At 42.4% G+C, this 72,089-nt stretch overlaps 1 long non-coding RNA gene across 2 annotated transcripts; it reads left to right on the forward strand.

The window, feature by feature from the left end:
* The first annotated feature begins 2,057 nt into the window (after positions 1 to 2,057).
* Positions 2,058 to 36,624, forward strand: LOC142600998 (uncharacterized). 2 transcript variants are annotated; one of them, XR_012834541.1, is made up of 4 exons: positions 2,058 to 2,329; positions 11,053 to 11,142; positions 29,802 to 30,146; positions 34,851 to 36,624. It is a non-coding gene; the product is annotated as an uncharacterized LOC142600998 (long non-coding RNA). The 2 variants fall into 2 exon arrangements; XR_012834542.1 differs by lacking the exon at positions 11,053 to 11,142.
* The last annotated feature ends 35,465 nt before the right edge of the window (positions 36,625 to 72,089 follow it).

The following is a 72,089-nucleotide window of genomic DNA, read 5'->3' on the forward strand; positions in this document are numbered from 1 at the left end:
GCAGATGTTTCAGGCTGATCACCTGAAGTTTGTGATAACTACAACACGTGGTACGTTTTGGATGATCTCAATAGTACGCCTAGTATCTTATTTCTGAGGCATTTTTGCTGCATGAAGCAATAAATTCAATTCTGTCATCATTAGGCAGGTGTTTATATGTACTGCAAGACTTTAATCTCTCTCCAGGGAACAAAATACTTTAGGGGCCCATTCTACAACTTGGCTTTTGCTTTGCGTCTCTGGCATGTTCCTGTTTTTCTCTATGCCAGGAGAGCAAGCATGGTTTTATGGTTAGGACACGGGTCTTGGATCGTTTCCCAGCTTTGCCAGTGATGACTGTGAACCTAGAGCAAATCTGTCCCTCAGCTCACCAACTACAAAGAGTGAGGGTAATGTGGCTTTTTATTTCTGCTGTGTGTTTCATTTACTTAGCTCTTTAGGACATAGACTGCATTGTGTTAGATGTACGTATCATGAATCCCAATCTTTGCACACAAAGTCACAGTCTACTGGTAATAATGGAACAGAAGTGTAATGTACAGAATATTTGGTAAAGAGTCCCACAAAATACAAATGACTTGCCATCATCCTGTACTTTGATAGTCATATGATGTGCCAATGAGAGGTTCAAGGTTGTGACATGACTACTGTAATGTTTGGGTATGGAAGAGTGTCAGTGTGTACCAACTCTATTTTCCTAAAACAGGTTTGTGCAGGTGGTGAGCTGATTTATAACTGGATGGTGAATTAATTTTGTTCAGACCTACCCAAGTCTCCCCCAGGTAATGTCTCCCTGGTTTCTGTAGGAAGTCCTGGTGGTCTCTCACGTACCCGATCTCTGAGGGGCTGGCTGTCTCTGGCTGTAGCAGTTCCCAGGTCCGAAGGCAGTTTGCAGCATCTGAATGTCCCGGAAAACCTGGAGTCCACTCATTGATAGCTGTTGAGCAGTCGTTAGTGAAACTTTGTGCTGAACCTTGGTGAAAATTGCTTGCATAGCCATGAGAAAATTCATAAAGCAAAGAGCAGGGTGGAAGGAAATGCCTTGAAGATGCTTTAAGCAGAGAGCTGAGAAGCCCACTAGCTCTTATCATCAGAAAGTGACCTCAGAGAAGAAAAGAATATAATTTTTAAAGTTTTGGATCCTGGAAGAAAACTCACAAGGAAATTCAACATTTTCTCGCAAGATAATTTTGGTATGCTACATAGACTTGAAACAGCCTAGCCATAAAGGCAATGTTAAAACAATTATCTCAAGGAGTTGTGGTCAACTGAAAAAAATAAATAAACGTTTCCAAGTAAACTTCCCGTACTTAAAACATAGCATGGTAGGATAACATTAAGGCAAACAGAAAGACCATGAGAAGCCCAAACAAATCCTTACAGCTTTAAACATGAGCTAAATTGTTATATGTAAAAAATCAAGACAGCAGCTACCATTTGCATCAAGCAGTTAATGTTTTCTCTTAATCATAGCAATATTTTAAAAAATATTCTTTAGATTGAGATAATATTCTTTGTTTTACTCTTGAAAACATGTACAAATTCATTGTATTATAAAAGGTATTATAGTCTAATACTTCATAAATCTGCGCTGATACAAAGGAGAAATTTCTACCTTGTTATTTCGCAACTGTTAGTTTGTTTTTTTAAGGAAAAATACACCATAATCTGAATTTCTTTTTCCTGGGGAGTCTAGGAAAATAAAATTTTTTCCTTTCGTGACTCCCCCACTGCATGTGTTCGTACACATATAGGTGCACATGTGCATACATGTGTTTCCTTCCATGAAGGAGGTAATGTACTTACAGATATTCATGTTATCTCTACCCATTTCTTTCTTAACTTTAATAATAATGTTGTCAGAGTTTCACACCCATTTGTGCTTAAAAACCTGAAGTGCTTAAGAATTTTTAGATGTGAAATACTTTGAGTATATTTTTATTCTAGCAAATGAATGTCCATTTTTTAGCTGTTTCCTGTGTTAGGAAGTTTCTGTAGTAGCAATTTTAACTGATTTCTCTTCTGAACTAATCCATCCTTTTCAATGTCTCTAGGTAGTGTCCCCCCCTGCCATACTGAAGGTGGACCTGTGCAGCCAGGAATGCTAAAGTCTTGGGGCAAGAAGGAGAGGAGGCACGAGAGATCCTGATCTGTAGTTCAGTGGATACAATCCTGAACTGGGAATGGGGAGAGACAATTTTCATCCTTGAAGTCCAAGTAATTTCTTGGGACTTTGTTTTGGGGCTTTTTTCCTTCAATGACTCTCCAAAGAAAAATGCAGAAGCAGTCCATGGGACAAAATGCCAGGAATGCTATTGGCTTCCTTCTGGTAAGTGCCCTGATCTCTCCCTTGTTGTCTCTTTTTATGACTTCAAGGCTGGTTTATCAAACCTATGTATCTACAAGGTACAGTTGTCACACCTGACTCTCCTTATTGCCAATGGAAAACAAAAAAATGGGGGTCACTTAATCTCATCTTAAAGTAGATATTTAAAATGGTGAGTGAAAATGAAGCACCCACTCCTCAGGAACGGCAAAGGGAGCCTCTGGGACCGACCCGGATGTCTGCATACCGCTGGTGCATGGGCCCTTGTGGTGCTGTGAACAAAGCTACCTCAGGCCGGGTCTGGGTCAGAGTCCCCCACTGAAGTAGCCATGACTTAATATGTTACAGAAAAAGCCTGAGTTGAACGACCTTTTGTTTTCTTTTTCCATGTTTTTTCCTGCTGCAGTCTTAGTAGCAGGCACTAATATTTGTCAGTGCTCCAATTTTGATAAGAATGGAGAGAAGCTCCCTCCTTAAATACAGGAATTCCTGCAGAGAAGGAAGCGCGTTGTGCTCTGTTAGTGCGCTGTATGTGGGGGAAGGCATTGGAAGAGGATCAAAGGTGGGGTCAGTGCTTAAAAATAGTGTGTACCCAGTACCAAATGGCTGCTTTACCCTGACCACAACCACCTAAAAACTGTTCAGAGTTGCAGTTTTGCTCCCAGCATGCAAGCTGGATATACCCAAAGCTCAGATTGCAATCTATGAGACTGCAAACCCACATGGCCGGTAAGGTATGCTGAAACTCAGTTAAACAGATCCCAGTAACTGTGAGCACACTGTAACTGCCCCTACTTTTAAAGGAAGAACTAGCAAATAGATGGACACAGTTGGGCTCTTCATCCTCACTGGCTTCAGTGGAAGGTGATAGGGAAACTCTTAAATCAGGTTTGGAGATTATTTAGTCCTAGAAATAAAGTTATTTGGAATGAAAACACCTAATACAACAGAAGATCCTTGCCACCTCTTCCACAGCATGTTTATTCAGGATGGTATGTTATAAAAAGTAATGTCTAGAGTGTTTCCTCCCCTCTGAAAAACTCTGAAAGACGGAAGACACTCATTTTCTCCCACCTTCGTAATAAGGAATTAGAACTGCGTGCCCACCTTTTGTCTAAACTCCTTTCACTGCAGATCAGCGCCAAGATCAGTGTGGTACGGGGAGGATGCAGCTCTGATCCAAATGGTGAGCCGCATGAAGGGAAGGAGGACGAAAGAGCTAAAGGGGGTTTTCTGCACAGCTGAACCTCTTTCAGGTGACACCACCTTTAGCTGTGCTCAGCAATGCCAACTGTAAATTGCCTAACAATTCTGGTAGATGTACCCATGCCATAGATCTGCCGTTGTGTCTTAATTTTATGCTTCCTATTAATTTCTTCTGATTTATTTAATTTGTCAGTCCTGAGGTAAACAAATTATTAGCTGTATTACAGTAGTGATGCTGTCAATAAAGCCTGGAGCACTCCTGACTGAGCTGTGGCAGAGATGTTCAGGCTCCTTCATCCTAGGGTAAAACTAAAGCTTTGAAATTAAATACCAAAACACTTCTCTATGGCCTTTTCTCTTGCCTGCCTATAGTACCCAAACTATCTCATGTCTCTGGGTTTTTGCAGAGCAGAGGGTGGGTTCTGTACCCCCTCTTATGTCATCACAAACAGGTAACTACTAAGAGCACTTGTATGCATAGGAACAGTCCCTGAATGTAACCCAGTGAAATTAACTGCAGGGGAAACCTTAGAGCAGGAAATCACTCAGCTGACAGTATTATAAAACATTACATAGTTATTAAGTGGTTTTCCAGTAATTTTTCAGTACTCAGCAGAAAACATTATCATAACCGATATACACTAATTTTCTCTTGTTTATGTGTGTATATACTGTAACTTCCATTAAACTGCCATTACATTTACAAAAGGGATTCTGTAAAAATGACCTGGTGGTCTTCCAAATTTATTCTTTCAATGGCTCCAGATCAAATTTGCCTACTTTAAACAATATTTTTAAAAATTGACAAGTGTTGTGGACCCCACCTGGAATCAAGTTGTGTTCTCTCTGTATTGTATTTGTAATGTGGATGATTTATTTATCTGACAATGATATTAACAACGTTCAAGAGAGTCTGCCCCCCACAAGCCTTTCTCCTTTTCCACCTTGCCCTCCCAGGTGTCATCCTAGTTGTAGGGTGCTAGCAGAGGAAAGATCTGTGTTGGTTAGTCAAGTGAGGAGGTGTATCTGGATGACAAAGACAGCGTTCAGTGGGAAGATGCCATACTGAAGGTTTTCTGATCATTGTGATATTTTAAGACTAATGAGAATTTAGTACACATGTTGAGTGAAAGGATTTAGGCATCTTAAATCATGGAGAAACTAGCTTCATTCGTGGTTGTCTTCTGTTTCCTTCTACCTTGACTCTGGACAACTTCTGTAAGAGCAACCTGCAGCCCTAAATCCCACCCCAGACTTTTGTGTGTTACTGTTGGACATTGCCCAGGATCCGTGAGAAGGCTGCTTCACTGCACATCATGGCTGTATTGCTTCAGCCCCCCCCAACCCCCCCCCCCATCAATACTGGAATTGTTTGCTGGCCATTGTGCAGCTTCCCCAGAAGTAATAGGTCTGTCTGCATTCAAACATTTTGCATATACAGCTTTGTCAGCTAAGAGCACAGGAAGAGAAGAAAAGAAACATGCCACTAATTAAATCGTCAGTTCTGGTAAATGTTCTTGTACCAGCAAAAAGCTCTATTGAGAGGTATAACTTATGCCATTCGGGTAGCTGGTATAAACACTGCTAGCAAAAGTCTCTTACCAGGATACACCACATTTCCACTCAGAGAGTTTGTTGTGAAAGCTACGTCCGCAAAGATCTTGTGTTACAGAGAAGGCCCTAGCCACAGGGTGGAAGAACCATTATGTTGAAAGTTGAGTTTCATTTTTTTCTAGTCTAGAGCGGAGTCTGAAACTGCAGGAAAATGGGATAAATGAGCAAATGTACCCCAGTATCTCCTAACACTTTAAATGGTAGTTTGGCCTTTAGAGCAGATGCTTTGCAAATGTCTCTGCCTGGAAGCTTCTCATCACCAGCAGAGCCTCCAGATGATGATCCAGAGTGTGCAGGCTCCAGCAAAAGAGCTTCCACAGCCTGTGGGCTGCCTTGACTCATCCTGGTGATTTTTCTGCCGGTGCTGCTAAATGTTTACTTGGTGCAAAAGATGAATTACAGGCGGGTGTTACAGGTAATAACCTTTCCATAGAGCACACTGGGCAGGACATCAGACTCAGTGCCCTCAGGCTTCTGTCAGGCAGTGGCCATTTCCAGTGGTTTGCATAAGTAGAAAAATTCAGATGAGAAATATTTCCCTTCTGTCCGGCCTAGAACATCTGGACTTTGCTGAAGTCATTAGTGCAGTTATTTCACTGTGAACTAAATGGCAATTAGCAGAGTGAGGCCACACTAGAAACAGGATGCATGACTGAGATTTTTAAATCCCATAGTGAAACAAACAACCTGGGACTTAAGTGCAGAAGAATGAAAGCTCCTGTTCACACGGGTTTCATATCTTTACTTGCAGACAAGAGGGAAATGTGTCTTAACATAAGCTTCATTTTGAGGGAAATACACACATGGGTTGGCTGATCTATTAATTATAATCAAATTAAAGGAAACTGGTTTTATATATTTTAAACAATCCTTAGCAGTGACACTGCTATCACTGTTAGTGTCTGGGAGAAAAAAAAGAGAGCACACCCACAGTTTTCACTATTTGTCTGCATTTGTGTGTATCTGTTTTACTCAGTTTAGACTATGAAACTACTAGACTTGTCTGGTTCCCTTGCCTTTATGGGCAGCACAATGTTCTGGTTTTCATATACTATAAAAGTAGCGATGCCACAAAATTACAAGGGAAATGCTTTGGTCCCTCAGTATAGATATAATTAAATCTATCTACAGTGTTTTCATTGCGTGAGGTAAGGAATCTTAAATAAAATAAACAAGCCACTCAGGTAATAACATAAAGATGATTTTTAACACCGTATTATCAGACCATTGATGAGAATTTTCAATTACATATTTAAATTTAAAGCTTTTCTTTAATAAAACATACAGTCATTATCATATGGTATAATGCCTATAACCAGCTATACCTAACAGGACTGTAATCCTGTTGAGCTGCTGTAATGGCATGAACCACAAAAGCAAAACACGAGTGGTTTATCAATGTCAACAAACTCCCAGATGGAATTACAGTCTTTTATGCACTGTTTAGTTGTATGCTATTCATTATAACATATGACAAAAATTATGCTTCTATTAAAAATGCACAGATGAGAATATGTGTTGTTGAAGGGGACTTGTTTAAAGAGCAGAAGGCATCTGTCGCTGCAAAGCAGAGTCTCTTTCAGTGCAATACCTTTTCAGGCATATTTTCAGGATGATGGGGACTTGGATTCAAGCTCTGAAAGAAATACAGTGCTTCAGGCTCAGTAGAATATTTCTGGTTTTGTCTCTTCAGCTGCAATTTTCTTGTGTTGCCTGCCTTTGGGGAAATCTGGCCACCTCCAGAGAAAGCGTGAGCTGGAGCACGGCACTAAGAATCTTTGAGAAATAAACCACAAGGCACTGGCCAGGGAAATCCTTTGGGACCCATCGGGACTTCATAACAGAGCAGGGGCACTTCTAGGATATTTTAAGGATTGTTATTTTGTAAAACTTCAAAACAAGTAAAACATCACAGATTCCAAAGTTCCATGTGCTCTCTGTGCAGTCATGTTTGTCATCTTTTTACAAAAGCCTCAGTGTAAAGAAATCTTTTTCCCAGCTTGAAATTGCGACTGAAAAACAGTGTGGTTAGAGAAACATGGAGCTAAATTTTACCAAGTAAAAGTGTTTTCTGTGTTGGAACTAGCTTGGGAACTCTCAAAGTATTTCAAGGGATCTTCAGTGCTTCAAACGCCCCGAGGTTCACCCATATGTAGTTGAAATAGCTGGACTTTCCAGTATTTACAGGTGTAATAGCTGCACAGGCAGAGAGGAGGGATAAAAGCAGAAGAGGCTCAGCCTAGGGAAGTGGTTCACCATCCTTCAGAACCCCCAGGAGAGATGTTAGCTCTGTGGATGACCAACCCCTACGAGAGCATCAGCTCTGGGAATGACCAGAAAAGTTCACTAGTTCGCTCCAGGGAAACAGTGAAATGGGCTCTACAGTGAGAACAATGTCATGTTGTGGGTTTAGTTCTCTGGTGTGATATCAGAAATGGGGTGACAGCATTGTAGGATGGTGCTTTCTGTAGCTCTCAGAGCAATTTAGTTCCCCCATCCTCGAGAACTGAAAGGCTTATGCCTGCACACAGCTGGCTTACTCCGAGCACACTTCACGCAGGAACAACAATGGTGGAAAGAAACGGGATATACATGCGGGCTAAAGAAGAGGAAAACACTCTTTTAAATTCCACACTGCAGGGAGGAGATGCTCAGTGCAGATTTCTGCGGTATGTGCTGCAAGTCTTGGTGTGGAAGTTGTGTGACTGGGGACATAAATTCTGTCCCCACAGCCCCCATGATACATCCACCTCTCCGGCTGGCCACTAACGTGTGACCACAAACACGAGCAGTCGCCATCATCAGCAATGACAGTTTCTTTGAATTGCTTACCCAGCATCAATCTCGTCATCTGCTTTTCTTCTGAGTTGGACACACACGGAGCTGTCCTTCAAACATTCTGAACCTGGCTTAGTGGAGGGAAAGCAAGGCGTGCCTTGGGTTGATGATGGGTGATGGTAGCTGGGCAGTATAAACTGTACGTGGAGGACAAGCTCCAATTGCTTCGAAATGAACAGCATGGAAATAAGGTTCATTTGCAAGACAGCAAGATATTTTAAGGGCAAAGACTAGGAAATTAGCTTGAGCTGGACAGAAATATTTTCATCAGGTTAATCTTGTGTTTTCTTTGTTTTAATAAAGCAGATTTCATCCCAGTGTCTCTTCAGACCTAGTCCCCTAGATTCTTGCATAAGTTTTCCTTATGTACAAATCCGAATTTAAAGCATTGTTTTCAGGAAAAAAAAAAAAATAGAATGAGAAAGTTTCCCTGTAAGGTTTATATTTTGGATTTTTCATTGTAATTTGTATTCTATAATTCCATGACATGTCAGTAGAAATATGTTTCAGGATAGTAGAAATACCCCAATAACATGTAGTAGTTGCAATATTTCACATTCCGTTTTTAAAACTGAAAGAGCCTACTTTGTGCTGACTGAAGTATCAAATCCTCTTTTCCATAGCAAATGTCTCCTCTTCATCTTCTAATGAAACCACTTGATACCATTCCATAACAGGCACACTTACAGCTAACGGGAACAAACGTAAAAATATAAAACCACAGATGAAATTTAAAATGAAATCTCAATTAGCAGAAGAACATTACCTGCTTTTCAAGGCAAATGCCAGAAAAGCAGAACATTTTTAGAGAAATGTTGTTACTATAATTCAGAATTCAACTGGGGGAAAAAAAAGAGAACTTTAAAGCTTTCTGCAAGTATGACTTTGCTGTCCTTAACAATTTCCACAAGGGGACTAAAAGCAAGAATAAAACCAGGCCCCGCTCCCTGATCCCTTCCCAAATCCTTTGGTGCTGCTCCTGTCTGCCTGCAGTTGGGTGGTGGGTAATTCTTGAGAGAGCTAGAAGTAGCAGGTGAGAGGGTTAAATAAGCTTCTTAAACAATTTCCATCCTGCCACTGCCCTGTTTTAAAATCCCTGAATTACTCACCAGCAGAACTGTTTATTTCATTATTAAAATGAGACTGCAGGGCTCTCCCTTCTCCCACCCATGCATGATGTTCACGGAAGGAGAACTACTCCCACGTGATTACAAGGTCTGCTATTAAGTGTGAACTTCATATTTAATTGTAATTGCTAGCAAAATATAATTTAACAGCAAAGTATGCTGAATTTGTAACAAAGTACCCCTTTTATTTGAGCAGGAATATGGATGCTGCCCAAATGTATCCGCATGGTTCCAATTAAGTGGAGGAATGTTTAATGTAAAACTCAACTTGATGAAAATAACTGAAGTTTCTGACAAACCAATAAATTGGAGTCTAGAAAGCTCTGCGTATACAGTACAGTCAGGGAGGGGCAACACCCGCTGGGTCATCAATTTTGGTGCAGTCTTCCTGTTCGTTTATGCTAAAATAATACTATGTAGGTAATTCAATTTCTCCCCAGCTGTAAACATAGAGAGGAATGCTGGATGCAGATCTGGCTGAGGTTGGAGGGGGAGTCTGGGCTGAATCCTTAGCCCCTGTGCAATTTCCAGACTGAAATTTTCAGAAACTTTAAACCTAGGGTTGCTTTTCTTCTTCTTCTTCTCCTCTTGGGGGGCTACCACATCAACAGTTGTCAAAAGGATCCACAAAATACCCACTCAGAAGATCTGAGCATTTGTTGATGAAGATCTGAACGTAGGGTTCCCTGTAGGAGCTACCAAGGACACCAGGCATGCTGCAAGGAGACTTAGAGCCAGAGAGGTCTGCTCCTCTCAGCCCCCATTGTTACTGGCAGGTCCCATCTCAAGGTTTTGTTTAAGCTCTAGGTAATGCTGGAATCAAATTCTGATCTTGGATACCACTACATAAAACTGGATGTGCTCCACCAGCTGAGTTCAGAGCATGACCCTCTACCTAATACAGGTTTTGGGTTGTTTTTTTCAGTAGAATTGCTGAATTATGAACCTAAAGCTGTGGTGGTTAATCAGCTGCATACATTAAGGAGGAAAACTGTGGTGAACTGATTGTTTTAGCAACCTCAATGTTGCATATAAAACATACAGCCCTTCTTGGGAGTCCTGTCTTTAGGAAGAGGAGAGGTTCAGAACTATGAAAGCAGCACAAATCCCCAGAGAACTGGAGCCACAGGATGCTCTGTGTGTCCTTGCAATGAGAGCTGCTGTGCATGGTAGTCAAAATAATCATCAGTTCTTTAGCGATTAGAGATACACCTTCCTCAGGGAGCAGGCAAAATAGACTAGGTGGGGTGAGTGCAAAACGAAGGCAATAGATTGTGAAATTTTTAACCTTTTCACTTCTGCTGTTCCTCACTCTTCTCCACAGCCATGTCTGTGGGCAGCACAGGCCCAGGCTTTCAGAGGCAGTGACATGCCCAAGGGGTTTCACCAGTAACTAGACCAGGCTCTGTAAAAGGGACTAACTCTTGGGTACCCCAGCTGAACCCATCACACCCAAAAAGTGCGAGAGGAGAGCGTGCTGGGAAATCACATGTGCCAGTGTGGGTCTCCTTATCCTCTGAACCACCCATGTGTGGTCTACCTAATCCTCTTTTTTTCATTGCAAAATTCATCTCATACACTCATTTTCCCTCATTCTTCTCTGTCTTGCATACTGAAATGGTGGACTCCTCAGCAGTGATTCCTGTACCTACCAGGATAGTGCCTGATCTCAGCCAGGCTATGACGTGCTCCTCTGATATGCATAACAATTGATCTCAGTTAACATAAATCGTGCTGTAATTCTGCTCAGGGCTTGCGTGAGGGCTATTTCTCTGAACTCAGCTTGGCATCTTCTCTTACTCAGGTGTATTGCTAAAGGCTCTTATGCAAGGGCTGTTTTGTTTCTCCAGCCCCCCTCCTCTCTCCTCCCCACCTCAACAAACAGCTTTGTAAGACAAAAGAAAAGCTGGCTAATTAATGTACCCTTTCCTCTCTACCGAGGAGAGATCTGTTTACACTTGAAGTGGAGCAGGCCAGGTTACTCTGGCCCTCCCAAGGCCAGGATAAGAGCAGACTTTAAACCAGGACTGTGTAAGTACCTATGTTTGCTAGAAATATTTCGCTTCTTAGTCCTGTGACCAAAGCAAATTGTTCACTTGAGCTGAACACGATGGGCTTTTATGTCCCATTATGGGAAATGCAATCTGTGTGATCCTGAGAGCGTTGTTTGGTAGCTGACAGTTGAGGGTCAGTTCAAAGTAATTGTTTGCTGTCTCCTGCTCTTCCCTTCCATTTTCTGGCTGGTCTCTTGATGGGAGTCTGCTACAATCAGCATTTAAGTGTCCTTTTTAAGGGTAAAAATATTATTTTTGCCAATTTTTCTTGTAACTTTACAAATTCAGATTGCTTTCTTAGGTAATTTTGAAATATGGCGACAGAAATACAGACTAAATAATCAGCAGCGACTCAGAGGATCTAATATGTATTTAAAATGATCAGGATATATTGTTCTATTTTCCCAGAAGCTTAATAATGAATAACCATAAACCTGGCATGCTTATATTAATCTCTGTAGGATATTAGAGTTTGCACTCAAGACCTGAAGTATTTTTTCAGCAACAGCACCGGTTGGTTTGTACCTTTCCCATTTCTTCTGTGCTAGGCAGATCAGTACATAAGCCATGTGCTATTTTCTTATTGCACGGAGACAACAGCTAGAAGATCATGTGGAGAGAGACTAGACCACATTTGTATTTTCTACTGTTGAAATACTATCAACAAGTTCTGCTTACATATGATATTTCTACACTTTGGAAGACACTTTTTGTTTCTAGAACTTTAAATTGGTACTTATGGAATAGTTTGACATTTTCGTGTGTTACCTTTATCTCGGAGTATAAACTTATGTAAAGTAACTGAATAACCAGGAGCAAGTTAAAACTTCAGCATTTAGGCTTAGGCACATCAGTAAAGTTACTGGAGGGGAATGGTTATGTTTGGACTTGTATTTAACTCCCTGTGGGTGTCCACCATGGGTTCCTGATCCAGCAGAGCTGGATCCTGCTGGATCCTGCTGGCTGCAGGAGTCATCCATCGGCAGTGGGAAGCTGCAAGGGCAGAAGTTATTCCAAGATCATGCGGTTCTTTCCCTGCAACAGTCCCTAAGTTAGGGAATTGGGAATTTTTTGCCCTGGCAAAGCTAACAGCATCATCAGCATCTTTTTCACCCAGTAAGGTAACACTGAGCTGGACGTAAGTCTCTGTGTTAGGAGCATTTGCTTGCTTTAGAGGAGCTTCACAGCAGCTGGAGCTGCATCGCTTCTCTGGCTGCCAGCCTAGCCAGTACCTGGGTGATGCAGCCACGCGGCTTCTTCTGCAGCTAAGTGTGTCTTTTAACGTCCTCTTTGCTTCCTGATATTGAAGATTAAACACCTCTTTTGTGCTTTTCTAAAGGCTTTACCTACCTTTTTCATGTCCGTGCACGCACAAAAGCAAATCCGGTGCTGCCATCTGTGTGGCCACTGCCCAGCCCCGCTCTGCTCCTGAAGGTATGTATGTGTGGTATTAGTGGTCCTGGCGCGGCTGCAGCCCTGCTGAGGACTGATGTTAGCTGAAGTGTATATAGTGCTTAAAATGTCAGTAGGTTTTGTGCTCTTAAAAGTGATGGACTAATACTCTTTGGCTTGCAGCTGGGATAATGTAAGTTTGCCCACGCAGTTTTGCCAAGCTTGCTCAGTCTTGGTCTATGTTCCTTCTGCCGTAGAGGCTGTAAACCAGACTAGACAAAGTATTGAAGAATATCCTGTAGGGAATAATCTTGCTGTGGGCTCACGGTGAACAAAATGATCTCATAAAGCTTTGTCACCTTTAGTTTTTATCATTCCGTTTTCTCCAAAGCAGGTACCTGTTGGCCAGGTAGGGAATTTTGTGATGTGCAGACCTAGAGAACAACATCAGACCTGTGGTCTTGGTTTGTCAGGGCTGAAAAGCCAGCTCCAGGATAGGCCCACGGGGGACACTTTAACGTTGTCATTTATGTGGCCCTCAGCGAACAGATGTTCTGCTGGACATTTCCAGTGGCGTGACAAGCTTTTTGTTCTCATCAGAATTTCCAAATGTCTGGAATATTGGAGCAAGAGAAACCGTATCTTTCTAGAGCTTATTTTAATGGAATGTATTATGAAAAGGAGTCCTTAGGAAATAGAAAGTCACCAGAATGCTTATTAAAATGACCTTAAGGTCAGATTCTGCCACTGTTAATCACAATAGTTGTACCTTATTCTGTGAGCTTTCCCATTGGATTCAGTGGGATTACTTAAGGAATTTGGGTACTACCTGGTGGGACCGAAGTGGCAGAGAGGCTGACTCATAACAAGGTTAGCAGCTGTAATGCAATGTGCCTTCATTTTTACCTTCTATTTTAGCTAGGTAAAAATACTTCATATGCAAGTTGTTTTCTTTGGAAGATCTCTTCTTTACAAGGATGACATTTTATGTAGCAATTGTTAATATATTCTATAATTTTTATCAATATTTTAATATATTTATTGTTGTAAAGTAATCTTTGTTGAGAATTTGCTTCTAGATTAGAAGGTCTCCGGTTTTGGATTAAAAAAATTACTGCAATAGGAGAAAGAAAATAATTTTATTTTGAACTCTCCTTGAAATTCTGCAGGTTTCACAAAGATATTTTCCAGGGTTTGTTTGTATTTCTTTTTTATTTTACTTTAAGCTACTTCTGCCAAGTAGCCTGATTTAGAAGAACTGGGCAATACTTCATGCTCTTTCTGAAATTATAAATAGAGGACAATGACTTGATTCAGTATTTTAACAGCTGCATGAAACGGAGTGGGACCACTATACAACTCTGAATATAAATGGGAAACTCACCTATGAAGAATTATTTGTACTTCCACAAAATGAAGTCATGAGAACTTATTTACACACTTTTATACACTGGGAGAAAGAGATGCAAAGATTAATTTTTTTCTTCTCCTCTTCTCCTCACTGGAGAAGAAAATGAATTCGGCTTAGGTTTGGCTTAGAACTAAATAAGTTCTTGTCAACCAGAGACACAAACTACTTCTTCGGGTGTTTATGAGAACATTCTTAGCTTTGAGCATTAGTTCAGGTTGTTGAACGTGAACTCAAGGGTTTGAGCACTGCAAGAAGGTATTTCACTCATAAAAGCTTTTGTTTTTCAAAATAATACTTTTTTTTAAAAGCCAGCAAATTTTAAAACACTGAAATATAGTGTAATTCTGTGATACACAGGTTTCGGTGCAGAAGTCTAGCCCTTTCAGAGGATTTCAGGGGATGGCAAAGGATTTAGGCTCTGTACTAGCCCTGTGCTCATGAACAAGCTTAACACTGTCTACTCTAACAGTGAAATTGTTCACATCAAACATAAAAATCAGATTTTTTGAAAAGAGCTTATAGTGATTTTACTGAAGGGCTTAAAATGATTTGACTGTAATTAAGTGTGTACTATGCAAATTTAATCCAGCAGAATCAAATGTCAATATTCAAATTGTGAAATACAGGGTTTAATACTGGTTTCCTGTGTCCTGCTGATGTGATTGCAGTTATTGGAAAATATTGTGACAGAAATAATCATGATTATAGAAAACAAAAATTAGAATTTAAAGTAAATGTAAGTTTGAATGATGTCATGTGAAAAGACAGGATTCTTTTGCTTCTTTCCTTGAGCCAAACTGTGCCTTAAAAGTATGTATGTAAATGTCAATGATTCTTGCAAGTTTCATGGATATAAGGGTGCAAAATCAGGTGGAGTGTTCAGCTAACCAAGAATAATGATTTCTTATTTGTTATTTTTCTAAGTGTAAAATGTTTCCTCAAACAGGAGAGCCAAAGAAATCTCTTGTTATTTTTGAACGTAGGTTAGTCAATGTGAACCATTAAATTCTGAAAATACTTCTGGTCTATTTGGACAATATTTCTGAAGAATTAGTGCATTCAAAGGAGAGTGAGATTCATATCATATTATACCTAAAAGGAAAAAAAGAGATAGCTGTTTACATTTATCAGCTCCAGAGGAGGAAAAATCTGCATAATCTGTTCTGGTTTTTGACAGCACAAGATTGTTCTTTATTGTGTATCTATAAAGAGTTTTCTCCAACACAGTACTTAACAGCCTAAAAGCTGAAGGCAATATTACTTTCCCAGAAAATTCTTTTGTACACTAACACCTCAGCCTCTGAGAAGTACTTTTTCCTCTGGTTGGCTCTAATGTTCCCCTTTTTTATCCACTGATACAATGTTGTGTATTTTTATGTATAATTCCTCTCTGTTAGAGATACAGGAGGTCTTTCAAATATTTGTAAGTTACATTTGCCTCTGAAATACCCAATATCCAAGTTAAGCTCATTTTGCTCTTTACATTTCTCGCCTGCACATGGTGGTAGCAGTACCACACCTGCACACTTTACTTTCCAGTCTTAACGATAGCACCTGGAGAGCGCGGTCACGGGTCATGGTCCCACGGCGCTAAGCATGATGCCAACATAAACCAAGGCGCCATAGCTGCCATGGAGATTTCGCAGGCCGAGCATAAAATGGGGAGACAGACACCAACGTGGGGAATACCAGAAGAGCAAGGGAAATGCTGGTCAGCCCTCAGTGCTTAAAAACTAAGGGTTTAGGAAAGGCCCGTCCGTGGCCAACCCTTGAGCAGTGGTTTACTGGGCTGTCTGAGGGTGCGCTTTCCTTCAGTCAGGTCGTCTGAGATGGGCTTCTGAAAAACGGCCCTAAGGAAGATTGCTTTAAACCGACAGCAAAAAACTTCTTTTGGTGTATGGGTTTAAGCCTCAAGACATTTCCCAGGAAGGAGAAATCCCTTGGCTTCCATGTGTGTATAAGTGTATTTAGTCTCTTTCTCCTCAGGCAGACAGTCCCTGAGTTTCTCATTTCATAGTTTGCATTGGCAGGAAGCAAGAGAAGTTTATTATATTTAAATTTATTTATGTTATACTTGTGACTATTATATTTCTTAATATTTTAAAATGTCATAAACATTTCAAGTGCTGTGGGCTGAATCATTGCAAATCACAATAAATCCCAGTGTTCAGAAAGTAAATCAAAGGGGTCTGTCCCCTCAGCCAAAAAGGCACTGGACCAGAGGAGCCTCCTTCAGGGGGAGTAAAGGAAACCTGTGAGCCCCCCAGGGCTGGGGTGCGCGGGCATCCCACTTGAGGTACAAATGGATTTGTGGGTTCTAGAAATGCAGTGAAATGAGTGGCTGGTAAGTACTCAAAAGAAATATCAGGACAGTATCTGGATTGTGACCTTTATGGGAGACCCAACCCGTCTTTGTTGCAAACCGGTACAGCACCTAGCAGGGGACTGCCCGGCCCCAGTGTCCTCCATCCCACCGTGAGGTCCCAGCCCTCAGCAAGAAGTAGGAGATGGAGACCTCCATCTTGGCTCACTGTCTTGGTGGGACATGGTCACCTCTGGAGAGAGCTTAGGACTCCCTCCTTCTACTCCCCATCCCTTTTGGTACCTTCTGCTTTGGTGGCTTCACACCATCCTTTGCCTTTTTTATTCACAATGTTACACTGCACCCCCATTTTCACCCCTTTAGCTAGAAAATCAAGCTGAGGGCTCATGCTGTGGCTCGAATGAGGGCCACACAGAGTCAGCCACGCTGACCCCTCAGTTCCCACGAGCATCAGTTTCTTCCAGGACTGTGACTCCCACGTTGCTGTCTGTGACCCGCACCCCACGTTCCCAGCTGCACGCATTCACATGTGGCCACTTAAAATGTCTCCTTCGGCGTACGATCTGTTTAGGCATAAAATGTTCCTTCTTAAGAGATGTTCTGAGTTATGAATGCACTGGAAAGTATTGCATCTGGGTCTTTAAAATACAGAAGAGAATGGTTTCTTTTGCTTTTTCAGCACTTTTATTACATATTCTAACCCCTGCCATCTCATTCTACGGTATGTTTACTTTTGCTTTTATGATTGTTTTTATCACCACTCTGATCAGGTGAACATCTTTGGCTTTCTCTATCAATTTTCCACACTTTGTAGTGTGTATTGCTTGCTGTACCTTTGTCTTGGATTTGTTATTTATGACTCTATTTCTGTTTTTTTCCCCTCTTGTTTGCCACTGAGTCACAATGCATTTGTAGCCAAAGTTGTCATCCTCGGTTGTGCAATAGTCTTCTTGGGCCTTTTTCTCATAATGTAATAAATTATTTTTAAGCAGGACTTCGAGGTTTTGCCATCTAACCTTCTCCTCCCAGTTTTGCTTATAGGATTCCTTACTTTTGAAAACTAGGTTTTCTGATGGACCAACTCTATCTGCTTGTGAAATGTAATCTGATTCTATGACAACTTCTAGTTTTTAGTCCAGTAACTGATTTACCTTTATTCACCAGAATACAACTCAAAATGGAGGTTTACACTATTGCTGAACTTTTGGTCTGTAGGAAATCTTTAAAATAGCCCTACTGTATCACTGATTTTTTTTTTTTTTTTTTACATGGGAAAGGAGGAAAACTTTTGCACTTAGAAAGCTTTGGGATTTCAGATAGTAATTTTCCTTTAACCTTGCTTACTTAAGTAGCATTAGCTGCTGGCAGATGTCATGCTAGTTTATCCTCACTAACCAGGAGAGTGATACTTCTGAAGAGGAATTCAACCCCCTAATTCATTGACATGAAACTGGCTTCAGTGAGGGCTTGGGTGAGTCCATATTTCAAGGAGTATGTGTGAAGTTCAATGCGCACATCACCCATCTATCGCTGAAATCTGTTGTTCTGCTTCTGTTTCTTCCACCCATTCTTCTAGAGGAATGAAGACAAGGGTGATGTTCTGCTCAAGTGGAATCCCAACTGCAGATATCCTGCGTTTGGCTTTCTCTCACCTAATGCTTGATATCAAACTAACAACACGATTTTTTTCAGGATATGATCAGTTGTACAGTGTTAGAAAATGCCGCACTATGGTGATTATAACTGTAATAAACTAGAAGCTGTTTTCCTGTCTGGTAACTGGCTGCTTAAGCTCAAATTCAGGAAAGCATTTCTATAGAAAAGCAAACTTAGAGCGTGCTTAACATCAATCACAGGTCTGCAGCACATTAAGGTACATTTCAAACAGAGAGAAGCTTAAGTATGCATATAGGTGTTTTTCAAAATGGAGACGTCAAGCATAAATGTGAGAAGGGGATTTTGCAAGAAATCAGGACGAGGTCTGTGTGCTGGTATAGGATTGTATCCAGGGATAAATCTTTGGTGAAGGGCAGTTACCTTGTTTTCCTAGGATTTTTGCTACACAGTCCCATAGATCCCACTCAAGCAGCCCTGTCGTGAGAAACTCAGCTAGCAATAAGGCAAGCAAAAGGGAAGAAAAATAAAGCAGAAGTTTTTCTTACCAGTCAGCTGGAATACGTTTGGCAGAAAGTAACACAGTTGTTCAGATAACTGGGCATTCAAGCTAGAGATGCAGTCTGTACTACCTTATTTTCCAACAAATGTTTCCACTTTTTTTCAGTTGAGTTGCCATTGAGAAGATTTTGATTAGTTATTAATCAAACTTATTTACAAAATTCTATGTCTGTAGTTAATTTATGAGTAGTTCTTGGCACACTTCAAACAGCTGTAATGGCTGTACAGTGTATATGGTGTATTTCTGTTTCCTGACTGGATGAGGGGAATGAGATTTCCACTGCAAATATTTTTTGTAGGACTTCAAAATTTGCTTTTCCCGAGTATTTAAAAATATTTTTAATACTGTTTCCATGAGCATTCCTGTTTTTGTGAACACAAAGTCAACACAGTTGAAATGAAGAGTTTAAAATTTTAAAGGAAAAATAAAGTGTTTCTTTTTAGTGCAATCATCCAGCTTGACCCGAAAGTCACTTTAATCCTAGTTCTAAGGTTTCATAGGGAAGTACACAGCCACAGGCACGTTCACACATTACTTGTGTTCATGGAAGCATTAATTGAATTTCCAAAGTCCTGTCTCAGCACATGCTACATGCAGCGGGAAGGATTCTTTAAAAGTCTTTCCCACTGTTGGATCCCAAGTCCTTGTGGCAGATGGCTTCATATAGGAGAAGGAGGAAGGGAGTACCTAAAGTTCAGGTGGATAACCAGTTATGGGAATGACACTATAACGCAAGAGGCATTTCATGGGATGAAGGGAAACAAAGTAGTGTCGGGGCTGACTACAAAATGGCAGTTTTCCAAATTGTGGGAAAAGAGAGTCATGTAGTGGTGGTCAAAAGCATTTTTACTTTGAATTCCTGAAAGAGGAGACACTTTTCCTGTACCATAAGTAATGCTACCAGCAAGAGAGAGCCCCTGAGCATTTCTGAGTGACATACAAACAGAATCAACAACCTCATCATTGGCACAGAAGTCACACAAAAATATGCAGGAAAGACCCACCCTACGGCTCTTTCATTAAAGGTGGCTTTTCTAAAACGCCTCTGATGCAGGTATCCCTACCCAGCGAAACCCAGACTGCCCCTGCGGCAGGGTGGGATGGATGTGCTGGACAGAGGTCGGATTAGATCTCCTCCCTGTCACGCTCCTGTCCGTCTCCATGTGTCCCGACGAGGAGCAAAACCTGGCACTGCAGCAGGGGAGCACCGGCATTTCGCCGAACTAACCCAGACTCTGTTCTTGCTGCTCGCTAGCAATGGTCAAGATTGCCTTTCTCTCTGATCGGTTTATTTGGGTCTTGGCATCTGTCCGACTCTGAAAGCACCATGCTAGACCAAAAGGATCTAAACCTCAGGCTCAGCTTGGCTAGGTTTCTAGGGATTTTACAATTGAATTTTTTCTTGTGCAACATTTCCAAGAAATACTTTACAATATATATTTTTTTAGCATAGCTGTCTGTCAATTTTCATGGCAAAAAAGTATTTGGAAACTGGAGAATAGTAATTGTGGAGTTGTTTTTAAAGGAATCACCCTACACCATTCTAGGCCAAAATCTTTTATTAAAGTTTTATGAAAATCCTCCCTGTTTTTTACATTCCAGTTGAGTCTATTAGCTTTGCAGGTTTTTGATGATCTAGCAGGTATAAGCACTTCTCACATTAAATGCAGTGTTGACAAAGGAAATTCACTAGCAAAGGTTTCATTAACTGGGGATTATACTGAAACCTTTTCCCAGAATTGCCAATAAATGGAGCCCTAATCCAAAATTTGGCTTTAAATTCAAGTGCAACTAATATAATTTTGTGTTTGGTTTAAAATTACCTGTGGTTATTTTCTCGGTTTTTTTGCAATATACAGTATTATGTCATCTGGACTCTCAAACAGCATTGTTCCTATGATGAAAAAGCAAACTTAAATCCTGTGTATGAAAGAAACTTCAGTTTAAATTATGCTTCCAGTGAGAGTCCCGTGGAAAAAGAGCGTGGTCCTGCAAAGATGGAGACTTAACTAATTCCCTCAAACGATGCCGTAGGAAACGGACACACACTGCTGAGCCAGGGCTTGGTCCTGGGGTGAAGGTCCTGAGGTGACACATCTACAGTGCGTCAGCACTGCTCAGACCTGAGGACGTGCCCTCCCCGTGTTGGTCAGAGTTTACGGTAAGAAGATGCAGAGGTGAACTTGAGCCATGAGGGTGCCTGCAGTGCCCGGGGGTTTGCAATCCCCCCAGCGCCCAGGCACTCCAGCCGGGGGAAATCTGACGCCACCGCAGGCGATGGCAGTTTTGCTGTTGACGTAAGCTGTTTGACAGTCTTGCCAACCTTGGTATAAAATAATGTAATATCCTCCTCCGGGTCTCTCTCCTGGCATCTAAGTTATCTGACAAGATCATGTGGTTTGCTCTCTCCAGGCACACAAAGAGGCTACAGCAGCTGCTGGCTTCCTCAACCAAGAAGGTTTGCAAATTTACAGACTCTTTGGGTGGGTGCAGGAGTCGTGTGCGGTCTTTCCAAGTTTGTTTGTGCACTACACTGGCCATTTTCACTCTGTTTCAAGGGAAAAACAGTTGCAATGACAGATTAGGGGATTGCAATTAGGTCTGCTGCTATGCTGCAGACCCCTGATGCCCAAGGAGGAGATCCCTGGCCTGGAAAGGCAACTAGAGCCTGATCCAAATCTCCTCAAGTCAATGGGAATCTCTCCAAGGATCTAATAGGTTTAGGGTTTATAACACAGTCTGTTAAGATGAAGTTTCTGAAACTACCTGAGGGAGCTGAGCATAGCTTTCTATTAAAATTAATAGGAGCTGGATATTTAAATTCCTTGGACATCTCTGAAAGCCTTACCTCTAAGTAGCATATAAAGATCTAACGTAACTTCCATTGCACCTAATTTACAGTTTATAGTTAAGATGATGTAAACTCTGGGGTTTGTTTCAAAATGCAGTTCATTTATTTACAGCTCCCAAAGCTAAGCCACTGTTTAGTGTTCTATGAGAAGAAACCAAATATTTTGTAGTAGCAGGCACTATGGTCACAATTGGTGTTTAGACTTGCATTTCATCTGAGTCAAGAAGATTGCAATATCTCATGAGGAGAACTGAGACAGAATCGTAAATCTAAAGTCTCTGGTTATCTTTTTGAAAAGGAGTTTGAACTCCTATCACTCCCAGCTTCTTTAATGATTTTACATAAACAATGAAGTGCCTCAGGAAAATCACAAACGGCTCTTCTGTCAACAGATAGCTTCATTTTCTCTCCCAGATTAGGGTGGTCTGAAGCTATCAGCAGCTGATCTGACAGAGTAAATCTGAAACATATTGCTGTTGCTATAATCCTTCCTTGGCATTGAGGTGCTGCAAAGGAGAGAAACCAAGTATTGTTGCATAACTAAGTTGGTTTGGCTGGTGGTTCATTGGCATGTATTGATGACTGTTGATGACTCCCTGCAATGCCTGCCTGCCTGCCTGTCTGTCTTCTATCTATCTATCTATCTATCTATCTATCTATCTATCTATCTATCTAAATTTGCTTGGTATATATTTCTTCCCCCTCAGAATAGTGTAAGAGAAGCCATCTCCCAACACTTCCTGATATTAAGGCTGATCCACAGGTGTAAAATGAAGTTCTAAATTTCATCATCTGAAGATATTTTTTTTTTGAGATTTAAGAAATGTGGTCGACTTTTTGTTTGTTTATATTTTCCCTGAGACTACTCTTCTGGTTGAGATTAAAATACTATTGGAAGAAGCTATTAGTCATGACAGCAGCTTAGCAGCACAGTAAAGGTGATGTCCAGATGCTTAAGTCATGGGAAGTCTGTAACGGAGGTGACCGGCAGCTTCCTTGGCAGTGGTGGAACCACTCCGTTTGGTAAGCAAGAAGCAGCTCTACATTACTCCCAGAGACTTTACTGGGGAGTTGTGGTTCACATGCCGTATCTGGTTTTATTGCCATTTCAGGGACTGGGTACTGAAGATTGATTGGCTCCATCCCAGGAAATCTCCAAACACTGTTGGGTTTCATTTTGCTGAACAGGTCGTAAGGAAAGTGGATGCTGCAGGGAAGAGCACCATTTCTCTCAGTTTGAAGAATGCATCACTTGGTGCTAAATTTAAGCTGCTGAGGGAAGTCTACTAAAGTAGGTCCCAGCACCCCAGGCCAGCACCATGCTCTGACTGGGGCAGAAAAGGAAATGGTGGGAGAGGTGGGGGATTTCTGCTCCCTCACAGGAATACACTGCAGACGGTGGCGCCCCTGAGGGTGCTTGTCTCCTCGCCTCGGTACCTGTCCTCTCCTCTTTCCCTTCGGTTATTGTGTGCATGCTCGTCTATGTGGCTGACAAGCTAGTTGAAGCATTTTGGGAGATTTTTTCCCCTTTGTTGGAGGTAAAACACCACCAGTGGAAGACAGGAATCCTCTCTTACATCTTAGTGCAGTATCAAAAGGAGCTGTGTGAATTAACATGATTTTTCTTTCCTAGCAAAACCAAAGACCTGAAAGATTTTAAAGCCTAATTGCATCAAAGCAAGGAAATTAAAATGTCCTTACAGGAATTCAGGTTGCTGAAAAACTCAGGTCCATCCCAGACACAAGTATGTTTTATATTAAAACTTAAACAACCAGCCAGTACAATATTTCCTGAAGTTTCATCCATCATGCTACTGGTTTCTGCAGGGAGGGAAACATAACCTTCCCTTGCTATGTCTCAGGGAAAGTAAATAATATTGTTAAGAAGCTTGTCATATCACAAGTGCCTAATTAGGGACGCCTGGGGAGCTGGCGAGTTTGCAGACTTCATTAAACACACTGCAATGCCCCGAGGAAGAAAAATGTTGAGGCATATTTGCAAATTATATAGGTGCAGGCTGACTTGCATCCTTGCACCACTAGACTGTAGAATGGTTTCTCCAGAGGGGCAGAGAAAGTAGCACATGGCTGCACGGATTGAGGCACAGAGCTGACAGGAGTGTGGTTGAAGCAGCTGCAGCATGGCACCCAGTTTGCTCTCCTGCTTGCAGAAGATTGTGGAAAAGCAGGAGAAGGGTTTGGCAGTAGCCTTACGCATTTTGAAGACAAATGGAGACCTGCTGGATCTGGGAAACTGGAGTGTTGGTGTGTGGTGAGAGCAGCCTCACCATGCGGTGACTGGGGTTGGGGCTCCACCAGGAGAGAGCGTGGTGAAACGTGGTCTTTCTGAAGAGACTTCCCATCTCAAGGGCTTATGTCTGTCTCTGGTCCTGGCTGAGGTTATGAGCTCCTGCTGGCCACTGGGAGGTAACAACAGCAAAGGGCAGGAGAGTCCCCTCCATCCTGGCCCTCCATCAGCACAGAAGTGCACATAAAGCTGAATTTCCCTCCACCTTGACAAATTCTCCAAATGTCACACCCCAACAGCATTCTGATGGGGATCTCTTTTAATTCTTCCCATTGAAGCTGTTGTGTTTTTAGTGCAATAATTAGGGAACCTAATGGTGGTGATACACAGGAGAGCTGAGCATCAGTCAGGTCAGTACATTATAGGTCTCCCCTCTCCCAAGTGCCAACCACTGATCTTGAAGTTAGAGCTTTGCCTGTCCTTTCTTCAGTGGACAGTTGATTCCTTAGTCAATGAAAAGTCTAACAACTTGAGGAGGATAGGCAAGGAGGACCATAACTCTGGATACTGTAGAGCATGGGAGAAACAGCTGGAACAACTTTCCCATACCACAGGTAAGTAGGGGTTTTAACCAGAAGTGATAAGAGGTGAGGCAGCAGCTGTATCAGGTTCTCTGTGCTGTGCAGGGACCAATCTGAGGTGTGCTCTGAGACCATCTAGTTGGTCAGATCCTGCCAGGTGGTCTCGGCAGTGGTCCTGATATCACTGACACAGGTGCCAAGCTGCTCAGCGTTGCTGAGGCTAATGCGTTCTAGGCATGTCCAAAGCAACTCATCCAGACACCTAGGAAATCTTACTGGGGGTGGGAGGCATAGCCACCTCATGCCTTTAGTAATAAAGCAACTTAGCTTTATTTGGTAGAGTGGGAGGAAATCCTCTATTTCCCTCCTTCTCACTAAAAATGTAAAGATATTTTCAAAGCTTAAAAGCATGATTTTTAAATATTTATTTATTTTCCTCATGAAAAGTTGGAATGCCTTATAAGTGGAAGAAACAGAGCCTAAGAAGACTGTACATTATTATTTATTTAAAAATTAAGTTTTCCATTAAGGAAAGAAAGAAATAAAAAAGTCCTAGCTATATATTTGACAAATTTGCATGACTAGAAAGTGGAAGTCATGGGGAAAATTAATATTAAGGGGTTGTATAAACATCTCATTAAAAATAGAGTGAAAAATAAACAGATAATCCTCCCAAATTGCTTTTCATGCCCTAAGCTATAACTTCTATAACTTTATAACAACCGTGTTTACTACTAATGAACCACCAAAATGTTAAGGCTATATGAAAGAACTGCAACAAGTCATGACTTTATGGGATAAACCCAGAAAAATCTTCAATCAATCAAGTCCACGTTGGGATTAGGCATATAGAGAGGCTTAATTAGGCATTAGCGAGGCCCTTAATGGAGCTACTGTGAAGGACACCTGCTGAGGATCTAGTTGGACATCTCTTTTAAACATATTTATACCCAGCCTCTGGGCTGTGGAGTCGCCATGCAGTGCCTGATCTGCTGATCAGCCTGTGATTGCAATTGTTTACAAGCAAAACAGCAGGGAGGCAGGGGCACTAAATAAATAACATACTGTCAAGCTATTTCCTTGTCCAATAATGATTTCTCATTAGCTCCTTCCTGAACCACGATCAAGGAAGGAAAACGTGAAGACAATCATTCTTTTTCATTTTTTTTTTTAAACTGGTGACTTGGAAAATTCTGCTATTGTTGTGAAAGGTATATCCATACCTGTATCCCTATTACTTAATATATCTGTTACCTTTCACTGTTACTTGCAAAATGTAGGTGCTATGTCCCGTTGTTTACGTGAGTTTTATACCAGAGTAACAATTTTAACTTGGACAACATAAAACCACTTGGCAAGGTCTTCATGATGTCCTTGGTCTAAGTGATTATTTTTTTTTCCCCAGACAACTCCTCTGTCTTCTTCCTTTATACTACTGACATAGTGAACAAGGACGTGCTCCGTGGTCACCCTCATACCATGGCAGTCCTGTCTGCTTTTCATGAATTTGCTCCCCACTCCACAGTGTTGCGTGTAACCAGTGGATTTCTGGGATAGAGGAATAAATAATCTTGGGAAACGAGTGAACTTGGGCTTGAGTCCATGTGGAGACTCTTCTCACCATATGGGTGCACTTTGGTGTTCAGACATGGGCTGAGGCTATCTTCAAGGCCCATGGGAAGGGGAAGAATCTGGAATCTTAGCCCACATTGTCCCATAGTGCAGGCCTGAGCAGATGTTTACCTTTGGATGGACAGCTGTTTGTCGCCCAGGCTCTGCCACCTCTGTGTTTATCAACTATGTTTGTGGGATTTGTTTGTTAAGGAACCAATATGAGGTATAATACAACCTGGGAGCCTACCTATAGAGGACCCATGTAAAGGACTGTGAACTCCTAGGCAGCCAGAGTTGAATGTGTCTTTACACATTGCAGACTAACAGCTTGGGTAGGACCAAGGCTTCTACAGGATTAAGGCTTCTACATTTAGCTGTCTATCTGCTCATGGACTAGGTGTCTGAATTCCAGTCTGGTCAATGGAGAACTTACCAGTCTACGGAGTCTAAAGAAAGATTTGGTTCCTAAGTGTCTAGTTTGGGTGGAGGTGAGTTGCCATTCGGGCACTGTTGATGGCATTGAGTAGATCTCCATTAGCTACAATGGCAGTTTCAACACCTACGTGCACATATCTGAAGTTATGTGTCTTAATGTAAAGTTGAATCTCACCCTGTAAATGACAAGTTGATTGGAGACAGCAATATTGACAGGTGCTGGATCAGAGAACTTGAGCAGTTTAGCCACCACCCACAAAAGGATTTCAAAAGAGTTTAGATGCAGCCAAACAGATCAGCCAGGGATTGGTTGTGTTCAGGAGTGAAACTGCCCAGATTTTGATTCAGAGCTGGATGTAATTTTGACTATAACAAGAGAATTCAGAAGTGTGGCTATTAGTTAGATAAACTATTGCTTTATATTAATTTTATTTTATTGAAGTACTAGAAAGAACTACACTTTCAGCTGAAAAACATGACCTGAAACTGGGCTATTCCAGTTAACACCTATTTCACAGAAATGCCACCCACCAAGAGTTTTTCTGAACACAATCAAGAATCAATTTATCAGTGCTCCCATTAACTATAATGGCAGGTCCTTAGCAACTTTACTCTCTTTCAGTGGTTACCTAACTTTGATCGCATACTGAATGCCCCGAAAAACTCAGATGTGGCTTAACCATCTGGCATTATATTATACATTTTAAAAGGTGCATTTAAGACCTTCTGTGGCTGGAATAACACTTCTATGGAGCTAGTGCTCTGATCTGTGTTCCAAATCCATCACATTATTTTCTTATGAGGCCAGAGCTACCATCACTAATTAGGCCTTTTATTTTGTTTTACTAGATTATCTGGTTTTTAACTTTAAGATCTCCTTGGCCAACCAAGAGAACTTGGATGAAGTTATCTGAGTAAATCCATGCCAACTCTCAGACAAAACTACCAGAGTTGATTTAAGATTGCAGCTTTTTCAAAATGTGAAAAGCAAAGTTTTCCTTCTTTCCCAAGTTCCACGAACACCAGTTTGAATATTGCAAACCAGACCTCATCAGAGCTGTGTTTCGCTACTTCACCAGGTTTTCATCTTACTGTGAATGTTTGATTATATGACATTTCCAGACTTTGCCATTTTGTTATGATGATGTGATATGACAGGGAGCACCAGGAGAACCCGATGTCTGGTTTCCTCCTTTTGTATATGAGTCAAAAGTTAGATATTAATCTGAATCAATGCCTTTGCATTCTCATCTCTGTCACATTTTAGAGACAGATATACATTACTTGGTGTAATCTGTGAAATAGGCAAGTGAAGATACGAACGTAAATGCGATAAGAATGAATTAGGAAAGCACATAGAGCGGAGGAAGATGACTGTGAAAACAAGATGCTGTATCTAATGGTTTAGAAAACTTTTTTCTATTCTGGATGTTATTAATAACAGTAGGTAAAATTCAGAGGTTTGGGAGTTGCATTTGCATGAGCTTGTTCAGACTCCCTTGCAGTCTCCTTAAAGCAATGAAGAGATTCTTTAGGCATATGTTGCTTGTAAAATAACTTCACTTCTATCTGCTTTGGACTGAATTGGTGAACTCTCGCCCCCAGCCTCCCTCCTTGTTTTAGAACTTCTCCACCAAAATTTCGTTTTAGAACTTCACACCAGAGTGTATGAGAGTTTCTTTGACGAGATATCTCAAATAAATAGAAAATAACCATTAGCAATTTGTATGTCACAGCCTTGTCTTTGCTGATATTTTGACCACTGGAGATGCCTGCTGAGGGTCACTTCCATCTGTCCAGGGGAGGGACTGGGATATGACTATATAACCCTTATACACTTGATGGGGGAGACAGGGCAAGCACTGAGTTTGCCTATGGTTCTGTCCTGCATCCTTTTCTTTGCGAAGCTCTTCTGAATGCAAGAGAAAAGGTACAGATCTGGCTCTGCTCTCTGAGTGTCCTGGTTTTGAGATCCCCTTTTTTGCCAGCCTTTCTCTTGGCCTGATGTCCCCCACTGATGCTGAGCGCTGATTGGAGCCTAAGGTGCTTTGAAATGACAATTCCTATAATATTTTAAAATCCCAGCCATGGATTAGCACCATCAACATTTTTCTTTAGTGATTTTGAACAAAGACCGCAATGGCTGCTTTGCTTTGTACTGTGCTTCGTGTTGTTCAAGTGCATGAGCTGCGCCCAAGGCCACCTACCAAGTAGCCAGAGTAAGGCAGAGTTGAGGCCCCATCCTGCACAGATGGAAACAGTGATGTTGCTTACGCAGGAGCTAAGCTATGTGGTCCATGGAAAAGTGCTTTTGTGCCTGGCTGGGCACTTAAACACATCCACCAGGAACTCCTGGATCCAAAATGAGTGTAGGTACCACCAGTGCTGGAGGCCTGTTGGAGCTGGTTGAATCATTCCTTCAGATTTTGGAGGGATTAAAGCTTTTCAGCCCTGCTTTGCGCACCGTAGGAAGCAGTCTGAACCTCACTCTTCACCTTTTCCTCAGACTATTTTGTGAGTTTACAGACTGTGTGCATGGCAGAGAAATAGAAGTAGTTTCTCTGAAAGGTTTTTTTCCATGCACTGTGTAGCTGAACAGTATCACCAGCCATAGCTCAAGCACCACATCACCAAGACAATGGTGTAGTTCAAGTTCATTTTCAGCAGTGGTTTGGTCTTCAAATTGTGTCTGACCTTTGAGATATTATTTTAAATCTCCCATTTGTTACAGGGGAATAGGCAGGTCTGTGAATACTGCTAGCTCTGTCCTGAGATAAAAATACTACTCTGGCAATATGCAAGCTGCATTTTTTCCGTCATCAGATGTATGGTATTGGTGGTACTGGTTTTGTTTTGCTTCAAACAGCATGGTTTATTATGCTACAGCTTTAGAGAGCAAATTCACTTTTCTGTACAGATTAGGGTACCTCCTAGTAAATAATGCATTTGACATTTCAGCCCAACATTAAAAGAATTATCCTCTTAGATAAAAACCTGTCTTTGATCAAACTTGTGAATATCCTTTAAAAAAAAGAAGTTGCTTTTCAGAATTACCTTTGATTCAGCATCCAAATGTACCCCAGGGAAAGATCATTGTTCTTCCAAAAAAAAAAAAAAAAAAAAAAAGAAAGCATACCTCTGCCACTCTGCCAAATACCTCTCCATTATGCAAAAAGCCTCCAAAAGAAAGAAAGAGAAAGGTCAGGATGGTGCACTTGCCAGTAAGAAGGCTGAAAAAACCAAACAAACCCACAATTATGGCACAGATTTCAGCAACAAAGATCCCTTGTATGAAGTATGGGCAAGATTTCTTTTCCATATAAACCCATCCACGTCTGAAGTAGCTCTATTGATTTCAGTTGTTTCCAGAGACCTGTACTGGTTCTTTGTCCCATGGGAGTGATGGGTATTGGACCAGTTATTGGTACATGCCAGCGCAAAAGATTAGAAAATGAATAAATAGCAAATAGCTAAATGTGCTCCCATTGAAACTGGTGACTGCAAGAAAGTTTATACTGCAAGGAAGGTCCACATGCATGTCTCTACTGAAAGCCTAGCTTTTAATCCATGAAGTAATATTCTGTTTCTTGGCTCTTGCTTTTAAGGTCTTTGGACCCCAACATACTACCCCTGAGACGCTTTTAGAAGAAGCATGTCAGAAAGGTCCCAAATCTTGTGGGGACTCTGAGCTCCCTTCCAGGTGTGGAGGGTGAGCTACCCGGGACCTGAGGCCATGAGGGGCTGAGCTGGCCCTGCTTCTCTGATGAGGGCACGTCCCGCAGAAATTACCACCAGGAAGGACTGATCGTGCCATAAGGTACCACTCCAAACTCCCACTGAAGCTGATGGGCTCTTTGGATGCAAATCTCAAGGAAAATCCAGTTGGGAAAAAAAAAAGAAATTAAATCTATTTGGAACTATATAGAAGGATTTATGTTTCTATGTCATAGGTAATTTATGTGTTATCTTTAACTTTTGTGCCGTATGTTCTTAATTTTCTAACCTAAAAATCTGACAAACATTTTAAACAAGTCTTTAAAACTTCTCTAATTTTTGTTTTGTTTCCAGGTTCTATCAGAAATCAATAAATAAGCAGTGTAGTTTAAAAATTAAACTAAAACCATACCCATACCTTAAGTACTACAAAAACCAGAATTAAAACCGTGTAACAAATTGTGAACATAAAGCTGTGTTGAATGCAAAGTAAAAATCCCTCTAAAAATACCCACGCCACAGAAGACTGCATTGTTTTAAACAAGGATCTTCTCCTGACAATTTTTGCAATGGTAATATTCTTAAGGGTTTATGTTAACGTTCATTTGATTCTTGTTCTTTAATTAGCCAAAACATCTACCAAAGACATGCATGCAACAACTTTCAATTGAGACATTTAAATCACCATATCTTGCTGCTTACAGTTTCTGTTATTTTAATATACAGTTAAGAAAACATAGCCAGTCTTTGTTTCTAGAGAATTTTATATTCCAGCTGTAATGCAGCAGGCATAGCCTCACTCATTTTGAAAGTAAAATGGCCATGAATATATTTGTGCTCTAAAGCAAAGCCCTCCATATATGCTTTATCCTCTTCAGCATGGGTGCCTGTACTGACCGTTTTAGGAGGAACATCCTCAGCTGCTTTGAGTTGCCATAATGCCCTGAGATATTTTTATCAAAAGAAATTAAATGTTTTAATTGAAAATGCTTAATCAGAACAAAGTATTTACATTTATTTCTAGAAGGGTGACAGCAAAGGAGACATAGCAGCCAGCTTACCTTTCTGCTCCTGCTCTAACTACTTTCAGATTTATTATGCAGCTAGGAGGAGGGAAGCAGGAGTTATATGAGGACTGAGCTAGTAGTTGCACTGATTACCAGTTTTGATGGACTGAATACAAGAATTTCTTTACTTTTTTGTGTTGTGTTGTCCCAACACCTGACACTATAGGAACCGATGGATGTTTTTCCACTGGCTTTTACCTTAGAGGAAACAAGACTACTGACTAAAGAAACTCATGGAAGACATTTGAAGCACTGTGGTCAGGCTTTTTATCCTGGCTTGTGTTACAGTCTCAACTTCGTATCTCTTGATTTCCAACACAGCTTTCAACAACAAAAGGGGGAAAACATCTAATGTAGTTTGGGAATGTCAGTAAATGTGGAAATTATGGGAATGGCATCCACTGACTGCAGGAAGTTTGAAAAGCATAACAAGGAGAGATCACACCTCAGTAAAATATCACCAAGGGAAGAGACTCCCAGTCAAGACAAGCTCAACAAGCCTAAACTAGAAAGTATCATGAAGCTAATGACTGCCTTCATTAGCTTCTAAGTGGAAATTTTGGAGGCCTGTTTTCCTGTTATTAGTTTTATTAGGTTTGGTTTGTTGGTGGTTTTTTTTTTTTTTTTTGCCATGCAAAGGGCATTCTAAAAGGTCTAGAAAGAGGCAAAGGCATCAGGATGGAAATAGTTTCATGAAAGAAGATTGCCTTGTATTATTACATGCAGTGATCTTTGTCTTCTGTTCTTTCCTTTTTCCTCCTTTTTCTTGCTTAGATGAGGAAATGTAATGGAGAAGAGGAGCTATTGTTTGACCAGCACAGAAATGCATAGATTTGAGATTCATGAATAAAAAACTTCAACGGCTTAAAATAGGGTTACCATGCACTAGGGTAGAGATTCAGCACCTGTACAATCTGACTTCAGTCTTCACCAACAGGCACCATTTCATGCTCATGACAAAGCAGTCCAAGAGCCTTCCTTCAGCAAAGAGAGAAAGAACTGAACTCATCACTGCTTTTGCAGCTAAAAATAGAGGGATGTCAGTGTGCTGCCACATGACATTTTTTGGCAGGGAGCGGGAACATTTTCATTTTGCAAGGCAAGCTGGTGGCACTGGATTTGCATGGCTCACAAGCGCTCTGCAGGGACCACCCTCTCTCTCTCTGAAGACCCCCTCCCTGCGTCAGCCTTTGCCAAGGGCTATGGATTTCTTCCCCAGAGAGTCTTTGAACAGATATTGCTTCAAGTGCCACCACCAGCCCTTCCCATCAGGATAAGCTGGCAAAAATTTTCCTCAGAGAGTGGCTTCCAACGAAGGAAGCCTTTCCAAGAACAGTAAACAGTAAACACTCCACGTTCTTGCGCACTGCATCAGGGCAAGAGTCCTGTTTCAGAAAATACTGTGTTGGTAAGGCTGATTTCTGCATGTCACACGCAATTGCACAACATAACGCAGTGCAATGACGTGAGACAACTAAATGACAAAATGCTGGCTCTCAATCAAACATGTAAAGCACCTATTTTCAGCTCTACCATCTGCTATCAGTTTGCACAGTGTCTTTCCCTGCTGAAAACACAAGGCAGATTGGCACAAATGGAGCATTCCTCTGGCTGGTCACAGACTGCAAGATACAAAATTTTTTTCCTCTTGTGACCAGCTCATCTCTGGTTTCTTTATTTTTTATTAGCATAATAAAGTAGGCTGTTTTGTGCAAGCTAAATCATTATAAGCTAAAAACCAATCTTCTAGAAGAATTGTTCTCTAGCATCCTACCAGGTGAAATAATGGTATTTCACTTCCTCCTTCAAAATAAGCATACAGAAATTAACAACTGAAATTAATACTAAGATTGGCTGATCCTTTTCTGCTGAATTTTTTTCAGTGGGGACCCTTTTTCAGTTGCTTCCACAAGATCATTAACTCTACTGTCATCCACTGATAAACAGAGAAAAGTTCAAGTAAGAAAGAAATTTTTTTAGTTGGCAAATAACTTTCTGTGAAAATATAGACACTTTGGGGTATTTAATGTGGAAAACAACAGTGCAAAACAAAACAAACCCAATAACCTCTAAGCTTTTCTGTGGCGGCAATTCCCCCCTACCCCCCAACCCCATTTGCTTGTTGCAGGGGTTGATCACTCCTTTAGGGTAAACTGATTACTCCTTTAGAGCCCTGATTTGGAGGGAGGGAGGGAGCTGATCTGAAATTCTTTACTTTAGAATGAAGATCAAAACCACTAGGACATTTGCTGCTTTCTTCCCTGAATAAATAAGATGATTCTGAGTTGAAAGCCTGGCTCCGTTGACTTCACTGGGGCCATGATTTCACCCCAGGAATTATTCTAAAAGCATTACTCATTTAATAAGCATACCACACTAATTCTCTACTGTTTCCGTCTGAGCACCTCCCAATGCCAATGTAAACCCACTGCACAAAGCTACATTAAAGCAATATTTATGGTTGAGATCTTAACACAAAAGTCAGGAAACTCAGAGTTATGGTTCCCCCAGCCAACCATAACCAGGGGTAGTTTTAGTGTTTTGCATTACAGTGTCTATAGTCCACAATGTATGTCCAAATACCAACGACTGAGTTATAGCTGCTGTGGGAACTATAGCTTTGGATTTTGGTATATTTTTGCATTTAAATTCTCAACCCAGGTCATGAACAACTGTGAAAATTACGATTGCAGCAGAGCTTAGTATCTCCAGTTTGCTGTTCTTGGTTACAGCCGAGGATGACATGGGAGAACGGTGCGCTCTCTCTGTGGTGTGGATGATGGGAAGCCTCAGGGTCTCTTTTATCTTGATAAAATACTTCAGCTGCACTCAAAAGGTATATAATGATTAATGATTCTACAAGCTTTGTATCATTCAGCAGATACTCTGGAAGACAGCAAGGAAGCTAATGGGATTTGACGGAGATTACTTAACATGATTCTAATTCTAATATCCAATTAACTTGGTCAGAGACAGGGAATAATAAGTGCTTTTCTGTACATTTTATACCATGTTAGGAAAATGCTGTATCTTCACTTCAAGGGAAACAGGACTGTTTTTACCAAGTGTCCTCAGGAACAAACTGCATGAGACATGGAAAAGAGAAAGTTTGTACACCGGGCAGCACTAGCCAAAATGATTCACGGTGGTATGAGGTACTCTGCCCTCTGCAACAATACCTCTCTAGCTCAGATCTGGGGCTATTCTAGGGCAATTTTACCTGTAACATATTGGGTAGTTAATATGCAGTTTATTTACATAATTCTTTTAGACATGAATATTCTGCAGTAAGGACTGAAAGTAGATTGGTAATCACTGGAATTTCACGTAGAGGTTTAGAGTAAATTGAAGATAATTTTTGTAATGCTTCTTAAGGAGCATGAAATTGAACTCTGACTTTACAAAGCTAGCTGACTCAGGAGTGGGTAATGGCTTGAATGCCAAAGAGGTGCAGCAGAGGCTAAAAGCTCTCTCCCCTCAGCCTGTGCCAGTGATGGGCTGGAACTAACTAGTCCAGCCACAGAGAGAACCAAATAGCTGAAGATTGCTGGCATTTGTCTACTGTAAACACTGGAGGAAAACAAATTACTTAGGCATGTATTTCCTTAGGTGAGAAGTTCACAAACAGAATCAGGATTGTACAATCCCCATTAATTTAGCTGGACTGTATTTCTTGGGGTGCTGTAGCTTCATCTACATTTGGACGGCAATCATAATTTGTAATCATTGGTGATCATGGCCACTTTTCTAAGGCAGGCTATAATCTTGTCTGTTGGGGAAACGATCCAACCAAAACAGAGCATGGTAAGTGGAAAGAGAACAGCAAGTGCCCACTAGCAGCCACTCCAAATCATCACCTTTGTTTGCTTTCAGATGCTATCAACATCCCACTGCAAGGATGAATGAAGTGATATATCTGGCTCATGGAGCAAGACATGAAGAGTGTTTTCCCCTGCTCTTAACAGATGCCAGCAGCAGCACACAGCTGAAGTGGCCCTTCCAAAAGCTAATCCCTTTTGAACATGGCTGCTGATATGTTCATACCTCATGCTTATATGTCTTGGCTTTTAGTTTTACATATTGAATTGCTTGGATAAGGTCAATATGTACAGCAACAACATTCCCACTGACTACATAAGCCCAGCTGCTCCTGCGCCATATTTCAACCAGATTCCCACTCCGTCTGAATATAGCAATGATATAATTGGATTGCACAAGAGCAAAACTGACCGTTTTAAGGCCAGGTGGTAGAAATATTTTGCTTTGTGCGTATATATTTCTTCAGTGTATTTTGCAGCAATTCTAACAGATCGCTCTATCTCAGGTAAGAGTTAAAGCCAAGTCACTTCACACAGGGCTTTTGCACAACCAGGTCACAGAGCAGTATATTACTTCAGATGAGTTTAGCATGGTTGTTCTCCTGTACATCTCAATGTGGCATGTGTACGTGCTATGTCTAAATGAGTATGCATGTGGACAAATCTTTTTTTTGCATGTACTCAATATCTTGGAGAAGGGACAGAACTAAGCAAGGCTTATCAAAAAAATTGGAAAAAAAAAATCAAAAGAAGCTATTTTTCGCTCTGTGCAAGCAACATTTAGATTGTTTTAAAGTAATCTTTATTGGAAGCTGCTTGAAATATAAACATACGGACATTATAGTCCTTTGCAAAAGGTTTGCCTGTTGGTTTATGCTGAGAGACTCTGTCATTTTATACTCTTAAAAATAATGAAAAGGAATTAGAACTGCTTACCAAGACGTAAAGTGATCCTGGGGTGCAGTGTAGTTCTTGCAAACACCTTGATCATGTACTACTTGTTGGTATCTCATGCTTACCAGTTCACTCAGATGTTAGTTTGCAAAGCCAAAAGTCTAGTAAGCATGTATCAGGGAACTTGTGAACCAAATTGGAATTAGGTGTAAACATACTTTTCAGTAGTACTTCTGCTGCTGAAAAGAGATGTTGTTACCATGGGAGCAGGTTATCAGGCTTTTGGGTAAAACTGAATTATCTACTCCACTGCTGATTTACATCACAGATTTGAAGTAATTTCCTACACATTCTTTGAATTCTGGCTGTCTCCTGATGCTAGTTGGTATGAACTCATTTTGTTTTTTTAAGAAAAAGGGACTGTTTATGTGCATACCTGTCATGAAGTAGGGTTCTGTAATGGGAACTAAGATCAGGAGTGGCATTTAGACGGGCATGGGGCAGCTAGTACCTACAGCTTAGCTTGATTGAACCAAGAGCAAGATGCAAGTCTTTTTTTTCCATGATTGTCTGTTGGATGTACAAAGTGTTTTGCATACCTGTGACCTCTCAATTAACGTTATTTATATCTCAGTAAACTGCCATGCTACTTTTCCATATGTCCTAAGCCTTTATGTAAATGAACTTATTAAAGCCAGCCACCAGCCTCGGTGAAACCTGCCAAATCCACTGCGTCTGGACTCACACGCTCAGTAGACTAAGCTTTATTTGCATAAACTCGTTCTGTAAGCGTAATCTTACTTATCATCTGCAGAGTTAAAGTTTCACTAATGTAAATCCCTGACAAATCAAGCACAGATGTAACTGTTTGCCCCCAGGCTCAGCCTGTCAATTCACTGCCACCCTTGTATCTTCCCCCTACTCCCCCCTCCAACCCCTCCGCCAACCCCCCACCCTGCAAGTGTTTTTTAGTACTAGTAGTCATTTAAAACTGTTTATGTAGATACACTGCAGGTACTAAACATGACACTGAACATTAGTCATTTGGCTTTTTCCTTTTGATCAAACTGCCTCACAAAATAGTCTTGGCATGTAATTCTGGGTGTCTGCTTGTACCACCTGGAAAAATTTGCTCTGCCACTCCCCAGGTGCCAGACAGATTGTTTCGGTTTGCCAGGCGATGTTCCAGATAAGGAGTCGAGCTCAATAAATGGTTAATGTAAACTGGCAAATTCCACAAAGCAGCCAAGGAAAATTCAATCAGAGGGCAGCAGGGGGTGTAACTCCCTAAAACCACCAGAAAGAAGTGGATGACGGGGTGAGGGGATGATTCTTGGGCTTCATGTTCTATTGTCTGTGAGAAATGAAAATTCCCTCCCAGTCATAAAAACAGTAGATTTAAAACCAAAGAAGAATTGGCCAGCTCTTGAACCTTTTATGAAGAGGAGGAAAATGTTACTTTTGAATTCAGAGGGTGTTGGCATACACTGGGTTTGTTTCTGATTACTTTAAGGTCTAAATATGTTTCCTTTGCTGGTACCCAGTTGCTATTTATTTGGCTTTAGTCTTTGATCTCCCTTATGCTGGCACATCATAAAAAACATATTCCTGTTTGAGTTCTATATTATGCAGTTAGTCTCTGCTTGGTATGTTCACCAGGCTGGTTGTACCTACAGAATAAGACTCTCTTTGTTTTTGATAGACTCCAGGTGTTTATCACTATAACTTACTAATGGATTTGACCACAGAATACGCATGCAAGAAGCAAACTGAAAAACTAATGGCAAAATTACTGGTTTGATAATTCAATGGCCTGCTATACCATAACCACAGGAACCACACACGTGCACGCGTGCATGCACGCATGTACACAGAGTGAGTTTTGTAAAAGCAGGGATCTTTTGCTTACTGAGTTTTCCTGAGATGAATTTTCTGTTCTGGAAATTAACTCTTGCTTCACATTTATTTGTCACTCTGAGTTTTCTTTGAAAGCTTTCCAAGTTTAAGCCCTGCTCATTCAACTCCATGCGATAGTGCATTTTAGGAAGGTCCTGCATCCAGCTGAAGTGCCACAGTTCCTACACAGTTCTCCTTCCCCCTTGCAATTCGAAGAAAAGGGATCATTCCCATCAGCCTGCCCAGCACTGACAGCTCCAGATAACCTGTTTAATCTGCATTGCAGTAGCTTGGGGGCTGCTAATATTAACTGTAGTATCTCAGGTGAGGAGCCATAGCTTCGTACCACGTATTAATCCCACTGCTTTGCAATAGCCAAAGATGACCTTCCCGCCCCCCCCCCCCCCCCCCCCCCCATTTCTGGTGAACCCAATTTTTTCTAATAGGAAATTGTAGAAATCCCACTTTAAAAAAATTTCTTATTCCTATACATACCACCAAATGAGAATTGCCTGTTGAAGTGCAGCTATCTCACCACTTTAAGCCCAGAAATAATCTGTCGTTGAGTTTTTAGGAGGAAGAACTTGTAGCAAAATGTCCAAACATGCCTACTTCCAAAGCCAAGAGTTTCCTCTGTGGATCTCCTAGAAATGCAAATTTTTTTTGTGTGCTTTTGTCTTTGGCATATAATGCCTACAGGAACAACCGCTGAACTGCTGGCTAGAGAACACGCTAAGTATCAAAGAAGCAGTGGCAAGACTGTTCTCTGCCACCTCTGAAGTTAGTTCTGATTGTAATGCTAAATGTAAGATAAATGTTGCAGGTACTCAATTAGGGTATGGTGGTGAAGTTGAGGAAACTGTTGTTTGCACCTGTGTGTTGGTTTTGCATGGCAAGGTTTTGGTAGCGGGGGGGGCTACAGGGGTGGCTTCTGTGAGAAGCTGCTAGAAGCTTCCCCTGTGTCTGACAGAGCCAATGCCAGCCGGCTACAAGACAGACCCGCCGCTGGCCAAGGCCAAGCCAATCAGCGCCTCTGTGATAACATATTTAAGAAAGAGAAAAAAACAGTTAGAGAGCGCTTTTGCAGCCAGAGAAGAGTGAGAAGATGTAAGAACATCTGCAGACACCCAGGTCAGTGCAGAAGGAGGGGGAGGAGGTGCTCCAGGCGTCGGAGCAAGATTCCCCTGCAGCCCGTGGTGAAGACCATGGTGAAGCAGGCTGTCCCCCTGCAGCCCATGGAGGAAGGATGAGGGGGTGTAGCGATTCCACCTGCAGCCCGTGGAGGACCCCACGCCGGAGCAGGTGGAGACACCTGAAGGAGGCTGTGGCCTGTGGGAAGCCCACACTGGAGCAAGCTCCTGGCAGGACCTGTGGATCCGTGGAGAGAGTAGCCCAGGCCAGAGCAGGTTTGCTGACAGGACTTGTGACCCCATTGGGGACCCACGCTGGAGCAGTTTGCTCCTGAAGGTCTGCACCCCATGGAGGAGACTCACGTTGGAGAAGTTCGTGAAGGACTGTCTCCCGTGAGAGGGACCCCACGCTGGAGCAGGGGTGATGAGAGGAGTCCTCCCCCTGAGGATGAAGAAGCGGCAGAAACAACGTGTGATGAACTGACCGTAACCCCCATTCCCCGTTCCCCTGTGCTGCTGAGGGGGGAGGAGGTTGAAGCCGGGAGTGAAGTTGAGCCTGGGAAGATGGGAGGGGTGGGGGGAGGTGTTTTAAGATTTGGTTTTATTTCTCATTCCTCTACTCTGTTTTGCTTAGTAATAAATAAGATGAATTCCCTCTCTAAGTCCAGTCTGTTTTGCTCGTGATGATAATTAGAGAATGATCTCTTCCTGTCCTTATCTCGACCCATAAGTTTTTTTTTTTAGTTATACCTTTTCTCCCCTGTCTAGAGAAGGAGGGGAGTGATAGAGCGGCTCTGGCGGGCACCTGGACCCCAGCCAGGGTCGACCCACTACAACCTGCGAAGAACCTGGTTCGCAAGCAGCGGGTTTTGTTGGAGACTCATTCTCTGTCCATGCTGCTCACAGAGCAAGGAGCTGTGTCAGTAAGCTTGTGCTCTCGCCACAGCTTCTTCACCAGCCTCTGTTACCACCTTGGGTCACAAGATCACAGAAACGCCACCCAAACACTGCTGTTTCCTGAAAACTGCATTGGTATTTTGCACTATTGAGGTATATTGCATTTTTGGTCAGTATTACCATTACAACTCTTGCAGATGCCATATAAATTGAATGCACTATGTGAGGACAGCATTTTCTTACCAACAGCTCCATGTTAGGGAATTCACATTTTACAGCATTGCATTTATTCTTCAGTTCTTGACCACTTAAAAGCCGCATGATAATTCATTATCTAATCTAATACAAATAAAGACCAACTTCTAGAACTATTTCCCCATCAGATTATAATAGGCCTTTGGCAATGAAAGCTGATTTGAACTTTTCCTTCAAAGACATTGTGCACAAATCATATCCTTTTAGTGGTCAGAATCTTTTCCCTTGTATGCATTAGTTGATGTTTTGAGATTTTAAAAGTAAATCTCAGATTAATTAATTGATTAAGTTTAATGAATGAGTCCCTTAAGAAACACAAAGTTTATCTTGGGTTCACTTGAACACAGATAGTTTCAAAAATGAAGCTGCACAGATTTATTCTGTTACATGCCTATACGCAGGTGAAAACATACAGGTGAACCTTACATGAAACCGATTTTAAGCAAGACATTATTAATGACTTTGTCATAGTCAGAATTATGGTTAGGTCAGTAGCTCATGTCATTAATAAATTATTTCATTGTGATATCAGAAGTAACCCAACCATTCCTCACAGATGAATTTTCATTGCTTTGTTCTATTGTTTGATTATTTCCATACCTTAAAAAGTAGGAACGCCTTTTGAATCTAAATGTGATGCTGTATTTACTGCCTTCATAAAAAAAAAAAATAATTAACTTTTTATCCCAGGGTATGCCTATGTTCTTTCAATTTTACATTCAGCTTTATGTAGTTGTCTAAGAACCATAGAAGTGATGAAGTTTAACAGTGTATAGAGAAGACTCCCAGGACAGATTTATCACACTGAGGTTCAGATTTACCCCATTTATACCTGCTAAATATTAAACACTGATGTTTTGCTATTTTTATCTTTGGCTGCAGGAGAGGTTTCTCTCAGAGGTCAAACATGCTTTCTGTGTTGGTTACTTGTGCTGTCACCATGCTGATGCAGGGTTTTAGCTAACACCCATGGGCTTGTCAGGCTATTTCCATTAGGAGAAGAAACTGATGCAGCAATTCAGCATATTAACTAGGAATGCATGCAAACCCTGTTTGGAGGAATATAAGGAAAATAAATGGTAACAGACAGTGTACTTGCAAACAGTTTGTAGGACTGTCTTGCCACTGGATCCTGAACATTTGACTGTCACAAATGCTTTTCTGCCTCTCTCAAGCAGCCATTTTGCCAAAAAGTAGTCTCCTTGTTCCCAAAATATGATTTGATTCCAAGTCTGAGCCCAAGTTTGAGTCCAAGTCCCAGCCCCCTCCTGAGATGTGGATTTGGTTTTGGACAGGCCCTGGTGATCTTCTCTTGAACAGTGATTGCCATTATTTCCAGCTACTCATATAGAAAATGAGTTTAATTCCTTGGACATGAAGGAAGTTAGATTAGCCTCTGGCTCTTCTGCTATCTGTAGATCAGGTACAGCTGAAGGCAGCTATTAACATTTGCAAAAGAGTGGAAAAGGGAGGGCCAGGAACCAGAGCAGTGAAGGAAAAGACAAAGAGAAGATAAAGCAGCTTGAGGGAATGGAGCAATGATAACAGTTCTTAGGTCCATGTGATAGAAACAAAAATAATGTATAGAAGACAGCAGAGCGATGAGACATAAAAGCAAAAAAAAAGGAGTGCTTACCTGTCTTTCATATTGCTTTAAAATACTTTTTCTTTTGTACTTGGGAAGGTAAAGTCATACCCAGAAATGAAAAAGCAACAAAAGCAGTTGATTGTATACAACATACTGCACAATATTATCAATGCCGGCTTACATTTCTTCCTACCATGGCAGTTTAATTTAAAGGAGAAAATCTCATTTCCTGTGCTGATTATATATCCAGTTAATTTCAAACTCTCATGTAACAGTTAAAATTGCTGACAATTAATAGAAGAGGCACAGCTCTGCTGGTATAGCTTAGACCCATTCTCATTGAATCACTGAATAATTTAGGCTGGAAGGGACCTCCGGAGATCACCTGGTCCAGACTCCCTCAGCTCAAAGCAAGGCCAACTTAGATCATGTTGCTCAGGACTTTGTCCAGTCATTTTTGATATCTCCAGGATCAGAAATCCCACACCCTCTCTGGGCCCCTCTTTGAGTGTTTGACCACCCTCATGCTAAAAATATTTTCCTAATATCTAATCAGATTGTTTTTCATACTGTAACAAGTGCTGTTTGTCCCCTGCCTTACTGCTGTGCAGCTCCAAGGAGAGCCTGGCTTTGTCTTCTCTGCACCCTCCCATTAGGTAGCTGAAGCCAGGAGTAGGTGCCCCACAGCCATCTCCAGGATGAACAAGCCCAGCTCCCTGCCTCTCCTCCCACACCGGGGGCTCCAGCCCTGACCATCCTGGTGGCTTTCCACTGGCCTGGCTCCAGTATGGCAATGTCTTTCGTGTACCCAGGAGCCCATGACTGGACACAGGATGCCACAGTAGGCTATACCAGTGTGAATGTTTCCATGGAAGGACTTTCACTGGTATCTAAACTTCTTTGCTCCGAGACTGGGTGAGAACGCCCTGTTGGATCCCTACAGTGGATATAATATGTATCAGGCTGTGCACCAGTTCCCCCAGTAAAGAAGCTCAAAACTTACAGGCTGGATGGTTCTGGGGATGGTTCCTGCAGGTACATAATCTACTGTTGGCCAATCTGGACAGTGCTCCCTCCTATCATAGCAAAGAGGTCACTGTAGGTACAGCCTCTACTAATCAGTGGTGTGCAGACCTTATCCTATCAACTTAGAAAACAAATTCCAACAAAATTCTTAACGTTAGACTAGGCTTCAGAAAACATAAATGTATTTTATTTTTGGGCATCATCAATGACAGAGAAACCTAAGTAAAGGAAATATCTTCCCCTATCTATACCTTATTCCTACACAGACAGTGTTGTCTGGGAAAATCAACAAAATGTGTCTACCATGCTCATTATTCTTATCATCATACCTGTGCTTTTAAATTTTGTAAGTCTATCCAAAATGCCCTATCCAGTGGGATCTTCTCCAATAATAAAAATCAAATTCACTGAAGAAGTGCTATTTATTTGCCAAATACATGCCTGCCTTTTGAACCTCTAGTTGAACTGTAGATGCAAATTAATGCCTTGTATTTGATTACTGCTGCAAATTCTGAATACTTGTGAATAAATTTTCCTTATGGCTATCCTTTTTGTAAATATCAGTAGGTACTTTTTGAAAATGGTACTGCTTAATCTCAGTGAGATAGGCACCAGCTAGTCTGTTAAAGACTTAGTAGATATTTCCCTGAACCAATTCTCATATTTAAGGATGTTTTTTCATCACCCTGTTCTCTTTAGAGCTAGATCAGAGAGATCCTCACTTATTAGTGGTGTTTCAATAACTATTGAAATGAGGAAAAAGCTTCCTGCTTAGTTTGCAAGAAAGAAAAAATTCTGTACATATAATCCAGTTTTACATATAATGGGCATCATTTACAAGGCACTTAGCTACCACCTATACTTGGTTACTTCTCTAAAACCGCATGACCCTGGGTAATGGTTGTATTTACAGTGGTAAGTGGTATGTGCCCTGTGAGATCTGATACGTACCTCAACATGGCTGTTATGTGATCCTGGGGGTTTCCGACAGTGTCAGGTGCTTATGATTCTTGTTCGTGTTCCTCCTGTCATCCCAAGTGGTAGTTACGGAGACCCTGGAGGCAAATTAGAAAGTAACAGCTTATATCAATGATGCAATTAAACTGAATGATTTAGGTGTCCTGGACAAGAAGAACCGACCCATCCAACTCTCCCTGCAGCTCTGACAGCAAAATGTATTTTAGTCATTAACTTTAAGACAAAGAAGTTTTTGGATAGTCTTCTCAAGAACAGAGTATCAGGAGCTCAAGACTGTGTCAAAAGCACCATATGGTCAAGACTGTACTGTTACTTTTTAAATACTAGTACACATGCAGCTTTGGCACTTGCATATCTTCACAGAGTCAAATTTTCAGATGTTGTTGAAGATGAACTTCAGAGAATGAAGTCCTGATGAAAATTTTAGCTGCAAGACCTCGCAAAGCAGAAATACCATCCTCTGACTAAGAGCATGGCCTGTATAAGCTCTGGTGGCCCCTGTTGGCCAAACACGGACCTTTGGGTACTCTTTGGGTGTAACTTGTGCCTCTAGGAATGCACCCCTTGTTGGGCACTGCAGCCGGGTAGATCCAGAGCTGAACCTGGAGTGACTAGGACAATAGGCAGGGTTTGTTCACCTCTCATAGCAAGGTGACCCATAGTGTGGTTTAATGTTTACTGTTTCTGTATTTAGTCTTTACATTTTAAAGCACTTCTAAGGCTGATAATTAAATTGCCACATGTGAGCAACTCAGCTTTTGGGCTGAAAAATGTATCTTGGTATGACAAATGCGGTTGGCAATTGCTACATGCAAACTTGAAATACCTCCAGAAGCATAAAACCCAAGCCGATGCAGGGGAATGGGTTTGAAGAATGTGTGACCAGTGCTGCTGCTCTAGCTTGCCGTGCTAGACAAAAGGGTGTGAAGTCCTTATTTCACAGAACTAGAAGTTTGTGTGGTCATGGAAAGTAAACAGCAGAAAACCAAGCTATTTTTAAGCTGGGGAGGGAGCTCATTAGTTTGTCCTGAGCCTAACCCCGGTGACCCAGACTGCCTATCCACAGCTTGGTGGCTGTCCGCCGTGCCTGCCTCATCCCTTCCCGGCAGAAACCGCTACCGGCTGCAGCATCCAAGCGCCCTGGGAAGCACCGTCCTTCGCCGCCGCTCCCCTTGCGGCCGGTTAGGAGTGGGCTCAGGGGAGCCCCAGGAGACCCTGCTACCAGGGTGGCCCTCAGGACTGGTGGGGGGACCCTATCCTTCCGGGTGCCCCAGCGTCAAGCACACTTCAGGCTTTTGCAGTTTCTCCTTCCAAAAACACATGCCGTTGCTGTGCTGGCTGTCAAATATCTGCAAAGTATCCCGGCCGCTTCTGTAGGGTCTTCCGAGCAGCGAGGTGGGGGGAGCAGCGAGAGGATGTTTGTTTTAAAAAGTGAAGGGGAAGCAATATTTGGCTGTAAGCGTATCTGGGGGTGGGCAGACTGGTAAAACGTGCAGGTTGTATTTCTCAGAGTTGAATGGGAACAAGACAGCAGTGGAAACAAAGCACTCTTTAAGGAAATAAAGGGAGAAGTAAAACTGAAAGAGTCCTTAGTGTAGCATTTTGAGTTTATGAGGCGTTTCCTCTTGCTGATGAATATGGATGGCTGAACTTTTCTGCACATTGTTGTTAAAAATGACTGGAGTACCACTACAAATAGCTGTCTGTTCTCCTGTCTGCAAATTCCAAACACAAAAATGCAAAATTTAGCTTTGGGTTCAGTGTCACATCCCCTGTGAAGCCAATGGAAATGGTATCATTTACACCGACATAAAATGTTACCCGCAGTCTGGATTGCTGAACCACTAGGGTAAGTAGTGAGAAAACTTTTTTTATAGACATTTCAATGACATCTAGAAACCTTTTCCCGTGGCTGCGTTTCCAAGCATCTTCATTTGCTTATTGTGCACTTTTCTGTAAATACAAGTTGTAGTTGCACAAATCTTTTGGAGGGTCAGTTTTAGCAGAGTAGCAGAGTAGCAAAATGGTTTTTTTGCATTACAACATATGGTTGTTGACTAAATGAAATGATTTCAAGAATTCAGAAAAAAAGGTTAAGAATGGTTAAGTCATCTAGTCCAAGAACTGGGGCAACACAGTGGAACTTGAGTGACCAGTTGTTCTACTGAAACCACACATTCAGAGTCATTGAATAAACCTTTGAATATATGCCAAGAATAAATCTGATTAAATTTGTTGGCCAAGTTGTTCAATACAAACTGATCACCCAGATAAGCTTGGAAATACTAACATTTGATCTACACAAAGTCAGGATTAATTTGAGGTGTAACTGGGTAAAATCTGGCAATACGTGTATTCAGGAGATCAGACAAGGTGATCTAAATCTGTTCTGTCCCTATGAATCCTTATGTAGATACTTAACATGGCACATCGGTGCATCGGCTTACAAGAGTCATCCTTAACCTTCTTTTTGATGACAATAAAATGTATTCTTTGTGTATCTTGTTTTAAAGCATATTTTTCTAGCCCTTGTTTTGTTCCTATGGTTCCTTTCCTAAGCTGTCTTGGAGAGGCAGATCTCAGGATGAGGTCCAGGGGTTGCCTCGGTGTTGCTGAGGAGGATCTGGGGGGCCAAGCTACAGTGATGGGCTCTTCCCACCTCTGCTGGGTCTGGACAACCCTGAAGATAGTGCAGAGGAGAAAACTCATGAGCATCCCATGCTTGGAGGGCTCCCTGGGCAGACTTGCCCGCTTTTTGAGGAGTCCTCCAGCTTAGTGCCCACCATTCAGATATTCTTTAGCTTAGAGAAAAATACTTTTTAAACTTAAAATTAATTTTAAAATATGAACATGTGTTCAGAGGGCCAAGGGAGGAGGGGCAAGACCGGGCTAACGCAATCTGGAAATGTCAAATGAAGTGTGCATTAGGCTGCACTGTTGGATCATTTGGCTATTTAATCCCCAGTTATGGGGCAAGAAATCCCTACGCAATGTGCAGGAGGGTTTGACAGGGAGCAAGACAGGAGAAAATGAATTGTTGTGTCTTGTGATATGCTGTATGCAAAAGTGAGCCAGGGGTGAAAGGGTATGATGACAAAGCTGTTGGCAATTTAAACTTTGGCTCAGGCATAAAATAAATACATTATTCCTGATGGTGAAATTGGATGGTGCTGTCATGGATTCATTTTGTCTTCCTGGTGTTTTTCTAGCCCCTTCTCTTTCGTCTGACCCATGGCATTCATATCTGCACGTCAACGTGTCAAAACACTCTTGAACGTGTTCAGGTTGTGAGTGCACTTAATTGCAACTGCATGCATTTTAGCTGAACTCCACATCCAGATCCCATTAAAATCCACAAATTTTGAGGACATTGCATCAGGTCCTGTGCAGATGGCAGTGGTTGGGTCAGTTCTGGTTTGGGGCACAGTACCATTTGTGCCCTGTCTTTTACGCTGCTTTGGTGTGCGAAGGGCTCACCAAACTGGCCAGGAGGGGGCTATGGGCTTTACACATAGCTGGAAACAGGGCCCTGAAAATTTATGAGAGGTAACATGCAGCTCATAGAGGGAAAAAGTAAAAGCAACCCCAGAAACATAGCGGCAATAACTGCCAGAGAGTGGGTGTGTTGGGAACACTACCTTCCTGTTTGTGTCACCTATATTTTTTACACTTTCATGTGGTTTTTTTTTTTTTCCCATGCAGTCTGCTTCCTCTCCTCTTTCCTCCATAGCTTTTACATCTTCTAAAAATGACACCTTTTGTCATGCTGTAGATATTAGTGCAGGGAGTCCCTGACTGCTGGCCTGGCTGCTCCTGCAGCACCAAAGATGGGAATTTCCTCTGGGTGCAGGAGAAGTAACCTCTGTTTGCACGCGACTCCGCTCGCTCCTAACCTCCCTGCTCCTTTCAAAATGTTTCCTCTTCAGTTTGCATCAGTCGCCGGGGGTAGAAAAAAGGGAGCAGGTTGGTATTTTTGTTTCGATAACCCACCCATTTGCTTATCTAAGGCTTATCTGAAACTTTATGGGCTGGAAGATAGGCTGGAAAATCACAAAATCAGAGGTTCTTGGGAGTACTTTACTGCTTTCTGGGCTTGGTGTGGCTGGACGTACCGCAGGCACAGCTTGTCACATAGTGTTTTGGTAGCTCTCGCTCCTTACAGCCATCTAAGAGCCTGGCTACATACGAAAAATTAAATAAATTTAATATCGGTGGAATTCGGTAAGCGCTCCGGAGCAGGTTTGTGCTTGGCTGGCTGCTGTTTCCCGGGGCAGGGCTGACCACCCCTTGCTCTCGGGGCACTGCTGAACAAACGCGGTGCTGCCGGTCGCGATGGGCCATCGCTGCTGCTCCCGGGACCTGTACCCCGAGCCAGCCATTTTGAAGCCCAGCCCCCCCTCCCTATTTATATTTAAATTCCTGATGAAATACTTGGTGCCAAGAGGTTATTGTGGCTGTGTCTTGGTTTCTTATGGATCTTAATGGGGGGGGGAAAAACCTTTCAGGCATTTTACTAAAAATATGTGGAATGGGATTAGCCTGCACCTTGTAAAATTTTATTTTAAGAAACTAAGGCCCTGATCCAATCACAATGAGGTCAGTGGGATGCTTTCCACTGATTCAGTGGGCCTTGGATATGGCCCTAAGACATTATTTTCAGTAACAAGGACTGTGAGAAATGTATCTAATATTAGAAATTTATTGTTTATATTCTTTATATAATTAAAATGGCCAGCTGCTGTAAAAAGGTTTCCTTTGAGCTGAACGTCTGTATGCTAAATTTGAGCCTGAAGCAAAATTAAAGATGTTGGCTCTTGGCAACAAAGGCTTTCTGCGCAGTGATCCAAGCGGGATGGTTTCTCAGCTATCCTATTCCACAAGGCACTGCTGCGAGACATTTGTCCAAGTCCTCTACAGCCTCCTCCACAAACTTGACAGAAGAAGACTGCAGTCAATGAGTAGGTTTGGATAAGCTGTTTACATAAGACAACACCATGACAGGGATGTATGTGACTGATCTGATCCACGCCTGATTTGTGTTGTTCTTGGAGAGACACAAAGAGCCTCCTCTGAAAGCAGTTTCTACTTCTTTGCGGTCCTCATGGCCTGAAACCTTGGAAGACCGAGGTGCTTCCTGTTGACACCAGGTGTACGGGCAGCGCAGGCCTCCAGACGGATGGAGATTTGCTGGGGAAGCAGCTCTTTGCCAATATCTTTCATAAATAAAAGGAACTGCTTGGGTAGACAGGGGCCATTTGTATGCAGGCAACTGTCTGAGTTATTTTTTCCTTTTCCTGCTGCTAAATAATGGGGCAAAATTACCATCTGTGTCCCCCAATTGTGTCACCCATGCATGGGGTGGAGGGTGACTCTGGATGGGACACAGCTTGTGTGTAGCTTGAGCTACAAGACCCAAACTGGAGGGCACAGAAGAAAAGGAGAAAGGAGGGAAAAAGGAACTTCTGTGGGATGAACTCCCTTTTGGGGGGGTGAGGGTCCTCTGGGAGCGCTGAGGGTCACCCATTCCTCTGCAGAGAGCCAAAGCACTCCCAGGGCAGCTCTCACAGACAGTCACCATGGCTAGGCATCCAAACATACCCAAACGCTGAGCAGCACATCAGGGAGTGATCACTGGGCCACCTCAGCAGGGTTTGGGCAGAGCACAGCCCCATCCCTGGCGCAGGCTGCCGAGCGGTCCCCCAAGGAGCCGAGCGGGGTTTCCTTCCCCAGCTGTGGCCACCCAGCACTGCCTTTGGTCTGGACATCAGCAGGGACGAGAAGAACCTGTGATGGCAACCACACCAGCCAGCCATGGGAGCACTGAGCCAAGAGCTGCCCAGGAGGGGATGGTCTCTCCTGCTGCTGAGCATTCACCTCTTCCAAGCTGCTATTTTATTATGTCCCCCTAACTCCCCTTTCCCTCCTTGAGAGTCAGGTCTGTGCAAACCCCTTTGCTGAAACCCCTGCGCCTGCCCGGCGATGTGTTGCTCATTCCCGAGCGCTGCCAGGGAGTTATGAAGCTTCCCCAGTTTCTGCATGGGAGGCCTCGGCAAGTGCTATTTAAGCAATTTCCCAGGAATGCCTGGAAGCTGAATCAGTCCTTCAGTGCCCAAGAACGAAGAAACACTTCAAACACTGATCCTTCTAAAAAGTTAAATTTCAGCCCATCTCAAAACAATCTGGATAATGTTGGGCAGGAATCATGTGTGCTTTATTTCCTTTGTTCATTGAATCCAACTGCATGCTACAGTCAATACTTCTGTTACAGCTCTTGCTAACGTACCGGCTGAAGCCAAATTCTGATCTCACTGCAGCTTCACACCTGAATGACCATATCTACTGCAGCTTTATTGAAAGATATGGTATCTATTGGACGCACATAGATATCGGTGAGCAGTTGCACACACGTAACCAGTCCTATTGGAGTAAATAATGGCTTGCAGATTTGAATGAACTTCAACATTTGGCCACTAAGCATCACTTTAACCTCTTTACCTTTTGAACACATGTCAATTAAGTAATGCTTTGGATTTTCTAGAGAGATGGCTTCAGTTTTAACAGATTTCCACATAAAATAGGGCATCTCCTGTATTTGCTTGATCTAGATCACATTTTACAGTAAATACTTGGTATCCAGAAATTTTAAAAAATTGAATTATTAATACTACAGTGGCATCCAAAGCTTGCTTAGTGCTTCACCAGGACCCCAAAAGCCAGAGTGATAAGGAAGTAGACTCCCTGATAACTATGCCTGTTTTACTCATATAAAATCAACAAATGCAAAAATTGACACTAAAGATGAGAAAATCTTATCTGATGCGACCAAACCAGTCTTTCACAATAGATACGCTAAGCAATGTTGCACATAGCTGATGCAACAACACAGACAGTAATAATTAAGAATGCTTTCCGCTTAGGATTCTCCTTATTTATCATGCATCAGTGTGCATGGTTATATGCCACATATTGAAACAGTTTCGCATGCTGTATACAGTCTCAGAGAAATGGATCTTCCCTTCTGATGGGAAAGTTTGTTGACTGTCGTGGTTTAACCTAGCAAGCAGCTACAACAACCACACAGCTGCTCGCTCACTCCCCCTCCTCAGTGGGATGAGGGAGAGAATCAAAGAGGGGAAAAAAAGGTGAAACTTGTGGTTTGAGATAAAGACAGTTTAATAGGACAGAAAAAGAAGATGACATTATTATTATTATTATTATTATTATTGTACAAAATAAGTGATGCACAGCACAATTGATCAGTACCTGAAGCCGACAGCTAGTTCTTGAGCCAAACTGTCTCCCAACCCACACCCCAGTTATATACTGAACATGATGTCACATGGTATGGAATATCCCTTTGGCCAGTTTGGGTCAGCTGTCCTGGCTGTGCTTTCCCAGCTTATTGGGCACCTCACACATTCTCGCTGGCAGGGCAGTATGAGAAGCTGAAAAGTCCTTGACTGCTTGGCAACAACTAAGAGCATCAGTGTATTATCAACTTTATCTTCATCCTAAATCCAAAACACAGCACTATACCTGCTGCTAGGAAGAAAATGAACTCTATCATCTCAGCCGAAAACAGCACGTTGACATTTGAGAAATAGAAATGGAATGTTTAAATTTAAAATTAATTTTTAGGGTCTTAAAAAAAAACCAAAACGGATTTCCATTACGTTCAATGAGGACATGCAGAGTGTTTAATTACCACTTGTCTTGGAACAATTCTTGAGTGAGACTGGTACCAGCACACCACCATTAGATTCAGGTGCAAGTTGTGTGTTTGCTTCAGCAGGTGTTGTGTGGGGGCTGTGATGAAAACCCCAGTTCCTCCTCTCTGTTGTTCATTCAGCCGCATATCCCCATCCTTTCCTTGTGCTCACAATACTGCTCTGGCAGCTGTGCAGTGCTGGAGCAGCAAGGTGCAATGAAGGGCTGGGTGAGGGAAAGCTGATTTTCAGCTGGATCAGTTCCCTGATCTGGCTCCCTGGAGAACCGAACAAATTACACACAGCCACAAGGGCACAAGTAGCTTTGGGTAGATGAGGAAGGGGGAAGGGACCACCTCCACTCACCCCCTTTCAACACAGCTCAGGCTTCTGGGATAAAATAATCATAGAACTTCAGCCACAGTCAAGCAAGCAGAATTACCTGCTGAGGATTGGTTTGTGGGGGAACAGAAACAATAAAAGTTAAAAGGAAGCTATAGGGTTTGATGAGGTTTGTCTATGTTTGGCAAAGACTTTTTCCTTTCTTAGAGTTTCTTGGAAATGTCTTCAAAACATTCCAGACTTGGTTTTGCTCCTTAAATACTCTTCAGTGTTTTATTTAAACAGTGAAGAGCCAAATTCTTCCCTCAGATATGCATGCAAAAACTCCCACATTAATCAGAAGAATTGTCTGCACATATCCTAAGTGCAGGAAGTTTCTTTTTTTGGTATGCGCTTTGTTTCCTAAGGCGAAGTAAATTCTGAGCGCAAGCTTCCTCCTATTCACACAGAGGAGGACAAAATTTTGCATGCTTCCAACATGTATCGGGGACCAGTAGCTCTCACCCTACAGGGAGCACATACAAAGCCCCAGTGGCTACATAAAGACTGTCCACAGAGCACAGGGTATATCAGAACAGTTAAAATGGGGAGTCCTACCCTCTGATTTATGAAGCGTGATAAAGAGGTAGGAAGAGCTGCATGTAAGAATGGGATAAGACGTTAATTCATGAATGAGAAATTGGTACATCATATTTGATTTAAAATGCAGGGACTGAAACGCTAATGTAGGTCTTTAACCTCCTTGATAAAACACTAGTGGACTTAAAAATAGGTTTTAAAAACTGAGCTGCTGTTTTGATTTGTAAAACAAGTTAAACCAAACTTGACAATAAGGCATGTGCTTTAGATTTCCCTGGTTTGAGGCACTGTTTACTCTGGCAGATATATCCTTAAATGAAGCTTTTTTTCCCCCCTCAAAGCTGTTACATGGTAGACTGATGTTGGCTGACCCTGAAGCAAAAATTTGAAAACAGCACATTTATTTTCCTCCTAATGCTAAACACACATGCCATGCAGCATTTTTTGGTCTAGCTGGAAAATCTTCAAATCTGGACTATTTGTCCCTTTTACCCTGACTTTAATGTTTTCATGAATATAAAAATAACATAACGAACTTGGGGGACGGGAGCGTGTGTGTTTTACAGCGGGAGTGCAGTCTGTAATTTGCAGGCTGCAGACTGGAACGGGCAGACGGGAAGAGCCAATGGGTCAGCCCGATCCTGTGCCGTGCCGGTGACAACGGGCTTTCCTGGATGCCTCGGAGCCCAGCAAAACTCCCGGAGTGCCACTGGCCAGCTGGGCAAAACGTTAGCAGAACTGTAAATTCATTTCTCAGTCATTAGCTTCCTGATAACGCAGGCGTGCAAAAACCATTAACCCTTCCACTGCTTAACTGTGTGATGTGGCAGGAGGGGCCAGATGACTTACCATCCTTTTCTTCAGTTAGGAGCAAATGTTTAGCCTGTGCCAAAATACTAAGCTGACACTCATCTTTGCTACTAAATGAAAAATCCCTTGGAAAAAACCTCAACTGGCAGATTGCTGCCTGCAATATTGATGATATTTAAGGACAGCTCTGAAGGAGGATTACTGTTTCAGACATTGGTATTGCTGTGCTAGTTTAGACCCTAAGCTACAGAGATTTTGTAAAGGCCATATGGATTGCCTGTTTTTTAACAGCTTTCATGTAGGTATAAATAAAGCTGGCATACCTGTAGAGCCACAGTCAACCTCAGACACACTGATTTCTCTCTCACTGGAAGCCCGTTTACAAGGCCCCCTAAGTCTTCAAGGAGTCAGCTGAGGGTGTCAGGGTGGGTTACCAGAAGAAGGAGCAGCATGAGCTCGTTGACTGAAGTTGCCGTTCTTACTCTTCTTGCTGAGGGAGCAGCGGTTTGGGTAAAACACTGAGGGTCTGTTCCATGCAATTCTTGAATGGATTTGACTGGATTGGACTTCAGCTAAATGGATTAAATTGTTAAACCAATTTAAGAATGTCCATGTTCAGAGATGAAAGAAGTTGCTTAAATTGGTGCCAATCCTCACATCAGTAAAGAGGGAAAAAAGATTTAAGAACGAAGGACTTATAAGAGATCATTCCTCTTGATGAAATTTCTAACTCTTTGCCAATGCTAACTGAAAGGAATGAAAAAAAAATCCTCTGGAGAGCTTTTAGCAATTAGTTCCTGTTTGCAAAGAATCTGGGCCTGTGCTGCACTAGGGCGCTTGGCCCAACCATTTCTTTTTCTTGGATTTTTTTTTTTCATAAATTGCACTGCATCTTGTTAGAGATGCCCAGCTGTATTTTTCTCTCTCTTTCACGGCCATACACATCACTTTTCATCCTGTCCTTTTCATCACCTACTGCTTCTATAGCAAGTAAAGCAAGTGAAAATGTAGCACAAAGAACTCTCTTATGTATTTAGCAGATTTCTCCTGGTGTTTAGCAGCTGGAAACACAGTTTAATGCAGCATCTTGAGACACAATGTTGTGACCATCACCCTGGCAGATTTTCTGCAGCCATCCATGGTGCATGGACCACAGTAAGAGCAGCTGTTACATGGTACCCAGTGACTAATGTTCTGGTACACACAATCTAATATTGTATTGTAGAGAGCCAAGCTGACTTTGCTTCTTTCTAAGCTGGGGTATAAGCTAGCTGTAGTCTAGAAATTCTACACCTGCATTACTGCAAGCAGCAAAGATAAGGGGAATCACACACTACCATGTTGCTACAGCTTCTAGATGGAGTCAGTGCTACCGTGTTAGAACGAGACCTGCTAGTCCTCATCTATGTAGATGTATCTCCAGTAGGTTATGGGTGAATCCTGGAAGAGCCACACACATCCTTGCAGCTCTGAATAACATGCACACTAAAAGCTATGGGGCCGGTCACATACCTGTAAGGACTGTAGCTGAGGGGTGTCCATGGATTACTCTTAAAAGTACGTGCATTTCATGTTTTTCTCCTATGGGACTGGTTAGTAGAGATGCTGATAGGGTAGGTGTGCATTTCTGGTCCCCCTCGGAAGAGCTAGCAGGAGGGTTGCAGTCCACTGGGTCAACCATTCTGCAGGAGGGAACCATTGCAGAAGTGTCCTGAGGAGATGAAAGGAGTGTGACCAGTGTGGCAGAACTCTTTAACTCTTTGCCAGCCTGTGTAGGAAGAAAAACATGGCAAAAGACACTTCCAGTTTTCTACCATTACATTTTGCAAGGATAAAATGAGGTCATAGTCAATATACATTATAGATTATGAATAAAGTTTTGCATTTTTTTTCTTTCTTTTTTTTTTTAAATAGCAAAATTCCCATTGCTGGGCCAGAATTTCAAGGGCTTCAGTAAAACACTTGCTCTCAAAGGCAACAACTAAACTAATATGTGCTGGTGTCCTTGAATGCAGAGATGTGGCCTCTGAAAACAAGATGTGCATAACAGTACCCTTCTGTTCTGTAGCTTAGCAACTCAGGATGTAAATGGATACTCTTGAAAAGAAGATTTCCCATTTTAATTGGCAAGAACAGAGATCCATGTTAGAAAGCAGATTTTGTGTTTGAAGCTGTCCAGTGTAGATGCAATTATACTTGTGCTAAAGTGCATTTTAGGGTTCAGTAAGATTTCAGTATTGGCTCCATTTTTATATATTTCTGCTATCACATACATATATACACCTATACATCTTCATGTGTGTTTGGGAGTATGCGTACGCGTATATACATATAAAAGGTATGTTACTGTATAAAACTCCTTTTATATTTTGCTATATTATAGGAAGCATTTCCACACTGAATTTAACTCCTGTCCAAATCAAATAACTTGCTTAATTTTAAATTTGAGGCTATTTTGGTTTTCATTCACTACATTTACAAATCAAATGTGCCATACTAAAGATTTTTTACATTCATATAATCAAAATGGACCCATCGTTTCATTTGCTGCCAATATAAAATGAGATATTTGCCTATATTTACTGCCTAGTTGACTGATCTCTACACAGCAAAAGCAACAATCCCACTGGCTCATGCTCTTAATCACTCTTCTAGTGAGACCAAATCAAAAGAAAAATTTAAAACTCTTTACTGCTCTATCACCTTCTAGTTATTATGCACACCGTCATGATAGCTTGTGCCTGGAAACAACCACCAAAATAATGTTTTCCCCTTGATACTGGCTCTTTAAACAGTTTTCTCACGTCACATTACTACTAAGCGAGGAGTAGAGGAGACTGGGGAAGGGGAGAAGCCTGGAGAGGTGCCATGGTGCCGCATAGGCCGGTCAGACTAGCATGGAGGACAGCGCAGGAGAACCGACCTACCACGAGATGGGTCGCACTGTTCATGCCTCGGCAGCTGCCTCCAAACATAAATCCTCCGGCCTTCTGGGATGCGCTAAACACGCTGGAGTTAGTACCATTTGTAACAGATGTGTGGGGTACAATCATGTTTGTACTCGATGGTAGCTGCCTGAAGAGACCGTCTCACGGCACCTTTGGAGCTGCTGCCATCTCAGGCCGGGACTGCTTTCATTAGCAATAAACTGTTTACCAGAAAAAAGGTGTGTCCGTCACTCTGTCGCCATTAATCTGAGTTTGCTAAACAGTTTTATTCAGAGAAGTCCTTTGGTATCTAGCTTCGTGGTACCAACAGTTGGAGAGGTGGTGATTTTTAGGGAAGTTTCCTTTAGCTATGGAGAGCTCCACCACCCCCTATACACTCGGGGAGGTTGGGTGGTTCCCGTTTCCTCAAGGAAGGGCAGGAATCGAGCCTGAGAATGCCACAGTGAGTGCCCTGGAGACAAGAGCTCCCACCTTTTTCCCTTGGCACCCCATTTCTGAGGCCTTCCAACCTCCCCTATAAGCTTTCCTAATATACTCTAGTTTGGAAGCGGCTGCCTTCATCTCTGTGCTATTGTGTAAAAAAATAACACACTTACACATGCTGCCAAAATATTGCCCTTTGTTTCAATTGCCCTGTTTCTGTTCAAAAGGCCTGAACTGGAATGGAAATATTTTGGGTTTTTCAGTCTAGTCTCCCAAAAATTAATTTAATTTGGAGCAAAATATTGCCCTTTCTCACTTTCCTCCCCTTTTTGGCAGTGCTTTTTTTAGGACTTCAAACAAGCAAAAATTTGGCTATTCACTCAGCTCTGTTGAATACCAGGAGACCTCTTCTACCAAGCGGCACAACTTTCTGTCAGTCCTTTGGCTGGTTATCTAAGTTAAGTGTCACTGTATTACCAGTATTTCGTGATTTCGTGTTTAATGCTGGTGTTACATATTTTATTCCAAAGGATTTTCCTTTCCAAAGTAAATGACCAATTTTTAATTATACTAAAAATCACTGCATCACCATAGAGCTCAAGCTGCCTCTGAAGTGGAGCCTGGCAGCCCCCTAAGGATCAAGACCAGCACAGCAGCTTAGAAGGAATGGCAAAGATTGTACCCAGAGGCTGCAGGAGGGACTGGACCGAAAGCACCTTAAGGAGTTTAACAGCTCATGGGGTCAGATCTTCAGTTTCATGTATTGTCCTACTTTGTACTACTTGTAACCATAGATCCAAGAGATGACTTAATTCAGATTTTGATTCCACTGTATGCAGTGCCCCATCTGTCGGAAACTTGTATCAGTACATCACCTCTGTTATGCATGATAATGGGAGCTTGTGGCAAGCCTTGCATCTCAGATGCTCTCTCCATTGGGTGCTACTTGTCAGAGGGACTTTGGCTACTGCTTACCAGGGGAAATGCCTTGCCACAGCCTGGCAATATCTGCATTAGGCTTGGCACAGGCTCCCTCCGGGGTCCTGGCAGCCCTGAGCACCCATTGCCATTAAGCAGCCTCAACTGGGAGACTGGCTTCTTCCTTCCCAAGGGAGATGAAGGGAGAGTGTGCATGCATGTGCACATGTGTATATGTGTGTGCATCTGTGTGTCTGACAAGCTAGTGCCAACTTTGTCCCTACCTGACCGAGATTGTGTTTGATGTTGTGATGATGCCCCTTAGTCACTCCAGTTTTTCCTGCAGCTTATGGAGTTGGGAAGATTTTAGTCACATCTTTCCTGCTACTGTTATTAACGGTGGAACAACCTAAACCATCCACTTTCATGCTGCTTCTCTACATAAAGAGGAGTGATCCAGCTTTGTTTGCTAAGGAGTTTATTTGCAGGGGACTGGGCCATTTCTTTCCCTCCTGCCTGGGAGTGATTCACTTACTTATTGTGTTCTTTACAGCATGTTCCTGGCTTCTACCTTCCTTCTTCTGTTAAAAGGCTCTTAAAATACTGTGCTAAAACCTTGCACGTCATACATCTTAGCAAGTCATAATCGCATCTGGTTTAGTGTCATGGCTGGAGTCAGCTGTTCTTACTGACTTCAGAAGCCAAACATTGATCAAGGATTAAGACACTGTGAAGTAGAGCCCAGATTGAACGGCACCTCTCTAGCACCTGGTAATTTCAAGGTACCCTCCTGACACAGGTGCAGTAGGGGCTAGGACACAACAGCATCTTGGTGGCTTTACACTGAAATGGCCTAACAAGAGGCATTGCATATCTCTGAAGTGTGAAGTAGGGGACATTTAAGGACACAGCTTTATGAGGACTGCTTCCACCTTCTCAAAGGTAGAAAAAGCCTTGGTAATAAGAAGTACAACTAGAATTAAAAGAACCGTATTCTTATTTTTCAGGAGAGTAATAGATTCATCCAACAATACGAGAATGCACGCATCCCTTGTAAACTAAAACACTGTTGATCATATTCACTGATTTATTTACAGAAATAACTTTTTAATCAATATGTAATTATAAAATATTACTTTTGATTGTTAAAGTGTATTTTGCTGGAATGGATAAGAAAAAAAAGGAGATTTGTGCAAAATTACTTAGCACTCCATTTTTTGGGGGAAAGAGCCTGAGCCACAAAGTCTTGATCCATATCCAAACTTCCCAAGAAGGTGTTGTTCTGTGGCTTTGATTCAGTCAAGGTAACAACTTCTAAGTTCAGACCTTAGTTTCTCTAATAATCAAAGAAAGGGGAAACAGGTCAGCTCTTGAGTCCAGCCCCATTTCTAGTATTAATCCACAGAAGACAAACATTAACAAGGTGGGAAGTTTGCACACAGCTTCTCTGGCAGCGAAGCTAAATTTGAAGATTATCATTTGGAGACTATCATCAGAGGTTATGATAGACCTCAGCAGATCAGTCCTACCTTGCTCTGCAAACATAACTTTTGTGGAGCCATACTGGAGTTTAGATGATTTCTGTGAGCTGGGTTAAAACAATGCAAAACAATGAAGAAAAACAAGGGAGAGAGTTGCTTGTTATTGTTTTTGTCACAAGTTTTTCCATGGCTGGTGGAGTAACTTTATTGCTGTCGCACAATAAGAGCTCACAGAGAATCAGTTGTCATTTTCAGCTGTGTTTTGTGTTGCAGCAATACAGCTACCTTGGATCATAAGCCCTCTGAACAGTCATAGCGGGTTAAGATAATATCAGAAGTCCAGTTTTGCTGTAGACAAATCTTTGGTCTGCTGCATAAAAAAAAAAAAAAAATCCATCTAGGAGGAATATTCATTAGATTCTGTTAGGATAAATTAACATAACAATATTTTCCTTTCATTTATCTACAATTTGTGTTAGTCTCTTCTGAAAAAAAAGCAGTTTGATACTTCCTGGCAGAGAACTTCTGTGCTAGGGATTTCCTTTGTCTATTCCACCGGTTGCACCATATAAAAATTAAGTGAAACATGACATACTGACAGTGAGACCAGCAGACAGAAATTTGGCTGGGTCTTCAGTTACACTTGAATTTCTGCTAAGCATGTCATGAATGGTGGCAGCTGTGGGAGGTTAGTAAAATAAAAATTTAAAAACCCCAACAAATAAAACCCTCAGAGAATTAAAGCTTCTCAGTTCTGATTTCATCAGAAAAGCAGAGCTGCTAACAATGTCTTATTTTTATCAGTATGTTAATTTACCTTTGACTTTTCCTACTGAATAAAGACAAAAAAAGTGCCATTTAAATGCTCTTGGTGTGAATGTTTGATTGTTGGTATTTATTTTACCTTGCTTGACATAAGATACATAAGATTAATCATAATGTTCAATCTCCTTGCTACGGTAATGGTTACTGTGGCACCCAGTCTTAAACACATTTATGACTGAAAATAACTGAGCTCAATGGGCTTATTCGCATGTGCCAAGCTCCTTGTAGGCCCATGGTTTTGCAGCATTGGCTCCTGTGCCAATGCTCAATGACTCTTTCCAGCCATCAACCCTCCACCCTTCTGCCTATCTGCAAATCCACCCTTTCTCCTCTGCTTCAGTTGCAATCCTGAGGCTCTAGAAGAAACAGAGAGAGAATCATAGAATCATAGAATCATAGAATGGTTTGGGTTGGAAGGGACCTCAAAGATCACCTAGTTCCAACCCCCCTGCTACGGGCAGGGACACCCTCCACTAGCCCACGTTGCCCAAAGCTGCATCCAGCCTGGTCTTAAACACTTCCAGTGATGGGGCCTCCACAACCTCTCTGGGCAACCTGTTCCAGTGCCTCACCACTCTAACAGTAAAGAATTTCTTTCTAACATCTAATCTAAATCGACCCTCCTCCAGCTTAAACGCAGCAGAAACACGCTAACTCTAATCCTATACTCGTATGTTACATGACAGATCCCTGTAGCAGTATGGCGTACCAGCTCTGCAGCACTGTGCCCTAGGCAAAGCCCATCAGCTATTTCCCCTGCAAACCACCCTGTTTGGATGTGGCCGTGCCACTCAGAGCTGAAGGTCCCCCTGGAATGCATTTGAAAGGCGTGTGGTTACGTTTTGTTTGACATTATGACAAATCCCAGCTGCACAGCTGGCTGTAGGATTGCACTGGAGGCAGAGGCTTTCCTGGTCTATAGTAACATAATTCTGCTTTGCTCCATATTTTTCCTATATTAAAAAAAAAAAATCACATGAAAAAGTGCCCTTCCCACATGTATAAGGACTTCTGAACTCCTGCTGCGCCCAGGATAATTGTTCTCAACTTGTATTTAATTTTAAAGCTTGCTACTTCTATTTCAGACCAAAGAGGGGCTTCTCAGCCATTTCCAATTACAGTAGTTTGCCTAAGAAAAGACATATTTCTACTTACAAACCTTGCCTTGCCTGTGTGTCTGTACCCATCCAAGCACACACAGGGCTGAGAACAAGCGCGCAGCGACATCGTTAAGATATTTATTTTGTAAGGTTATACAAAATGCACTGCATTTCACTGAGGTAAGTCGCCACATGAACTTGCAAGTGGTTTTACAAGCCAAATGCCTTGGAAGTCCTGCGCTCTCCAGGCAAATGTCGCAGCAACAGGGACATGGCTGGCAGGGGCACGGGTCAGCTTGTCGCTTGCACGCTGCACCGGCTCTGCCCGGTCCCTTCCAGTCCTTCTGACAACTCTGGCTGCCTGCGGGTGCGTGGGGCTGAGCCTCGGGATGCTCTGGAGCATCTTCACGGGGGGAGGCTGCGGCCAAATGAATCCAATGTAGAAACAAGAGGGGATTTTCAGGGGAGGTGGAAATCGACCACTGAAACAAGCTAGTAAGGGAAAGAAGAGTTTGCTATCTCGCCAATTTTGGATTAAGCCTGGATTTCCTTCTGGGAGATGTATAATAGTCACACTCAAGTTACTAAGTTCAAGTCAGAGGTAGGCAGTAAAATTTTGAGGCCATCTTTAGGCAAGAAGTCAAGTAGGTATCTAATGAGCCCTTTTAGTCTTAAACTCAAGGAACCTATGAAGAAACATCAAAGTGCTTGGAGTGAAACTGCAAAAGCTGTGCTGTGTGTGGGAAGACCTGAGAAATGCTAAAGAGAGATGCCCTGATCCTACAGCCCAGTTTACAAACACAGATGTCCATCTCCGGAGTGGACGTCCATCTCCGGAGTGGACTTACTACCTCTGCTTAGCTCAGACCATAACCAGAGGATCGGGGTTGTTGGATAGTGTTTTACTATAATGAATCAGCTTTCAGAAAGCCCTGCTCTTTTTCATGGGGGTCTTTGAAAAATTGACAATATGGTCCCATGCATAAGACTCTTTTAAGTCTAAAAACTGGTTGGCCTCTCCCAGGCCATGTCTTTTCTCTTAGTGAGCTTCAGTTTTTGCTTTTGCCACTAGCTGTGATTCTCAAATGTGGTGGGGTATGGGAGGGACTACCAGTGGGGAAGTTTAAAGTAATTTTCATTTATAAACCAAATGACTCCCTCCTGGGGAGCCACTTTTGTTCACCTGCACAGCCATGAGAGGGCTGGGATGTACACAGCTCACTGCCACCGCTGCTTTCTCTCCATCCCGGGCTGTTCGGAGGTCATGTCGTAGCTGAAAGAGCCAAGAGGACTCGCTGGGCTGTGAAAAGACCCGCAGCGCTGTCCCGAATCTCTGCCCTGCTGCGAGACCCCCTCCTGTGCCCGACACCCCTTGCTGCCCTGTTGGCACACGCTGTACCGCACCAGCCGGGCTGCGGGAGGTGGCCAGGCATGCTGCGGCACGGCACAGCGACACGTCTTAGGGATGCTGCACGTCACGCTTCAGCTGTATTGCATCACAAACGAGGCTAGGTTTTGTTTTAAAAAACAGTGGCTCTAAATACTGCCAAGTAGTTGATGATTTTCCAGGTCTGCCCATGGGTGTTTGGATGGAAAGCGCTGCTTTTTGGGCTGCTGTATGGGAGGGGAGGAGACCTACCCTACAATAAAAACGTTTGTTCAAGCAATGCTTTTACTGGTAGATTACATCTCAGCGGAGCCATGAGAACTGATTCTGGCTGCATGAAGGCCTCCCTTGTAGCAACCTATCTATTCTAAGCATACACAAGTCTCATTAGCATTAATAAATTGGCACTGAGGGAATTTTATAACATCTCTATGGCTGGCTGTCTCAGTTCCCTGCGGCTGGTTCAGCTTCAGACAGGGCTATGATGTGAGTAGTTTTTAAAGGGGCAGATTGCAAAAAAAATCAAGATGAGACAGAGGAGGAGCAAGGCTTAACATAGGCATGACAGAGAAAGGCAGGGTCTCTTTTTGCTGTCTCAGCCTCATTTTCTGCTTGTTAGATAAACATATGAGTGACTCTGCCCAAGTCCCCCTGTGCCATTACCCTGCCTCTCTCTAGCTATGTGTGCGAGGGTTGGGAAAGGGAAGGATGTGCTGGTGCTGCCCATCGTCCTCCTTGCATCCCCTCACTTTCTTTTCATCTAACCTAGAGCCGTTCACTGCCCATAGCACATCTCTGAGTGTCAGACAATGTAACTCCCTGCTCCCACTCCCCATCTCCGTTGCATACTGCTCCCTTCACTCCTCGAGCTCGCTCTGGTTTCCCTCCCAAGGGCTCACATGCTCTTTCCCACTCCCCTAGAGTTCCTTTTGTTTTCCCAGCAGCAGCAGAGAACGACATGTTTCACCTCTCCCCAGTGTGGCTGTGATCCTCTCACATTCTCCCTCCTTTGAGCTTTTTCTCCACGATGCAAACACCCCTTGCCCTTCCCCTTAAATGCCCAGGCTCCTAAACCCCTGCAACTCACTTTTCTCATTGCACAACAGGGTAATCCCTCCCAAACTCTGGTTTAGGGACATGAAAAGCATGTCTGTGTCTATGCAATCACAAGACAGCCTTATGCTTTGAGGGAAACTAATATGGAATGGCATCTCTCTGACAGTCATTTCTTAACACAGAGAAAGCTGTGAAAATTAGATGGGTGGTGCACACTTTTCCATGTTAGAAGAGACGAGATGCATTAGTTGCATCCATATGAGAACTTCTGACCCTGACTGCCTGGAGCTGTGTCTGACCCCAAATGTACTACTCATCCTGTGTGGGATAAGAAAAAAAAATAATCTTGCAATTTCTCAAGTTTTCTCTAGCTAGTGATATTATAATACCTTATACTGCTGCTAGTAGTTGAGTCATTTTCAGACTCACCCAGCTGCAGGACAGTATTCTGGCAAGTTCTTGTTGTTGTCCTTCACAGCAGCATTCAAGCACCTTGGCAATAGCCAGTCTAACAAAGTCCACTTTGAGGAAAAATAAAGCAGTAAAGAATAAACCTCACCAAGATCTGCATTTGGAGTGGAAAATCACAGGCTAACAATCAGGAAATGTCAGGCAGAGGCTCTTGGGAACTAAGTGCATTTCTCCACTCGGTGTGCATGGCAAGGAACCTTCTTGCGTAACTAACACCAAAACACCTCCTTTCTCACAGAAAGCATGGAGATACAGCAGATGGGCAACCCTTTCACAAGAGAACACCATGGTAAAGGCAAATAGGATCTTGGTTTCTGGAGATTAGATTTGAATCCAGGTTCTCCGTATGCCAGGACAGTGGTCCGGCCATTGCCTGTGGCACACATGCCGGTGTGCATATCTCCTCACAGTTTGTCTAAGCCATTGTATAAGCCAGTTGGGTTGCAGAGAACATCAAGATGACATTGGGCCCTAGGGACGAAGGGCAGAACATGTGTCTGCCAGTAGCAGTGCAGGCTACTGCTAAGGCAAAGAGTTTCAAATTTGAGCCTCATCCTTCCAGCATGAGGAGGCAGCTGAACATGACTCAGAGGCACTCCACCATGTATTTAGTTACTTTAATATTTCATGGAGATTGTGAAATTCTTTAGCATAAGATAAATAGTTTAGAAGGATTAAAAAAAAAAAGAGATTTCTAGAGTTAATGGGAACATCTAGTTAAAATAGAAAATTTAAATCAAAGAACTTTGCAAGGTTTATAAATACTTTGAAGTTTCATCTATGCAGGCAAGCTCCAGGAACTGGAAGAAGTTTCTCCATTAGATGGGCCACCCCACAGATGCCCACCCAAGCTGGTACTGGTCAGTACCGCGGGAGAGACAGGAGACAGGATTTCCTGATGTCATCCAGTCTGGCTGAATTGCTTTGTAGCAGTTTGAAAAACACCAAAAAGGTAATATATTTTCTGCCAATTCTTTTCCTCTGTCCAAAGTAGAAACCAACTAGGAAAATATGTTTAACATCAGACATACTTTTTCCCTGCATATGAAGAAATCCAGAAGATGAGTGTTTCATTATAAAAATATTTCATACTTAAGAGATACTGTCTGTATGTCCTTGGTTGGGTAGCAGAGTAAACAGTTGCATAAAAGTGAAAGGATTTAAGATGTGTTAAAAGGGAGTTCATTTTAGCTGCACTGTAACGACAATAACATACCTATTTTTTTCTTAGCCATGCCAATCTTGTATGAACACTCTCCCTTCCTGCTACTCTTTCACATTGCCTGGATAGGAAATCAAACACAACGGAGATGGGTGAGACCAGAAAATTTTCAGATTTTATTGAACTTTGAGAGTTTTTGGAGCTGGTGGCTTGCAGAGGTATCCCTCTGTGGAGGATTTAATCTGTAGCTCAGCGATTAGCAATTGAAGGATGCACCATCTGAACAGACGTGAACAAAGAAGAAGAACTACATTTGACCTCAGGTTTGTCAGTTGTAACGCAGGAATAATTTGAAGCTTGAACGATGTTTGTTTGACTTGCATGTAGAGAACACGGCATTTTTTGAAAGAAACGCACCTTTCTGACTCCTGTGTTTGGAAATTACCTTTTCAGTCACTCAAACAGGAAAGGATAAACACTGGAAACGTTATTAATAAAACATTAAAACTCCCCAAAACCCCAGCTCCTAATTCAGCAGAGGTCAGACCATAAAGTTTACAATCACGCACTCCACGCTGCTCGGCGCTCAGCGCCAGCACGCTAGTGACTGGCCAGATTAGTTAATCTTCCTCAGCTTCGTCTTGGGCCCTATAACTACTGCGGCAGGTCATTAACCAGCTGGTGAAGCCCCGGCACATCGTACATTTATTCCCAAACCTTAGCAGCCGTTGTTGAGTCCAAGGAGCCTTAAAGAGGTATTTCTGATGTTAGCTGACAGAATGATAATTTATGCTCGCTGTAATTCAAAGGGATTCCAAGGCAACTGTAAACTAATGAAACCTGAATAGCTTTCCTGGGGAAGGTTCCTTATTGAATCAGTTGAACAAAAATGGAAATATGTAAAATGGGCAGTCGTTCCTTCTTTTAAAAAATACGGCCTTTATGTGAAAAGGGAGATAAATTAGATCATGTTGTGTTAGAGGAAAGAAATGTAGAAAATGTTTGATTAATGCAAAATGTTTATTCTCCCCACATTTCTTGATTTTTTTTCTAACTTTGCTATTCATCGCTGCCAGAAGTAAAAAGCAAAGAGCGTAATGTCTAGTAAGTTTGGTAACCTAGCAGAGGTATTGCTTTCAGCCAGGATTTTCTTTTTCTTTCCTTTTTCTTTTTCTTTTCTTTTCTTTTTTTTTTTTCTTTTTCTTTCTTTCTTTTTTTTTTTTAATCTCAAATGAAAGGCTCTCTTTAATCAGATAATGACCGGCTGGTAATTTTAGCCTTTTGTGACACACCAGTTGGCAGGTACAGTGGTACATAACCATGAGCCTTTTCCTACAGCCTTCGCTCCCTCTGGGACACTCACAGACGTGTCTCTGTCTTATCAGTCCCAGGGGACCGTTCCCAAACATTTTGCAATGAAAATGCAAAGGAGGGGCCTTTTCCCTCCCGCACAGGAGGGCCAGCTGTCGCAGGTAATGACTGCCGGTGGACACGCAGATGGCACTAGAGGTGCTTCCTCAGCCCACCACGCGCCTGAAGAAAGGGGGTGTCCGTCGCACAGCTGTTCCTGTGGGGGCCACGCTCTGGCCCCCATCCCAGGGCTTGGGGTCCTTGCCAGGTCGGGGGGGTTTGCTGGACGTCCCCAGAGCATGCCACGCTGGTGAAGAAGACATGTCCCTGAGAGATCATCCTTTGCAGTTACTGCCTGCTCCTTGCTCTTCCCCCTCATCGCTTTCAGTGGTGGCCGGGAGTGAAACGTAACTTGCTGCGTGACTGACAGCCCTTCAAGCTCCTCGGCAAACCTCGGGCCTTATTTTGAAAGGCCCCCTGAAAGAAAAAGGATTGTGTGCACTCTGAATGCAAGGCTGCTGAACCGCTGCCAACCCCAGGCTGCTCCATTCAAAGGGCTGAGTGAATAAATGAGAATAACATCCTTGGGGACCTCGGGGATCGGCTTACTCTGAAAATCCTCAGCCTTACAAAGGGTCAGAGTCACAAGGTAAATGAAAATGGCTGGGAGGGGACTTTGATGGCCGAAACACTGTAACTGTAGAGGACTTGAAAGAAAACTGTATTTTTAAAAAAGTGAGAGAAAGGAGGGAGCAAACAGTGGGAGAAGGTGGCGGGGAGGGGGACTTCAGCTGCAGCCTCACCAGAAGGGAGAGGGGGGAATGGGAAGACAAGAAGAGAAAGAAACCCCTCCACTCCCTTAATCCACAGAGATCTTTAGGGTACGGGCAGCCCCTGTAGCAAGGGAGAGCCTCTCCCCTGCCTGCTGCCCCAGTGCAACCACGGTATTTCCTCTGAGTACCCGGCAGCTCTCGGGGCACAGGGCACTGAGCAAATGGCACTAGGGGCATTACTGCACCCTGCCCTGAGAAGCTGAAAAGCACAGCACCCAAATATTAAGATAGTTTGGACGTTTCAGTTAAAAAATGCCCATGTAAGTTAATGAGGTGACATTCAAGAAGGGCATATTGGAAGTAGCCTTCCACTGGTATGGAAGGCAAATTATGTGAATGTGTGCACTTGCCTTAGGTCTGTTTAAGATTTGCTGTGTAAATGTCATTAAGTCACATAAGGCCAGATCCAAACTATCATCTTGAGACCAGTAGGAATTAGACACCTAAACACTTCAGTCTCAAAATCTCTGGCTCTCGTTGGTGTCATCTCTTTAGCTTTAGTTCTCTGAGCAGCTCCATTAATACTGACAGTAGTAAAGTTAAACACATTCTTAAACATTTGCAGAATTGGGATGTAAGTGACTCAGAGCAGCCGCAGTTTCTTATTAGGTGTTTGTATAGTGCCTGGCATCTGGGCCCCATCTCAGATGGAGTTACTGTAATTCAAGCCCTAGTAATTACAAAAATAGGTTAAATACTGAATTATAACAGTTTTCTGTCAAATTCTCTTCTGCTGGTTAAATATTTTCTAAGTCCTTGAATTCAAGATGCCCAGCTGACAAGTGCTTAGTTTTGGTCAGAGAATACTGCTGTCTTAATGATGTACCTTAACTAAGGGAGAAGCTGTACAGGCAGCTGAACTCGTCTTTACTCTCACATGGTAAAGACGATACCTGTGGGCCACTGAGAGAGTTAGAGGCATTTCTCCCCACCCTGGTGTTAGTAAAGACTCTGCTACCTCTAGATAGTTTCCTTTTGCAAATAGTTATTCTTCTCTGTAATGGAGGATGGGAAAAAGAATATCCTACTGAAAACTAAGAGAAATTCAAGCTTGCTACATTTAGGTATTCAGATCAAGGTCCATACTCCATGAAAAAGAATCTTGTCTTTAACTTCCATTAGGCTTCATTTTGTCATATAGACTCTATGCCTTGTAACTGAGTTAAACTCTGTTGTTTATGACAGGCTTTTCGGGCTAGTACCCCATATCAGTGCACAAAATAATGGTTGGCAGAGAACATGCAGGATCCTATTTCGTGTTTCCTACATGCCAGCTGCAATATTGTTCCTCTGAACAGGTCTCTCCTGCCTTGGGATCCAGGTGGGCAAGGACCTGTCAGCCCCAGAGGGCATCATAGGCTCTTGTCCATCTCTGCTGGTGTTTTTTAGGGTGAAAGCTAGAGGGTTTAGCTCATCGGTAGTATAGACCAGTGAGTAGCTAGACCCTTCACCTGAAAGTAGAGATAAAACTTATTTCAAAGAGTTTGGTTTTGTGTAATGATGTGGGTTGCTATAGAGTTGATGGGACTGCAGAGGAAATAAAATGGCATCCACATGGGCAAACACTAATGGGAGATTTTTGCAAACTAGAAACCTTTGAGGCTTTTCTAAAGCTACACACACACACACCCCCCCCGGTTCAGAAAACAGCATTTATGCCTAAATACTTGTACCAGGCAGAATAGAGACATCGCTGGATTGTGATCCAGTCCCTGTGTCAACCACTGGTAGCTTCAGGAGGACTCATTTAACCTCTCTGCATCTCAGTTTCATCTTCATAGTGCAAAACCAGAAGCACTAGTTTAATCCTACACACTGTGCAAAACAAGAGCAAATAAACTGTAGAAATCTTGTTTTGGCAAATAAATTAATGGAGGAAGAAATTACTCTGTTACAGAGCACATCAGTGAAGAAGGCATTTGATCATTTATTTTAAAACAAAAGCAGTCAATTCACAAAACTCAAGTCAGGTTTTCTAATAGAGCTGGGTCCCAAATGCAGGGTTCGGGCTCCCTTGTGGATTCTCTGAAGTCTAATAAGGAGCAGGGTCATGCTGTGGCATACCCAGGGTGCGGGCATTAATGGCATTTCCTTTTAGCCTGCCACCTGTTTTTCCACACCAGTGGGTGCTTTGCTGTCTTTGAGATCTGTACCACCTTTATCAAATTTAGCTGAAATAGGCCAAAGGATTCAGAAGTTACTGGAGTATCTTGTGTTGGTATAAAACTCATTTCCTCAGGAAATCAGGCTGAGAAAGCAGTTTGGTTCAGAGTACACTCACGGCTATAACATGCCATAATTCACTGTAGCTGTGAGCATCATTGTATAAATGAACACACGTGCACACAGATTTCCTAATGCCTAGCGGAAGCAATAAGCAGAACCAATCATGTATATGTAATTGTGTTTATTTTTCACCAATGTCTTTTTAAAAAGGATTCTCTTAAACCAAACATTTGAGAAATGGCCCAAATTGGGATTTATCTCAATTGTGTGTGTGTAGAATTATATGATAGACATTTTTTTTCCAGGAGAAAAAAACTGAAATGGCACATGGAGCTCATTAAAATTGAGCTAATGGTTTCAATCACGTTTCTAATAGCGTAGAATAGCTAGCCAGCAATGTGGGCCGGGAAGAAATCTATGTGATACCTACTGAAACATATGTGCTTTTGTTTTCCTTCCCCACGATGGGCAAACTGTCTGTCACTGAAATGCTTTATTTTTACAAATCTGAGTAAGGAGAAATGTGAATGAAGAAAAATATGAATGAGCAGAATGAGTAAACATGATTAGTCTATACAAAATCTTGCTATAGATGGGTTCAGATAGATAGGGACAAAGAGGCCCGTATCTGCTGGAGGGTGAACAGTTCATGGTTCTCTGCACTGCAGTCATACATAAGGACGGTGTAAGGGCAATGCAGGTTATTTTTCTTTTATAAAGTGCCAACTTGCTCTCAGCCTCAAGCAGACAAAAAGCAGAGCGGCACAGCTTAACTTGTTAATACAGTCGGTGCCAGCATTTGCTTTAAAGTACTCCTTATTTTCCCAATTCCTAGACTCAATTTTTAAAAGTATACGTCAGACAAAGGGATTTTGATATTTCAGTTGCCTCCAGTGCCGCAAGGTGTTTGCTAATGCGGGGGCAGGGATCGCTGCCCGCACACCGGCTACCTTTCTTGTGCTCGATAACCTTTGCAAACGCGGTTCTCTTTATTTTGCTTCCCCGGTGTTCCCCAGCCGCAAAACTTTGGAGTCCCCTCCAAACAATGTGCTGGGGAGCCAGAGAAGCGCCTTTCATCCAGCGCTGTGGATTTAACTTCAGCCTTCAGAGGGCAGCCCAGGGCAGCAGACAGCCCCCGCCGCCCGGCCCGGCGGCACGTCCTCGGCCGCAGCCCCAGCGGGCCGGGACCGGGCGGGCAGCGGGGCCGGGGCCGGCGCTCCTCGGCTGTCGCTGCCCGCCGAGAGCCGAAGCAGCCATGTGCAACCTGCACTGAAACTCCTCTTGGGTGAGGTTTGCACCCTCTTTGTCATATTTTATTCTAAGCCCTTTCCCAGACGGCATTATGGATTCATGGCATGATTCTCCACATGGTGTGTGCTTATGCAAGACGATACCCGAGCGCTGCTGTCTGCGCGGACGTAACGGCACGACAAAAACGCAAGGTGACGGCTGTGGAGCTGCTGGACAGGCTGCTGTGGGAGATCTGTGGGAGGGAAAGAGGAAGCACCTTTGCTGTGTTGTGTTTCTATGCAACAGAAACTTACCTATAGAAGTGGGCACCACACTTTTATTTTCAGAAGGGAAGACTGCAAATAATTTCTTCAAGAATTAATATAAGAGCCTCTCTCTTGTTTAAGGTGATTGTGATTAGTTCTGCTGGTATGAAAGGAGGAAGATGGAGACGGTGAGTTCAGTGTGCCTCCCTGAAAACAAAATGTGACTTGTTTAATTTCATTCTAAAATCCAATAAAAGTACTTTAGATGCATGTTGAAAGACCCATTGGCTTCCACCAGGCACGCCCCATAGCAGCCAGCGTCCTATCTACTTCCCTCATCTTGCTTTTAATTCTCTCTTTTCCCTCATTTTCTAATATCAGCTTTCACATAACTCTGTATTGCCCCAGGCCTACATGATCAAATCACTTTTAATAAGAAAAAGTGAGTTGATTTATAAGGAAACCATTTCCTTGATGGGCACTGGGAAAAAAAAAAAAAAAAGAAAATCCCAAAGAATTTTCTTGATGATCCGTTTCATTTCCTAGTTATTGCGCCTACAAGATAACCTTCCCAAAAATTCCTTGAGAAAATGCCCCTCCAGCTTCACTGAGGGATTTCAGTTCCAGTTGAAGTGGTGCATTTCCTCCTGTTCAGTTCCTCTCACTGCAGTTTAGAGTGATCTCGGAGCTTGCTTCTGCTGGAAGAACTCAATGTTTGGGCTTCTGAGCTGGCCGGCCACAGCACACAGTGCAGAGAAAATGCTGGAACAAAAAGATGCTTTTATATCCCTGTTTTCCTTCTGTATTATGAAAGCACTACAGTGCCAGGAGGGAAAAAAAAAAGGTTTTACAATTGGGAGAGTGCCTTTTGGGGAAGAAAAATAAGTGTCCTTGAAAATATCTCCAGGGTTGTATCACATGTGATCACGGATGCCAGCAACTGGGAATGGAACAGCACCAGGGAAACGGGACAGATTTCAAAATATAAAAATGCGAAAGTGCTGTAGTTCCATGCCAGGGAAACATGATAAAAATTCCTGACTGCACACCTAGCTGTAGCAGAGAAGAATGTAGACAAACCCATAAAGTCTGGACAATTCTCTGAGGAACAGAGGAACTGCCTTCCTGGAACAGGCTTGTGCTGCTCTCCAGGCTGAAATCCGGCTCCAGGGCTGACCTCCTCCAGATGCTCCAGAAGAAGGCAAAAAAACCCCTCTGAAAAACAAAAACCTCAAGGAAAGACATTAAGGGAATAGTTTGCCAATAAAGGAGAATTCTTCATAATTGCCTTTAGTTAGTTACTGTCTTACACTCAAAGCAGGAAAGATTAGTTCATTCATAAACCACTTTAAATATGCAAGACACAGAAAGATGCATGAATTCCGTAAGTTAACTGCTCATGCATGCATGTAAAGAGCATATGTTTCACGTGAAAGCACACATATGCAGAAACAAAGGGCATACCTTTAAAAGCTGCTACAGCTCTATGTATTAAATAGAAAAAAGCTAAAATGAGT

Source organism: Balearica regulorum, chromosome 3, assembly GCF_011004875.1.
Source record: "Balearica regulorum gibbericeps isolate bBalReg1 chromosome 3, bBalReg1.pri, whole genome shotgun sequence".
Classification (NCBI taxonomy): Eukaryota; Metazoa; Chordata; class Aves; order Gruiformes; family Gruidae; genus Balearica; species Balearica regulorum.